The following is a 58,631-nucleotide window of genomic DNA, read 5'->3' as shown; positions in this document are numbered from 1 at the left end:
TGTGCCACTGAGCTACGTCCCTGGCCCAATTCCTATTTTTTCTCGGTATAATCTACCCCACTAAATCCTCTGTTAGATTTTTGTCATGGTACCAAAATACCTGAGAAGAATGACTTTCCCAGAGGAAGATGCATTTGGCTCCGGCCCACCAAGAGACAGAAACAACTTGGCGGAAGGGCGGGCGGAGGAAGCTGCTCCTCATGGCAGCCGGAAGCAGAGAGCCAGGCAAGAAGCCAGGCGCTCAGCTGCTTCTGCTTTTGTTCCGTGTGGGTCCCACCTTATTGGATGGTGCTGCTCACATTGAGGGTGAGTCTTCCTCCCCATTTGCTGGCCCATGTGCCAATCATCTCTGGATACCACCCGCAGACCCTCCCAGACGTGTGCTTTACTGATGTCTGTGATTCTCAATCCTATCAGGTTGACAAGCAAGATGAACCACCACAGCCTCCCACCCGGGTCTCGCCTAGGTTATGGCCCTTTTGCTACAGTGCGTCAGTGTGTTTTCATATTAACAAAGACATGCTTTGAAATACACAAAGTGTAGGGCTGGGGATTTAGCTCAACAGCGCTGTGCCTACCTTGCAAGCCCAAGGTCCTGAGTTCGATCCCAGGTACCAAAAAAAAAAAAATCAACCCCCCCCCAACAAAAAACCAAACCAAACCAAACAAAAAACTCAGAAATGCATAGTGTAGGCATCAAACGGGGGAAATGTAACGCTGACAGCCCTTTCTTTCTGTAACCTAAAATACTGAAAATTTGTTGACTGTCCCAACAGTGCTCTGAGAGGAAATTCCCCAGCTGCCTTGCTCTGGCTGAAGTTTCAGTCCAGGATAGTGAGCTACACCAGGAAGAGAGGGCTTTTAAACGACGATGACAACTGAACCTGAGTGTGCACCACAGGCATGCCTGTCCTCAGCACTCCATGACACACCCGCCAGCTCAGGCTCTGGTGCAAGCGCTGCATTCTAGGTGCTGTCACTATTATTACCACCGGGCGGAAGGAAGCCTGAGGTCTTCACAGCAACTTAAAGGAGGGCTCTGAAAGCCGCTCTGCTCCTGAGGAATCCACAGCATGGCCCGGCACTGTCAGGCAGGTGAGACGGCAGCGAGGGACCCCTGCTCAACACCAGCAGAGCCACTCAGCTGCCAGCTGGTGCCAGGCAGGTGGTATCCCCTCCCTTCTCCGACTCCACTCCCTCGGGGCAGTGGTGGTGAGAACTCCTTCCCCACAGTCTGCCGGGAAGGTTAGATTAAATAACACTGGACGAACCCGCAGGAGCTGGTAGAACTCACGGATACCGCAGCAGATGCTCTCTCCTGCCTGCCCCAGGGTCCATCTCCGTGTGCGCACGGCTATGACGCCTGGTGTCCCTGAAGGCCACTCGCTGGGGAAGGTGGTGGCTGACACTTGCGTCATCTCTTCCCTGGTTTATAATAAAGTCCCCCAGTTTCCGTGCACACATGGAGCACACTGCTTTCTCTTGTACGTGCCACACCACATCCAGCTTGGTGCAGTGGCGGGAGAGGGCACTGGCCCGTGTCAGTTCTCGGGGATGCCCTGGTTGGCTGTGCTTTGCTCACACTGAAACTTGGTCCTGTCCCGAGAGGGGCCTCCTGCCAGACGACGCGTTCAGCTTCAGCCAGGAAAAGACTTGAGATTAAAAGAAAGCAGCTACAATCATTAGGGACGTAAAAATGCTGCTCCTTAGTTCTCTCGTAGGCGTCCAAACAGCATGCTGGATGTGTTTGTGTGTGCTCCGGGCACTGGCAGCCTTCTGAAGTTGAAGTGTGTGGCATTCTCCTCAAGCTGAGCTGCATCCACCACCAATTCTTTCATCTGCGATGGCAGAGGTTGTGGGAGGGAGGAGTTGTCAGATGGTTTGAGGTTTAAACCTCACAACAGTTTTGCTGAAAACAGCATGAAATATTCCTTTGTGCAGAGAAATTAACGTGCAGGATGAAACAAACACACAAACATGGCAAGTCACTGCTAATCATTATTAAAAGAAAATCGTGTGAGTTCTGGGAGAATAAAAATCCCAAGTTTTGGCCAGGGATCTAGCTCAGTGTTTCTGTCGCCTGCCTTGCAAGAGCAAGGACCCAAGTCCAATCCCCGGTACCAAAAAAAAAATCCCAAGTTTTTTCTTTTTTAAAAAATTCTGGGGAGCAGCATTAATTAAGATTCTCGATTATAAGTAGCTGAAGAATAGAGTGTGTCATAAAGGTTTCTCACGAACTACCAGTCATGAATGTGATTGAACTTTATTAACAGTTAAAACCAGGGACTCTCATGCGCTTGGGTCTCTCATTCCATCTCCCCTCTCTGCCTCTTCCATTTATCTCTTTATTCTCCTTGCTCTGAGCTAGATCATCCTTCTTCTGTTCTGTCACAGGGAGCGGAACAAGATGGACAGCAGCTTGTGGGGTTAGGACCAGGTGGCACCTAGCACTCTCCCTGGAGAGTCTCTCAGACCTAAGCCCAAATTCCCAGGGTGGCCTTGGATTGCTCCACCGTGGGCCAAGGGTCTACCCTCACCTCAGCTATTCCCAGGAGCCAGTCCTAGCAAGTGCAGCCTCTCATGGCCACTGCGGCAGGTGGGTTAGGTGACAGTGACCTAACACATGGCTAGGAGGAAAAGAGAGGTCCCTGGAAAGAGGGGAGCAGAGAGACCCCAGGTGGACCGGACTGTGTCCCCCAAATCCATATGCTGAAGCTCTAACTCTTTTTTTTTTTTGTACTGGGGATCGAACTCAGGCCCTTGCACTTGGGAGGCAGGCACTGGAACCACTGAGCTAAATCCCCAGCCCTGCAGCTCTAACTCTTAATGTGCCCTAATTGGAGGGGAGACTTTAGGGAGGCAGTTAACATGAGCTGAGGCTGTGGGGGTCTTAGGGTTGTGTCCAGCTGTCCGTCCAAAACCTCCTGCACTCACAGGTGGGGCTTTTCAGAGCTGGGTGGATCTAGGCTGTGTGATGCTGGGATTAAGGGGGTGTGGTACTGAATCAGACCCTGATTGGTTCAGTATAGTTCTGGGTAAGGCTGAATGGGTTTACTGAAGACAGAAGCCCATCGACCCTGCTGGCACCTTAATCTTGGACTTACAGACTGAAGAATTGTAGGAAATTAGTGAGTTGCCTAAAGCACCCAATCTATACTGTTTTATTCTGGCAGACAGACAGAGCTGCCTAGTGCAACTACTATAAGGATGTACATCCAGACTCTGAGAAAGTAATTTCAGATTACCTAGCACATCCATTAGGATGAATTCAAACACAAATAGCAGGGTCATCAATAACAGTGATTTAAAAATATTAGTCTCAGCGTCACAGTGGTACATGCTTACAGTTCCAGCTACCTGGGAGGTGGAAGCAGGAGGGTCATTTGAGTCCATGAGTTTGAGAATAGCATGGGACACTTAGACCCTGTCTCAAAAACAACAAAACAAAACAAGCCCCCAAAACATTAGTGTTAGCTAAAAGAATTTGAGGTAAGTGATCTAGGGCAGCTCCTTAAATCTTAGTGACGTGGGCTCCTTCTGTCTTTGTGTTCCATCCCAGGCCACTCTGTGGTCTCAGATGGCTGCTGGAGCTCCAGCTACAATGTTCACTTTCCAGTCAGCAGGAAGGAGGGAGAGGAAGAGGAGAAATCATTTCTTCTTTTTTCTGTCTTCCTCAAAAAGACTTCTTGGACACAGCTATTTGTTTTTCAATTCTGAGGATTGAACCCAGGGCCTTTGCACTGAGCTGCATCTCTAGCCCTTTTTAATTTTTGAAAATTTTGACAAGGGGTTTTGCTGTATCTCTGAGTTCCTCAGACTGGGCTCAGACTTTCAATCTTCCAGCTTTGGCCTCCTAGAGTGCTAGAATGTGCCACCATGCCTGACTCTCTAACAGCTTTTGTGCACATCTCACTAGATAAAACTCGGTTCCACGGATGGACTTAGCTGCAAGGGAGGTCTGCATTTCTTAGCTGCACACATTGCTGCCAACAGAGACATGGGGGTTCTCTTAGTAAGAAAGTATAAATGGACAGTGAACAAACACAGTTAGCAGATATGTTACAGTTTCTTCTACTGGGAACAAGATGTGTGTGGTGTACAAACAAACAGTCACAGCCAGTCCCTCAGAAGCACCAGAGGAGGGAGCAAGTTGGGGCTGGGTGGAGAGCAGTGGGGTTGATGGGCCTCCGTGCTGGCCACACCTGAAACATCTGAGGAGCTTTGAAGAAGCATTGGTGGGGTTTGTATTGGGCTTAGGTTGAGCAGCTTGGTTTCGGTCATTTTTTTAAAATTGTTTTTTAAAAATGTATTTGCACTAAACTTGCTGGAAGATAAATTAGGTAAAATTCTTGAAGACATTGGCATAGGAAAAGACTTTATGAACAAAACCTCAGGAGCATAGGAACTAGCACAAAGAATCAAAAACTGGGATCTCATCCTATTAAAAAGCTTCTGTACTGCAAGAGAAACCACCAACAGAGCTAAGAGACAACCTACAAGGGGGGCAAAATTTTTAGCAGCTGTTCCTCGGATGAAAGACTACTATCTAGAATATATAAAGAACTGAAAAAATCGTATCTCCCAAACTTAAAGACCCAATTAAAAAATGGGCATCTGAAATGAACAGACATTTCTCAGACAAAGAAATAAAAGCAATTTGGGGCCCGTGATTTAGCCCAGTGGTTCTGCTGCCTGCCTTGCAAGCTCAAGGTCCCGAGTTCGATCTCCAGTACCAAAAAAAAAAAAAAAAAAAAAAAAAAAGAAAAGAAAAGAAAAAGAAAGAAAAGCAGCAAATAAACATATGAAAAAATGTTCAACATCAGTCATTATTTGAGAGACGCAAATGAAAACAACACTGAGAGTCCACTTCACTCCAGAAAGAATGGCTGCTATCATGAAATCAACCAATAACAAATGCTGGCGGGGCTGTGGGGAAAGAGGAACCCTGCTCCACTGCTGGTGGGAGTGTAGACCGGTACAACCACCGTGGAAATCAGTATGGAGATACCTCAAAGAACTAGGGTTGGAGGTCCCATTTGACCCAGCTATTCCCCTGCTGGGGATCTTCCCAAGAGAATTAAAAGAATCATACCACAGTGATATATGTGCACCCATGTTCATAGTGGCACAGTTTGTGACAGCTAAAACTTGGAAACAGCTCAAGTGCCCATCAACTGGAGACTGGATAAAGAAAATGTGGTTTTTAAAATAAAATCGAGTACTACTCAGCCATAAAGAATGAGAAATTAGAGACATTTGTAGCTAAATGGATGCACATTGAGGCCATCCTCTTAAGTGTAATAAATAGGACACACATGTGTAAATACCAAATAGTTTCTCTAGTGTGAGAAACTGAAAGTGTAAATAAGGATTAAAATGAATAATTGATAATATGAAATAAGAAGAAAAGGTCCAAGGGGAAGGGGAAGTGGAAGGGGTAGGGGAAGGGAAAGAGGGAAAAGAAAAAATATGAGAAAAGAAATAAATGGAAACAAAGTCTTTGTAAATAGGAAAGGGTGGAGGGGGTGAAGGGAGAGCAGGGAATGGGGAAAAAATAAGAACCAAGATGCATCGTGTACAGGTACAAGATCCCAGTGATGAATGTAAATGTATTGTGTACCTAACATGTACCAATAAAAGAACTTAAGAGAAGAAAACCAAGTGCAGAATGCATGTGGGTGAGCTGGACACTCAGGCAGAGGGAGAGCAGCAGCCGTGTCTGGGGCCCATTCGGTGTGGGCTGTGAGACTGACCACGGGCCCCGCAGGCTGTCTGTCCCCATGTACCCCACACAAACGCCACACCAACCACAGCTCCATCTGGGAGAGGAGCAGCCGGGTCAGAGAAAAATGAGGTGGCACAGAAAGCAACATTGCAGGAGTGATCAAAATCTGCCGTGAATGTCTCAATGTGAAAACGTATCCCGTAAAAGACACATTGCCGTGACTCCCCCTTGCAGTCGTTCTCACTTCAAACACACTCATCCCTTCATCCCTGCCACTTTCTGGTGTTCACATTTTTTTTTTTTTGGTACTGGGGATCGAACTCGGGTTCTTGTGCTTATGCAGCAGGCAGCGAAACCGCTGAGCTAAATCCCCGGCCCTTGCCGCTTTCTGAGGCAGCTCTGGAGTCCTCTTTCCTGAGGGCCTTTACCAGGTGTGATTAAAAATATGGTGACTGCTGCCACTGAGCACCATCCCACGGAAATCCAGGCTCATAAAACCATGACGCTGTGTCCTCATCACCCTATTCACTGGATCTGGCACCGTGTGACTCCCACTCTTCCCCAACTCAAAATGACCATGAGAGGTAAACTTTTTCAATCCGTTCAGGATGTCAAGGGAGCTGGGAGAGCTCAGCTAAAGACCCTCAGGAGAGAGGGCTCCGGAGCTGCTGCAGGAGGTGGCCAGGACAGGGGACGAGTGTGCTCAAAGTGGGGGAGCACTTGGGGAGGTGTAATGGCAGTGGGTCTTTTACTGTAATAATATTTAAAAATTTTAACAGTCACCATTTCTTTCAATCATATTTCATACATAATAAATAAAACCACTTGTAGGGAATTTTTCTTCTTGTGAAATCACTTGTGATTTAGGGGTGGGGGTGTAGCTCAGTGGCAAACATGTGCTTAGCGTGCACAGGCACGGATCCAAACCCCATATCCCCTCCGAGTCTGTATTTATAGCTGAAGCAACACATTTCTTTATACTAAACTACCAGCACAGGAATGCCTGGTCTTTGAGAATTCTGCTGTTCTTCTTATTAGTAAGATATTTAATTAATGTTCTGGCAGGTAATTATACCGGTTTGCTTGCTCATTCTCTCTGACATGCAGCACAATTTGCCTGCCCCTGATTATCAGAGAGCTGTCTAATTAGCATGGCAGCTGGAAAGATTTCTTCCCCAAGACACAAGGGAGGTTTTGCTTGCTGAGGTGTTATTAACTCTGTCAGATGAATCTATTCAAAGAAAAGATTTCAGTCAGAAGCAAAAAGATGGTTGAAAATGACTGTCATGATCCAAGAAAATGAAAAAAGAAATTGCATAGATGAGAAAAATGAATACTTCTACATTACATCATTGCTTTCTCAGCAACTCTGAAGTGGTGGTCTAGGACAAAAACAACAATGGCGATGATAAAATGGTGGAGCGCTTGAAGACCCTCAGCAAACACATTGTGTCCGGCAGCTCTTCTGTGCTTTGCTGCAATACTGTTTCCCCTTGAGCAGCAGCACATGGAGTTGGTAGATTGGGCCCGTTTCTTACACATTCATCCCTCCAGGGAGTATTTATTGAGCATCTACTTATGTGCCACGTACTCTTCTAGGCATTAGAGATTTTCAAGGAAGCATTAGACACAAATTATGGGCTGAGATGTTGCCCTAGACCCCAGCCAACTGGACCAAAAGAAAATGAAGTCAGTCATGTTAAACTGAAACTGGAATTTGACAGGAGTCTTAAAGTTCGCTCTCTGAGTCTGCTTTAACCCTTGCAAAAGAGTAATCTGAAGTAACTTGAGGTTGACCAATCAGTTTTTCCCTACTGTTCTGTCTCCTCACTCCTTACAAACCCCACTGTTCAGGCCTGGCCCACGCGAACTCCTGTTGAATTTTGCAGAATGGCACTTGCCCTGGTTCATGATCCCCGCCAAAGGCCAGTTAGATGGACATTTAAATTTGATGTCATTTTGTTTTGAATAGAACAAAGCAGACAAAATCCCTGCTCTCCTGGGGCTTCCAGGGTCGTGGGTGACAATGAACAGGATTCATGAACAAGAGAGCCAGTGTGTTCAATTTAGGCAGCAGTGAGTTCTGTGAGGACTGGAGATGCTGAGGGGAATGGGAAGATGGAGGTGGAGGAATTTTGCAGAGTTGTAGAGAGCAGCCGGGGAGGGCTGGGTGATTCCTGGAGACAGTGTGGCAGTGGGCAGTGCAGACATCGGGAGAAGTGCATTTCAGGAGGGAACAGCACAAGCAAAGGCCCTGGGGTGTATATGAGGAGCTGGCCCTGAGGGTTTAGAGGAGAGGATGCTGGAGCAGGGAGGCCTCAGGGGTCTTGTGTTACAGGGAAGCAACATCCAGCCTGTTAGCCCGAGTTCCCATCTCACAACATGGAAGAAAAGATTCAAGGACAGGAGCGAAGAGTAGGAGGGTTTTATTCACAGAAAGCTTTTCTGAAGGCAGGAGGGGTCCTGAAAGTGGGTTCCCACTGAGCCAATTCTTTCTCCCCTAAAGGGACATCTGTGAGGAGAGGTGGGTCTTCCGCCTCTGTGAGGTACAAATGAGACATCAGGGGACAGTCGAATGTTCAAGTCCGGGGCGCAGGATGGAGGCTGGGCTGGCCCATCCTCTTAAAGTGGAGATAGTATCCAAATCCACAGGAGTGGATAAAGGCACAAGGGAGAAGCCAAGGCCGGCCTGTGGGGCCTGAAGGGTCTCAGGGGACAAGGAGAACCTGCAAAAGTTGGCTGAGAATGAAGGGTCAAAGAGGGCAAGGGCAGAGCTGTTCTTTCCGGGTGAGATGGAATCTCAGTGGTTTGTTTGGTTTTTTTGGTACCGGGGATTGAACTTGGGTCCTTGTGCTTGCGAGGCAGGCAGCGGAACCACTGAGCTAAATCCCCGGCCCTCTCAGTGGTGTTTTAATTTGCATTTTCCTAGTGGCCAGCGATGCTGAACATTTCTGTACCTATTTACTGACCATTTGTACTTCTGAGAAGTGTCTTTTCATTTCAGTTGCCCATTTTTTTGATGCCATCTTTTATTTTGGGGGGGTCAAATTTTTGGAGTTCTTTATATGTTCTAGATGTTAGTCCTCTGTTTGAGGAAGAGCTGCCAAAAATATTTTCCCATTCCATAGGCTGTCTCTTTCCTCTGTTGGTTTTTTCCCTTTAAGGTGCAGAAGCTTTTTAATTTGCTATAATCCTATTTATTTATTTATTTGTACCAGGGATCGAACTCAGGACCTTGTGCTTGCACTGCAGGTGCCAGAACCATTGAGCTAAATCCCCAGCCTCATTTATTGATTCTTGGTGGCATTTCTTGTGCAACTGGAGTTCTGTTCCAAAAGTTCTTGCCTGTGCCTACGACCTCAAGAGTTTTAACTATTTTATTTTCCAGTAGGATAAATGTTTCCATTTTAATATTTAGATCTTTCATCCATTTTGATTTTAGTTTAATGCATGCTGAGAAATGTGGGTCTAAATTCAGTCTTCAGCTGATGACTAGGCAGCTTCCCCAGCGTCATGCGCTAAGGAGGCTGTCTATCCTCCAACATGTGCTTCTGGTCCCTTTGTCAAAGGTCACGTAGCTGAACATGTCTGGGGTTGTTTCTGCACCCTCCACTCTGTCCCATTGACCCGCTTCTCTGTTTTTGTGCTATTTTTATCACTGTCAACTTGCAGTGTAACCTGAAGTCCAGGACTGAGAGGCCCCCTGGTTTCCTCTTGTTACCCAGGATTGCTTTTGCTACTCTGGGTCTCTTCTGGTTCTTCATGAATTTTAGGGTTTTTTTCTAGTTATGTGGGGAAAGCTGTAGGTATTTTGATTGGGATTGCATGAAATCTATCTGAGTTTTGGAAGTATGACAATATTGGTTCTACCTGTCCAGAAATGGGACAGTTTTCCATTTTCTGATGTCTTCTTAATCCTCTTTTTCAGAGTACTAGAGTTTTCGGTGCAGAGGTCTTTCACTTCATTGTTCAGGTTAATTCCGAGGTATTTAATTTTTCTTGATACTATTGTGAATAGCATTGTTTTCCTAATTTCTTTCTCAGTGAGTTCATTATTGGTGTATAAGAACACTACTGATTTTTGTGTGTTGATTGTGTTGCCTGCTATATTGCTGACATTGGTTGTTAATTCTAAGAGGCTTTTGGTGGAATTCTTTGGGTCTTCTATGTAGAGGATCTTGTCATCTGTAAATAAGAGTAATTTGGCTTTGTCATTTAAGAATGGCAGTCATCAAAAGCTCAAATAATAACAAATGGGCTGGCGGAGCTGCAGTGAAAAGGAACGCTCCTACATTGTTGGTGGGAGTGTAAACCAGTGCAACTACTGTGGAAGCCAGTATGGAGATTCCTCAAAAGACTAAAAACAGAAATTCTATTCGACTCAGCTATTCCTCAGCTAAGTATCTTCCCCAAAGAGCTAAAGACATCATATTACAGAGGTAGATGCATGTCAGTGTTTATAGCAGCACAATAGCTATTATCCATAGTAGCTAAATCCTGGAAGCAGCCTCTGCCCATGAACAGGTGATGGATAAAGTAAAGGTTGTGTCTTACATACTACTCTGTACCACTCAGCTACAAAGATGGATACCTTGGACACGTTTACAGTGAATGCACCTGGAAAACAATGGTACGTGAAATAAATCAGACCCACAAGCGTAAATACCATATGTGTTCCCTCTCTCGTTTTAAGTAAAGTGAAGCACATTAAAGAGCAAAGTAAAGATCGATGGAGGGAAGGAAGGAGACAGATCTTTTGCAAAGGGGAAGGGGCCCAAGGGAGGGACAGGGGAGGACGTTGGTGTTCATGCATCACCCACCCACCATGAGTGTAATCATTATATGTTGCAAACATGAACTAAACAGACAATGATGATAGTAGTGAAAACGGGGAGGGGATCTAGAGAAGGAGGGAGGGAGGCAGTCAGGAGGGAAGGGAAATAAAAAGCACCAAGATGAGCTCAACGCAGGACGAACGTGACCACCACACACTGCAAAGCGGACTCATAAAAACGGAGGGAGGTCAGGGAGGTGGATGGGGCCAGGCGGACACCAGGCCCGAGTCTGGGGTGGCTGGAGCCCGTGGCAGGCACTGTACCACCCGAGAGCCCAGCAGGCAGGCGTGAGGGTCCTGCCTGCTGCAGAGGGCTCCGGGCTGTCCTTCCCACGGGCAGCGAGCCGCAGACCCCGAGGGGGAGGCTGTCCCTGTGCCCGGCCGGGCGGCAACCTGTGGTCCAGCGGCGGGCACAGTCTCCGAAATGACCCAAACACGGATAACAGAAGTCAGCCCCTCACTCCCTCGCCTTACTCCCTGTGCCCACTAACGCCTTCCTGAAGGTCACTGTTCCCCCACGCCCTCGGCTGGCATTTCTTCACAAATTTACCACTCTTCATCTAAAACGCACAAGTCCTCTGCTTTGGTCATTTCTTTAGATCTCCATTCTCTTGTGAGGAGCCCCATATACATGAAAGATTAATAATGCGGCTGGCGCCCCCGGAGTGAAGGAAGTGTTTCAGGGAGGTCAAGGCCATCGGCTTGGAGAAATCTTCTTAGGCAAGGCGACATACGACCTGTGTTCCTGCCCTGCAAAGTCGAAGTAGGAGCAAGCTCGGGACTCTGGTGACTGTCCGAAGTCACAGGCCAGAAACTTGAAATTCGAAAACCTCAACTGTCCTTAACCCAAGCTTTTTTTTGGCACTGGGGATTGAACATGGGATTTTGGGCTTGCGAGGCAGGCACGGTGCCACTGAGCTAAATCCCCAGGCCAACCCAAGCTTTTAAGAGAAAAAAAATGAGCCACCCATTTGCAATTTTAGTTACAGTTGCAATTTTAGTTACTACCTGCTTTTCTGGAATTTGTTTTGCTCAATGAGGATTTCCACTTTTTAGTAAAACCAAACAAAAATGGAAAGGACAACCTAAGGATCTGAAGTCACTGTTTGGCTGGCACAATAAGGAGGGGTCTGCTGGGTTTACAGAGCACTGTGCCAGCCTGGGCTCTCCCCCTGCACGCTGCCTTTGTCACACCTGGTACTTGGGAGGCTGAGGCAGGAGGATCGCTCCACACCAGGAGTTTGAGACTAGCCTGGGGCACAAAGCAAGGCTCCATTAAAAATGATGTAGATATAGGTATTGATAATATAGATACAGGCATAGACATAGATAGCTCCAAACATGATAGCTAGCCCAGAAATCATAAAGAATAAAACCGACGGATTGACTACATGCAACTTTAAAGTTTTTGTGTGGCAAAAGATTTTTTTAAAAAATAGGCAGGGAAGAAAGTATTTGGAGCATACACATGTAACAGAAAATGTTATCTATGAAACACTTGCAAATAACTAAGAAAACAACCCATGCTGCAACAGAAAAATGGCCAAAGAATACAACAAAAATGACTTCAAAAGTAAAGAACACAAAAGAGGAAACATACAAGAGAGTGATCAACTTCTAAAAAAAAAAAAGACCAAACAAGTATCCAAAAGACTGGCAAGCACTTTAAATCATGACCACATTGCCAAAGTCTTTTTGGAGAAATAAATGGTACTCTTTACCAAAATGTAAATGATTTTATTTCTTGACCCAAAAATTCCACATTTAAGAATCTGGCACACACTCCTGTAATCCTAGCACTTGAGAAGCTGAGGCAGGAGGATCAGTGGCAGGGAGAGCAAGGCCAGCCTGCACTACATAGCAAGACTTTGTCTCAAAAAAGAAAGCAAAAAAACCCAAAAAACAACAAAAAAGAATCTGTCCTCCCATACAGTGTCCCCTTTACAAAATTCTCATCAATGTATGAGGACATGTGGAGTGGGTGCAGTAGTGAAAACTGGGAAACAACTGGATGTCCAGTACTGGGCTAGGTAGATGCACCATGCTGCACGTATTCTGTGGACCACTACACACTTGCTTAAAAGAATAAGGCAAAGCTGCGCATAATAAAAAGTGCAGATTTCCAAGGTACCTTGTAAAGTGAAAAATAGCAAGTCACAGAACAATGCTACATTTTTGTCATTTAAATAAAAAAGCCCACCCGTGGTTGAGAGCCCAGACCTTTGCGGGCAGGGTGGGGTGTGAAGGGCAGGCACGGAGGGGAGTTGACACTTTCTGCTACACTTGCACCCTATCGCTTTGACTTTTTAAAAAAATGTATTTTCATAAATTACATGTAATTTAAAAATAAAATGCTCTCTCTTTATTTCACCATTGTATTCTTTCTCTTGCATGCTTGGCTAATGAAATTCTCAGGCAGCAGGACGTGCACGGTAAAAAAACCAGTAGGTTTTATTGACTTCCGCATTCACACTTGGTTCCTAGCGCTCGACTATTTATGATTTCCTTCCTGTGTTCGGCAGAGGCACTAATTTTAGCTTTGTCTGTAAGAGATGGCACACTGTTTTCTTGGAATTTTGGAAACAATGATCAGAGAGAAGATCCTGGTTTCTGCGACACTGCTGTTTAGCTTAGTGGGTTTGCGGGGGGCGGGGGTTGCTTTTATTTTTTCTTAGCCAGGCCAGAATACTCTCATGGTTCCAAATCAAACTGACCATTTACAGTTAAGTTCTTAATGCGCTGCTAAATGCTAATTATGAGAATTGGGTAATGATTGGTATTCTGAACATGAGCGTAAAGGGAATACATCTTCAGAAAGTTAATGGAAATTCTGGATATAAAAGATATAGAGTGGTGATTGCAAATTAAGTTGAAAAATGAAATTAGCAAAATGGCTAAGAGAGCCTCATGTGAAACATTAATTGGGATTTAATGGTGTAATCTTAGCAGTGGGAAAGAACGTAATAACATTCTCTCAAACCTGTATTAGTGGTTTTGTAAATTTGCCTTAGCTATGGCATCCACAAAAGTTGTACACAATCCATTCCATGAATCAGAATCCAATTATTTTATATTAGTTTCATGCTTTCACCCGAGAGAGGTCCATAAATTGTTTTTAATCATTTCTTTTATTTTAAATCAATGGGGTCTGCCAAATGGGTAACATTTCCCATTAAAACACAACCTCCTGTAATTGGTGTAATTCCTTCATAAAGAGAGAAACCGCAGCAGGGTTCAATAGTCTCTCGGTTCATAAACTCTAATCATGTTCCCAACATGATCCCAGAAGGACACAAACTTGAACAAAGCCCAGACATTTATGATAAAGTGATTGGAAAGAAGCGGAATGACACTGCACATGGCGCTGCCTCTGCTTCTGTTAGAGGTGAAGTGCCCTTGGCCAGTCACTCAGGGCTCTCGGGGGTCTGCCTGTGGGGCCTGAGCAGCAGCTGAGCTCAGGTGGAGAAGGCGCTGCAGCCCCGAGTTCCAGGCTGCCCAGGACCCCGATGACAGAGGATGAAGACAGCAGCCCCTGAGGGACTCAGAGGAGGGCAGAGGAGCAGGCCATCGAACCCCGGCCTCTGCTCCAGCATATCTGCCTTCATCTGCCCTAGACTTTGGGATTCTGATTGTGTTGAGATAAAAGATCACTTGCTAAGATCTCTTTCGGAAGACCTCTCCCCTCTGCCACCTCCCGTGTCCCATCTCGATGTCAATAGGAGGATGACAAAAGTGTAAGAAGTGCCTGGGATGCATTGGGAGAGGGAAACAGCAACCCACGGCACCCAACGGGTGTGTCTTCAGCCTTCTCACGTCTTCCATCCCACTTCCGACGCTGGTGAAAAATGTCCTACTTTCAAAAAAAGACAAAGAGTGTGGAAACCAACATGCAACGCTCCACGTAAAGAGCCCCCCAGCCTGCTGCACGCATGCCTCCCCTGCTGCTCCTACCAAGGAAAGGGGAAGGGGAGGCTGGAAGGCAGCAGCAGAGCAGAGAACTGGACACTCCTTAGCCAGCTTTGGTGTTGTCCAGAGCAGTGTCCCTCTGCTTTGTGTCAGCATCCCGGAGGCTGAGCCTGCTGCTTTCTTTGCGTTTCTGCCCCTTTCCCCTCTGGCTGGCACTTGGAGAGGCTGTTTCTCCTCCTCCTCCTCCTCCTCCTCCACACCACCCAGCCGGACATGTCCATTTAGAAATCACAAAATGATACATACTGTGAGATTCAGAGAAAGGAAGTTGGTCATAGGCCCCAGAGCAAACCAGAGGCAGGAAAGATGTCCCTGTCCCCGGGATCTACAGCAAATGCTGGCTGAAGAAGGCCAGGGTGGGAGGCGGCTGAGGGCCATGCATACGAGAGGAAGGAGGAAAAGACGGGGCCAGGGCAGCGTTTTCCTACGGAAGGGACATGCATATGACAAGCTGGTGTTCACACGCTGCCTCCTACCTGAGATTCAGGGGGCGACATCTCCGTCACTTCTGCGAAGGGGCTTTCCTGGCCACCCAGTGCCACATGGGCTGCTCTCTGCCTCACTGTCCCTACCTTTCTAGGCTAGCACTTACTGATCGTTATTTTTCTTCTGTATTTCTTTCTGCTTCCCTCCTTCCTTTCCCCAGCTACTTCCCCACTAAAATGCAAGGTCTTTTTTTTTTTTCTTTTGGTACCGGGGATCAAACTCAGGACCTTGTGCTTGCGAGGCAGGCAGCAGAATTGCTGAGGTAAATCCCCGGCCCTAAAATGCAAAGTCTTTGAAGCCAACGACTGCCCTCTATGGGATGCCTCTCGCCCCTGGAATGTAAGCCCCAGGCTGCAGGGACTTGGCTGGCTGTGTTAACATCTATAGTGTCCAAAGTGCCTTGCTCATGGTAAGGCTAGTCAATGGTCCAGTGAATGCTGGCTAAATAAAATAATTATGGAAAGAAAATCCCAGATTTTGTGCCAAGGTTGCATTGTGAGGTGATAAAGCATCTGAGACTTCCCCATGAGCTGGGGCAGTGGCCAAGTATGGTTTCCAATCCCCTGTACCCAAAAGTTGGCTGTGAAGATGGGGTCTGTCTGGCCCCTTCTGTGTGGACAGTGCTATGGAGTGGGAGGCACCAGAGAAGGGGAGGCAGCTGCCTACCCACTCCGGGGTCAGGACAAAGACCTCACACAGGCTGCACGGCAGTGGGAGCACTGGCCAGAGATCAAACAGCGCTGCTTGCCTTCCAGGTTGGCAAAAGCTTTTTCAACGTCAGTAAATTACGATTACGTTGAAACGCATTATAAAACCATTATTCTCACGTCACCAAACGTCCACACCAGGTTGTTAAAGATCAAAGATGAATCTCCGTCTGTCTCCAATACTCCTTGCCTCTTTGTTTCATTATGATCCTCTCTTTGGAGAAGAATAAGGCAAAGGGATATGATACAAATCAAAATATTGGGCCAGGGACTTAGCTCAGTGGTTCTGCCACCTGCCTGACAAGCACAAGTTCCTGAGCTCAATCCCCAGTACCCCGCCACCCAAATCATCAAGATATTTAACATTAGCATTCCATTAGGGATGTGAAACAGATTCCTTGCAGGATATATAAAGTATAACAAATATATTTATGTTTCAACATAGAAAACTGAGTTCATGGCAGGAGATGAGCCTTTCACACTGTGGTGATGTTCTATTTTGGAGTAAAGCAGCCATAGAGAGCTAGGAAAGGGAAATCAAGGCATGCAGTGATCAGCTAGTGATGTCTGCAGGGGTGGCGGGTGTCTGCATTGCAGCTCCAGGCACAGGTCTGTTTTAACAATAATTTTTGATATATCTAATAGATAGATGATGCCAAAATTAATTAGCTCTTGCTGATCCTGCATCTTCTACCTCCCCTGGACTCCATGATAGTTTAAATGATGGGCCAGTGATGTCACAGAACAGCACCACCACTCTTAACTCAAATGCAGAAAGGGAACTCAGGGTGCCTACACTTCATTGTTTTACGCCTCTTGGTCTAAGCACACTGAGACCAAATCTCTCACACCTGAATAGAAAGATGTGGAAGAAATGTTACAGCACATATGCTACTCAACTACCTCTTTCTTTCTTCTTTGACTGAGTTCGCTCTTTGGAGCTGTATTTTAATCTAATCAACAGCTGGGGATTTAGCTCAGTGGTGCTGTTGCCTGTCTTGCAAGTGCAAGGGCCTGAGTTCCCCAGTACCTAAAACAAAACCAAACAAACAAACCCTAAAAAACAAATCTACTCAAGAGAATTTGAAGGGATGAGATGAAAATTAAGCTTGCTTCTCCCTTTGCAAGCAAATGTTGATGTTTTGATTTTAAAGAATGGCTTCTGGCATTTATTTCACCACCGGACATCTTGTGTTATTTATCCTTCCTTGACAGAGCAGAGCTACTCTGTACATTTCAATGAAGGAAAATAGGAAGAGGAAGTAGTTTGATTTTTTAAAAATGTGTTGGTTTCCCTACTAATGCATCTTTTTTTGTGTGACCATGAAGCAAGTTCCACTTTGGGATCTTGGAGGCAGATTGCATTTCTACTGAGGGGAAGAGCCGCCTTCCTACTTCCAGGCAGCCTTCCCAATAGACTTTGGCTACAAGCCCTACTTTTTCAAGAGTGAAATCCTACTGAAGTGGCTTTCCAAGATATTTTGTGGAAAGTAAGGGTTAATAGACGGCAACTCCTCATTCATGATCCCCAAGCAGGAGATGAATTCATCCGGCAGTAGAGTCTGATTTGGGAGAGTTTCACTGGGTGAATCACTTTCTAAAAGCACAGTGCTTTCATCCTCGTCTGAGTTCTGTACGTCAGGAGGACGGCATTCACCTTGATTGAGAATAAGGCTTAATTCTTCAAGAATTAGTGTGTTGCTTAGTGAATTCATACTGGAGACAGAAAAAGAAAACTGAGGATAGTTTTTAAACCTGGGGTTCTTTCCTAGGTCTAAGGAGTCCACTGTTGGTTGAGGGGTTGAGGGATCGATTTCGTCAGTGCTGCTAACATGGTTTCCCCCAGGGAGGAAATTTGAGCTCTGGGGCTTGTATCCAGCGCCCAGATCAGGAACGTACACCACAGTGCTCTTGGTGAATACTGATGCTCTCAGGTCCTGGGCTTCTGTATTCACTTCCTTCCTGTAATCTTCGGGCTTTTGTTCTTCTGGGAGAAAAATTTCTCTTATCTCTGTAATCACGGGATCAACATAAAGGACCTGTTCACTGCAATTATTATTCACAAATTCATTTTTTCCCTAGGAACAAAAAAGACATTGTTTTATTTTATAAGAGTCATTTAAAGGAGCCAACTGGATAACAGAAGAAGGGCTGGGAATTTTCTTCCTCTTGACTTTCCATTTCCTCTCCTTTTTTGCATATTGTTTATCTTTCTGTGTGCTTTCCTTCCTTTGTCTTTTGTTACCTTACTTGATTCCAAATCTTTATTAAATTCTCCCAAGAGGAGACTGAAGCAAAAGAATAATAAAATTAATCCACAACCTATAATCCTATCACTCAGGAGGCTGAGGCAGAAAAATTGCCATGAGTTCAAGGTGAGTTTGGGCTACATAGTGAGTACAAAACCAACCTGAATTACATAGTGAGACCTTGTCTCAAAAAAAAAAAAAAAACTAAAAAAAAAAAGTTGGGCTTTAGAATTTGTTGCACTACATCTTAGTATGGAGCCTCACTACAAGAAAATATTTTGTTGATTAAATACAAGAAGGGGCTGAGATTCCTGTTTTGCTCATATTTTGAGAGTAAGGTCGTGATAAATGCTGTGTTCTAAAGGTGTGAAGCTGCTCAGAATCCAGACACATGTGGGTTTTAGCCCTTTGACTTTTCTAGATGAGAAGTGGATTTGATTAGTCTTGGAGAAAATAATTCCCATCCAATGCAATTATAAAATTACCGTCACCTGCTACAGACAGAATGTCTGTAAACCCCTCTCCCCCATTCATATGTTCAAGCCAATGTGGTATTATTTGGAGCAGAGCCTTTGGGAACTGATTGGGTCACATGGATGGATCCCTCATGAAAGCGGTTAGTGAAGAAGAGACAGGAGAGAGATGTCGACCTGTCCACCATCCATCTGCCAGAGGGCTGTGCTGATATCTCACCCCCTGACCTTGGATTTCCTGACCTCCAGAATTGTGAGAAAGAAGTCGGAGCTTCTCTGTGTTGGAACTTCTGGTCTGTGAGTCCTGTTCACAGCCCACTCTGACCAAGAAAGCTCTCCTCTGTTTCCTGAGCAGAAACCTCAATCCCCAGAGCCCATGGCAGGGAGGCCACCTGGCCAGGAGGAAGCTCTTCAGTGAAGTCACCTGAGGTGGCACTGGAGTTTCCCTCAGGCACAGCCTCTCAGGGAACTTGCCAGGTGCTAGTGCCAAGGCAGGGTGGGAAGGAGCTGACTAGCAGGCTCCTTGGAGCTTTGAACACAGCCACTTCGATTCGACAAAGCCACTGTTCTCCTACCCAGCATGCTCTCCTCGCCTCTCTGTCTCCCTCCCCTCAGCTTATGCTGTACCCTTCCCCCAAGCCACTCCCTGCTCCTCATCTTCGTGTGTCTTCTCTCGACTCCATTGCACATTTGGGCTCATCTCTGGATCTAGTTAATGATGGTAATATGTGCACAGATCTATCTGAATGGGATTTCTACTCTATCAGGCTGGACTCTTGCGGCCCATCCCCAGGTTCGGTCTGACTGTGTGTGGTTACCTGTAGCATTTTCACAACATTACTGTTCTCCATGTTAGGAATCTGTTCACGAAGCCACCTTGGTATCAGCAGTAAGATTTTTCTTTTAATTCTGAAAAACAAAAACGACCCATTAGAAGAAGCATGTTCCTGGAGGGCTGGTGCGGGGGCGGGGTGGGGGTGGGTAAGGGGATCAGGGCGTCCACGTGAGAACGATCGCAGTGAGAAGAACGTCCCGGTACAACAGTTAACCGAGGAGTGGACTCCGTGCCTTCCCAGATCCCCACTTGGTCTGTTGCTCTGCTTCTGTCCAACCAGCAGGAGGATTTAAAAACACTAGATTCATGAGAAGGGGGAGAAACTGGAGACTTTAAGTGTGGCCAGCCACAGTGAGCAGGCGATGTCAGGGCGGGAAGTCTGAAAAACGGAAGGGACGTTTCGTGGACCTTTCCACGGAAACGATAACTCTTAAAGAAGAGACTATACATTAAAGCTCTGGAATCCAGCTCCTCTGACCTGGATTCTGCCATTAGCCCGGCTAGGGTTCTGACGACTGTGATGCATCCACACTGCCATCTGGGGTGGCTCGGGAGGCTGGAGGGCCTGGCCTGCAGCCGTGGGGCTCAGGGACAGCCGTTTCCTCTTGGGCGGTGCTGAGGGGGTGACGGCAGCGGGTGGTAGTAAGGAGGGGCTGTGGCTGTCCTGCTCCCCCTTGTCACCGCCATGGTGTTTAGACGCGTTTTCCACACCCCTAGTCCACAGGGATTTGGGCAGAGTGGTCGTCCTGGGAAGGCGGAAGAGATCAAGCTGACCTCGGGCTCATTCTCACGGCTGACCGGGACCTGAGACAGATAGGGCCCGGGCATCGCCCCGCGCAGGCTCGCCAAGAACTTTTACTAAGCACCAGCCAGAGCGCTGAAGGAACTTCCCAAGCCCTGTTTGACCTTGGACTTTAGTCTAAAAATGATTTCTTTACAGGTATTATACCGTGTTTTATGATTCTGGGGGTTTTTTACCCATTTGCACTCTTTCTCTGTTTAAAATTAGACCAAATAGGGCCAGGGATTTAGCTCAGTGGTTCCGCCACCTGCTTCACAAGCGCAAGGTCCTGAGTTGGATCCCCGGTACCAATAAAACAAAACAAAACAAAAACAAAGATTGTAAATTTATTTACCAAACTAAAAACTGCTGGAAATAAAAAGCTAAAAAAAAAAAGAGATATGTTATGCACATGGACCACCTCCCAACAAGGAATGTGACCATTACGTACTGCAAACATGTGCTAATGAAAAATAAAAATTGGAAAAAACAAATACCTGCTTGTATGCAAAACCACTATACTGAAATTATCTCTTGTTTATAAAGAGTACTTATTTAAATAATTAAATTAACCCTGAATCACTCCATTTCCTTGTTATTACCAACTGAGAGTTAGTTTTTATGTTACTTATAGTAGCAAACTGAATGTCATTTAAACTAACTAGGACTCTTTGGATAACAGTATGACTATTAATGTTTTTATGGAGCTCTAGTTTGAACATGAAGAGATTTCCAAGGGCTTTCTAATTACATATATTTTAATACAACCTAAAATAAAATTCTATGTTAGTTTTCCCTCCTCACAAGGACAGCAGGGATCTGTTAGCATGCAATTTAAATTTTGAAATATTTCTCAAGTTCTGAGCATGTGGATAGGAAGTCATTAGTGTACTTTATTTAGAATAGCTTTTTAAAATCATCTTTCTACTGCATTGTGATTATACATTTAAAAGGAAGATTATGTCACAAGGCAAAAGATGATGAGAAAGAAACTCAGGGCCAATTTGGCAAAGAGTCAGCGTTGGTGTGTAAGTCCATCCAGTGGGAAACAGCCACGCTGAGCGACTATTAAATTGCAGAAGTGCTGAACACATCTGTCAAGTTTAGAAAGTCAAAGGCCTTGCTTTCCTACATCATTTTCAGTAACTTCCCTCAAATATTACCACATTGGGGGAAAATGGATTGAAGGAAGCAAGAGGTGCTTTGAGGCTGGAGTCCTAAAGACCACATGAAGTGGCCCATTCCACACTTCTTTCCATATTGAATCTGGGGAGAACTCAAGGCAGTTCCTGTCTTAACCATTCCAAAGAATCCCAGGCATGAGCCAGGCATGGTGGCGCATGCCTGTGACCCCAGCACACAGGAGGCTGAGGGAGGAGGATCACTGAGAGTTCAAAGCAAGTCTGGGTCACGTAGTGAGTTCAAGGGCAGCTGAACTACAGACCGGGGCCCTGTCTTAAAAAACCAAATGCAAACAAACAAAAAGAATCCAGGCACGTGGGTGACGCTGAGGCACAATGAAAAGGTGGAGAGCAGGAGAGAGGTCGCCCTGTCTCAGCTGTGCCTGGAGTTCTAGCTGTGCTCTGTGACCTTGGGCTAAGCACCTAGCGTCTCCCGGTCATGTGTAAAACTGCCCTGAGCTTTCCGGGTGGGGTCATGGTGAGGATGAAATAAATGATGTTTGTACAGAGCTTGGCACTGGATGTACTCACCAAATATTGTGCTTTTATTTTTGTTTTTCTGTACAAATGTTAATGCATTTGTCTGTAAATTGCTGAATTTTGATAGCACAGATGTATAATCAGAAAACAGAAACTCTACAGGACCTACCCGGTTCGCAGCGATCTGTTAAATATCCCAATCAAAGAGAGGATCGACAGCATGATGGCGAAGAAGAGCATTCCAGACAGAAGTCCAACATCTTGCCTGTTGTCTAATGAAAGGAAAGAAAAGTAATTTTAACTAAGCGTTAGTGTTCCAGGGATGCTGGCCTCAGCACAGGGCCCTCTACTCTGCCTCAGTGGAGGGCATGGATCCCAGAGGAAAAGGGAAAGGCCACAGAGCCAGCCTCGTGCTGGGCTCTGGGTTTGAGTTCCACTCCACACTCTGGGTCAGGAAGGAGTTTTCGGTTTGAGCAAAGCGGCTGCGTGCCCTGACGTCGGGTTTCCAGACGTGCTGCACATGTGGTTGTCTGTGCGTGCGCATTTTATTTGAATGCCCTCAGCGATGGACCACATTTGGTTTCTCTGACACAGGTGACAATTCCCGATGGCTGTGACAAGGTCTGATGCTGGCCACAGCCACAACAAAGGGTGGGTTTTTATCTTTTTAACCTTTGTGTGAGACAGAGTTGATATGAGGCTTCTCATCACTATGAACTTTTTCCTTCTGAGAAAGGACATTTGTGTGCTCTACGGAAGACACCAAAACTGCCCTAGATCTTGCACGTACATTTACAATGTTTTTCTAGCATTTTAAGGTTGTATTGATCTTCTGAGATCTTCCAAGAATTAATATACTTTATTCATCACATTTTCTTCCTAGCACATGAAAAAGCTCTATTTTTAAATTTAGGAGATACCTAAGAGTTTTTTTTTGAGACAGGGTCTTGCTCTGTAGTCCAGGCTATCCTTAAACTCACTATGTAGCCCAGGCTGGCCTTGAACTCAAGGTGATCCTCCTGCCTCAGCCTCCCAAGTGCTAGGATTACAGGTGTCTGGCCGGCTGATACCTAAGAGTTGACTTAGACAGGAATTTGGCCTAGGGCCATAGTGGGTGTTGATTTCCTTCCATCCACCTCCTTCATCCCTTTTTGTTGGATCCATAACTCTGGTTATTTCTACTCTCTGGAGGGTTCCAGGCTTCCGGCCTCTCTCCTAGACCCAGTTGGCAGGCAGCTGCCTGCAGAGCTTTAGCTAGCTTGTCCCCTACTGGAAGAGGGAATTCATGTTCCCCTGGGGCTAAGGAGCTACTGGTGAGCAGTTCAAGCCCCCGGGGTTACGGGCTGCCATTCGCTTTGGGCAGCAGTGCTTGGAAACGGGTGGAGAATTTCCAGGTTACCGCGTGCTGGAAGGGGTGAAGGAGGGGTGGGAACCCAGACCAGAGTGGGGCTTGGCCACTCATCAGTGCTGTGCCGCTGGTGCCCAGGGCTCAGGGCTTAGGTTTCCTCTCGAATAAAATAGAGGTGATAATTTCTGTTTGACACAGCTGCCGAGTCCCTGGCCTCTGCCATCCCCCAGATGATTGGGGTGTGCGCCGGACTAACACCCATCCCGCATCTGTGTCTGTCAACCCGAGAGCCCTGCGCTCTTGGCCTGTTTCCCGGGCGTCTAGAATGGGATCCTGGAAGATGGGGCTGTGTCCATCTGACCTGCACTGCGGGTTTCCCACTACCCAGAGCAGACTGCAGCACAGGAGATGTTTAGCGAGTGCTTGCTGAGTAAACAAACTAAAGGGCAAAGAATATCAGTGTGCCACATCCGTTCTTATGCCAGTTCCAGCAGATTTCTACGCCAGGAGGTAAAGGGTCCACCCAGGGAGAAATGGTCATGCCTAAAGCTTTTCAATTTCAAATTTCTATTTAGAGTTATATTTGCCCGTTGTACAACCTGATCAAACATTTTTTTGCCTAAATCATTTGGGTATATGCTTATTAATAAGAAATACCCAGTGATACTAACAAATAAAACAGGAGCTGGTTTATGTAGGAGAAAGAGCATAGATTGCAAGATTTTTGTTTGGTTTGGGTTTTGGAGACAGGGTCTCACTATGTATTTCAGGCTGGCCTTGAACTCATTATGTAGCCCAGGTTGGGCTTGAACTCAGGGTGATCTTCCTGCCTGGGCCTCCCTAGCTCTGGGATTATAGGCGTGCACCACCACACCTGGCTAGATTGCAAGATTTAAAAGAACGGATTTGAGTTTTCAGCTGCTGTTGGTAGCACATGTTGCTCACCCTCTCTGAGCTTCAGTTTTCTCATCTATAAAACAGATAGGTAACACCTGTCTCATTTGGTTGTTTTGAAGACCGGCAAAGGTGATGCATATTAACTGCTAGCATGTGGCAGAGAGTGATATTTTCATAAAGAAGTTTTTGGGACTTGCGATCCAGTAAGTACTGAAATGAAATGTATCCATGCCACTGAAAGAACTGGCAAAATCCACCCAAACCAGCTCTCAAATTCAGCTGCAAGCAAACTGTTGTGCTTCGAGGAGTGTTTCTCTCAGAAGGCGTAGAGCACATCTTATTACTCAGACCCTTCCGCCTGATGCGATTTTTCAGTGCAAGCGGTTCAGGCTGCTAAAACTCCCCAAAGAGCCCCAGTGGCCTTTTCTTACCGGAAGTCAGGTGACTTTGTAAGACAGAAGCAACGAGGAGACCGGAGTCCGAGTCCCGAGCATCTCGCTGCAGCGACTTCGGGGTGACCTGGGGGACTGACACAAAGGAACAGGGTGTCAGCACCTTGGGGCTCCTGCTGGGACCAGGCTCCCTGGAGACTGTCTCCCCGGTGAGAGCTAATCAAAGCCAACGGTGAGCTCTGATGGCTGGAAAGTGGGAAGCAAAGCAGTGGCCTTCAAGAGCACATCTTCCCCTTGGGTAGATCTGCAAGGACAGCCACACTACCAGGGCTTGCAAACTGCAACATGTGTCCCTCACTTCACCAGGCTTCCAGGCGACAAATACCAAGGAGCTTCCAGCAGATGATGCCATACAGATCCCCTTCCCTGAAGCCTCCAGGGTTGGCACACTCTGGGGAGGCCGTTGCCCTCTCAGGCTCCCCAGGAGCAGCTTGGTTTTGATGAGTAGACATGCTGGATGATGGCATGGGCAGAAGGGACGTCCTTGACACCCCACTCCACCCCCTCCCCGTGAGGACCCTGGCCTTCCTGGCTTTGCCTGCTGATGAAAGCTCTCACCTGTGTGGGGTGAAGTGACCTTCACTGGGACCTCAAAGGAGTCCTATGGTGACACTGCTTGTCCACCCCTCCTGTAACTAAAAGCTACCACTGCCAGAGGTGACTTCAAGGATGCAATGTGCCCAGGGACATTCCTGAAGATGTTCTAAGCTCTGCGTCCCTGAGAGGGACTCAAGCCCTGTTTGTTCGGGCTTTCTGAAGTTGGGGTTCAATTCTTTGCAAAGCTATTCTTTTGGGGGAATCACAACGTGAGGTGTCCCTGACAGTTGCTGAGATATCACAGCCTTAGACAACAAGCTACTGGGTCCCTGCCACTCTCTTGGAAAAATGGACCTCACAGTTTCAGTGAAAAGGTTCCCATGGATCTTTGGAAATGGCTACTTTTCTCTTGAAGGGCAATTTCCTGAGAAAAATGGGTAGGGCTTTTCGAAGGTGAAAACATTAGAGAAGCCGGAAGTCCTTTCCTGTTTTTATTCTGGCTTCTCTCCCCAGGAGGAAAGCATCCTTCTGAGTTGTGACCCAACAGAGCTTCTCTCTGGCTTCACTGAGTTTCTTCTCCCCCTGGCCTGTGTCCCTGGCATATTCGAGGGCTACAACCCTGATGGCCGATGGCCAGGGTTACTCATCGAAATCCACGTCCTCTCCAGTCAGAGCAAGCTGAAGTCTGCAGCTGCATGATCCCAGACGCTGAAGCTAGAAACAGAGTAAAACCCAGCAGAGCGTTCAGCTTGGCCTAAACACAGATTTGCAGTGTACATTGCTCTATTATTTCTATTTTTACTCTTAATAATTTTAAAATTAGCATTTTTATTTAAAAGCAGTAAGTGACAAGGTTGGCTCTTAACAGAGGTTTACGTAATTGTGCTGTATAAGCAGCAGGTAGTTATTTGCAATGAAACTTTATTCAGTTATTAATTTGCATCATGTAAAAATAATTTTCATAGCAGACAGGGCTTTATTAGCCCTAATGGAGAATAAACGAAGTCTCCTTTTAGAGTCTATTTGTTATCATGGTTTCAAATCAACTAGATGCATTCACTGAAATTAGATTAAAGTCATTTAAAAGAGGTACTTAATTAGGAGAGGATAATTTTAGAAAGAATCAGATATCTGAATAAGACAACTCATAAGACTGTCAGAGAAGAAATCAAGTCAATGACATTTTTAAGCACAGGATGGACAGGGACCCATACTGACCTCATTTGTCACCCGTACACTGCCACCAAGTGGCTGGGTCATTTCTTTTAAAGGCATATGTAACATTCCTCATTACACAAGCAAAAGTTATAATAAAGACATTTAAATAGAAGAATAACAAGCACCTAAAAGAACCTAACTGGACTCCCTTAATTCACCAGCTGCTAGTATTTTATAAGTATCTTCAAGTATTTTAACATAGGAAAGAATTCACAAACATAGATGCACGCACACGGATTCCTTTACAACTGAAAAACACTGTGTCAGCTCTAATTGCCTTAGCGTTGTCTAAGGGGGGAGAAAGCCTCAGAGCATTTTCATTATTTATTTAATATCCATGGTGTTGCTCTTCACGAGACAATTCCGTCCCCACAACAGAATGTTAAATTCTGCCTGTTTCTCTCACAGCGCGGATTTGAATGTTCTCGGGGAGCCCAGACTATCTCTAATTTGGGAAGAATTGTTTTATGGTTTATACACAGACAGAGAACTCCAGAGTTGGCTTCTAACTATGCATTTGAAGGAAATTTAGAGTGATTTCAACCAAGAAATGTCCTTTCTAGCTGGGTGTGACGGTGCAGGCCTGTAATTCCAGCACCTGGGGAGGCTGAAGCAGGAGGGTCAGAAGTTGGAGCCCAGCCAGGGCAACTTAGTAACTTAGAGAAACCCCATCTCAAAATAAAAAGTAAAAAGGGCTGGGGATGTAGCTCAGTGTAAAGGTCCTGGGTTCAATTCCAAGTACACACACACACACACACACACACACACACACACACACAAACACACGCACATTCGAGGAGATGTAGTGTCTTAGTCTTGGAAAAAACTTAAATCATAATATTAATAATGCATTCTTTGGCTCACCAAATACCAGGCCAAATTAATCAAATCCACTGAAATGGACCTGGTATTCCATTCGTTTCCTAGAAATGATGCCCAAAGCTGCCCATAAGCCCTTCTGTGCCTACCACGGGGCCAAGTGTGCTTTGTTCTCTCTTGAGGTGTGTGTTTAGCAAGCACTAATTAATTACACTCGGGTCACACACCAGACTTCACCTGCCTTCTCGCTTCGCACCCCACACCCACCCAGTTAGGTAGCTACTTCTCTCATCTTCGTTTTATGGGTGAGGAAACAGTCTTTAAGGGTGTAACGCGCTTGTCCAGCAGCCCCAGGAGGCGGCCAGAGAGGAAACCCCGTACCAGCCCCGCCAGTGAACAGCCTCCTGTCCCGGAAGGGACCTCACAGTGCTCTCCCGGCCTGTCACAGCGCTGGACCCATGGGGCTGGGGGCCACGGCTGGACAGCACCACCCCTTTTATTTTCTTCCTAAACCAACTACAGGGTTTTCCTCGGCTGTGCGAGCAGTATGTGCCAATACAGGATGCTGGAGAGTATAGAAGCGTAGGAAGACACATGTACAGTTTTTGGTTGGTTCACAAACTAGGAACAATTATTTTTCATGTTTGTCACATCTTTTGTGTAGATCTGTACTCTATGGAGGTCATACACTTTAATATGGTGTGTTCTGTCTTTTTCACTCAATGTTACATAATGAACATTTTGTTATTTATTAAACATCATTCAAAACATCATACTGATGGCTATTTAATATTTCATCACGTTTGTACTGTATTTATGCAGGGATTGGCCTACGGGGAACCCTTATAGCTTGGTGGTTTCAAAGACCACATTGGATGTGGGCAAAACCGCCCGAGTCTTGGTTCTAGCATGTGGAGTTATGCAGCTCTGGGCAAGTTGTTTAACCTTCTGTGACTCACTTTCTTCACCTGTAAAATTAGATAACAGTGGGGCTTCACTCTTGAGGTTTGACGAGAGAGTTCCTACCAAGCACTCAGTACCACATTTTATATAATTTTAAAAACCTTACTAAGTATTCATTGTTGGTATTGTTGGACTTATATTGATTCCAATTCTTACTATTAAAATTAGCCTTTGGATCAGTATCATTGTGGATAAATTTCCTTTGCATATCTCCTGATCTCCGCATCTCTGACTATTCCTAAGGCAAGATTTCTGCAAGTGCAGTTACCGGGCCAAGGATAAAGACCTCGGTAAGGTTTCTGCATTTACCCGGTCCTCACCAATCTTTGTGTTGCAGCCATGGCCAACAAGACCTGCGTCCTAACTGCTGTGGGAGGAGCCGCTGCCACAGGGTTCTTTCCCGACCTTTCTTTCAGAAACTTCTAGACATTCCAGCAAGGGGAGTCATATTAAAAGAGGCAAAGGGTGTGTTTTTCAAATTATTGGAGTTCCCCGACACCATCATTCTGATTTTTTTTTAAGCACAAGCATCTCCTTGTGGTTTCTCTCTTCCTAATCTTCCTTTAATAATTCAGCTGCATCGCCACATTTAAGTGCCATCTCACAAGGCCAGGGCAGCGTCACGCTGTGGTTGGAATTCAGCTTTATGGGGCCAAGGGCAAAGGTTGGGCCCCTCCCATCTCAGCTAAATGAAGACAATGGCCCTGCACGCCCACTGTTCAGAGAAAATGGTGCGTCAGCGGAACACTCCCTGCCATGCCTTGAGAAACAAGTCCAGCGCTGAATCATTTGGTGGATTAGGGGGCTGTGTCCCCACGTGAATCAAGACAGCAAGGTCTGTGGAGACATTCAGGGGATCTGCGTTCGTACTTGGTGTGTAGAGGAAGAGGAGGGAAGAAATGCACATACGGAAGTTAAATCACAGGGACCATACGGAGACGACGGTCTAAAGTCAAACCAGCAAAACTACACAAGGAGGGCAGCTTCCATAGTTTCCAGTGGTCAAGGGTTCTTTGGAAAGACAGCACGCCTGGGTCTCTGAGTCCAAGCAGTTACTGCACACTTGGATGTTCTCCGCGCCCAATGCCAAGACATACTTCCGGCCAGCATCCTAGGACAGGTAAGGAGCAGGACAGCGGAGTCTCGAGGCGCACAGCTCCCTGTGCACCCAGCTGGCCCCAGCCCAGCCGACCAGGTGTTGCTGCACTCAACTCCCAGACGTTGGGAGTGGAGAGCTGACGGGCAGCTTCAGGAAGCCATCTAGCACCAGCACAGACGCAGAGGTACAGCTGCATCTCGGGTCTGGGGATGGCAGCACTGCGGGCTGTGCCAGGCCTGGGACAGGCAGTGGCGGGGGCCACGATGCCACCCACAGGGTCCTCACCAGAGTCGTCCTGGCTGTGGTTCTGGTTCCCATCACACTTGGATTCCACTCATGCCCTCTTGGCCAGCCTCTGTCCTGATTCAGCTATCTTCCCAGTGATCTACTCTGCCTAAAGCAACCAGACTTGACTTCTCCTGTTTACCCTTGAGCACCCTGCATGTGGAGGTGGCGCATGGCTTGGTGAGGCCTTAGGACAAGTAATGGCTTCCTAACACCTCCTGACGATGTTCCTGTCCTAATCTCTGCTATCTGTGACCAGGTTACCTTACAGGGCACAAGGGACTTGAGTTGGGACCATAGTCCCAGATTATGGCTGGGTCCAGTGAAGTCACAAGGGTGCTTCCAAGAAGACAGTAGCAGAGCAAGAGTCAGAGAAAGAGACTGGAAGGAGCTTCTTTTTCTGCAGATGTAGGATGGGGCCATGAACCAAGCAATGCAGGTGGCTTCTAGAACCTGGGTAGGGTCATGAAAATGAGTCTGTCCTGCAGGTTCCAGAAGGAGCAAACCTTGATCTTACTCCAGAGATACTAAGATGAGAAATATCTATCAGATAACAAATGTATATTGTTTTAAACTATTGAGTTTGTTGATAACTTGTTCTAGCAGCAATAGGAACAAAATGCAGGAGATTATTACTTCCTCATGGAAAAGCATAGTCTTTATTCTCTATGAGTGGATGGAAAACTTCAGAAAGATTGTTGAGTTATTTTTTTAAAAATTCTTTACAAACTTGATGTTTATTAGGGTCAGGAGCCAAAGAAATTTGCATAAATTCAAATGAAAAGTCTAATGTGATTAGTATTTCAAGGAACACTGTGTATTGTTTAGCAGTTTAGCAACCAAGAATTTGCAAATTTATAATCCATCTCCATGTGGATGAATGACAAATCTCTAATTAAAAATGAAAGAATTTTGGAAAAACTCCATGTGCCACCACTGAAGTTGGATTATATTTAATATCCCCTATATTTAGTTCCAGTGACATAATATTTGTTTTTTGCTCTTTCAGCTACTAAAAGTCCTGAAAATTTAATGAGAGCCTTCAAGGATCCCTTTGAGATGCAACAAGTAGTAATTTTAGGAGAACAAAGAGAAATGCTGAACAGCTGCTGGTACTTGCCTTTCTCTGGAAAACTGTCACACACAAAGGGTATGAAGTGGTTTCTCTGAAACTTCTGCAAGCTGCCCACGCAAGCACTTCAGTGGAGTCATTACTGAGGTGCTGCCCGGCCCCCAGGCCTCCTGCTTATTAAACGGATTACAAAGCTTGTGCTTTCTGGATTGCAGACCTGAAAGTCACTCCTGCCAGGGAGTGGTACCTGCACCATTTTACGTTGGTTGTAGTGAATTTAAGGAAGTCACTTTCAGGTTTTTGGTTTTCTACACAGACAAACTGTCTTCTCCCCTTTGAGTACTTTCCGCACTACCTAAGACCCAGGGGTTTTGCAGTGGCCGTCAGTGTGGTGGGGTAGAAGCTCCAGCATCTGCAGCCCGCGAGATCCCCAGACGCAGCCAAAGCCTCCGTGGGGACAGGGCTGCACCTGCTCTCGCGGCACTGCCCCTTCCCTATCCATCTCCCCGGTTCTCATCGCTCGCCCCAAACCCTGCTTCACGACTGGTACTCTTGACAAAGCAGAGTCTCATCGCATGTTCTCTTCGCCTGTGCTTGCTTTTGTAGAACAAACCCGCATTAACAGTGCCGCCCTGCTGGCCTGGCTCTGTCCCTAGCGTTGTCCTAGCAGAAGAGGACTTCGTGGGTCAGCGGCACCAGCAGAGCTGTGAATAACGTGGTGCCGGAATCCCACAGCCCGAGTCCGAGTCCGGCCCAGGGCGGCGCTGTCTGCCAACACCGAGAGAGCCTCGCCGCCTCATCCGAGCAATGGAAGAGTAACCGCGCCCTTTTTATGGGTTCCAGTGACACAGAAAGGACAAGTCACGTATAAAATACTTCTCGAGGTGCCTGTCACATTTTCAGTGAAAAGACACAGCAGCATCCGGACACGTTAGCTATCCTTTATCATCGAGAAGACACCCAAGAGTGACCACTTAATTGGCCTCTTGCTAATTCAGCAGGGTAAAGAGAAAGGGGGTCCAAGCAGGAGGATGGCCCCTGCTGTTTGTGAAAGCTTCATATTATATTCTGAGGGATTGGCGCTCTCTCTCTCTCTCTCTCTCTCTCTCTCTCTCTCTCTCTCTCTCTCTTCATTCTTTCTTTCTTTTTCGAATAAAGTTTTGGTTTCCATGAAAGTCTACTCTTAGGAAGGAAAACAGATTCTTACAAGTCATTTAACCCCTTATAAATGAGTTGGTTTGGTTTCATTCTGTGTGGAGATGAATAATTCAGTGATACACACACATAAGAATGTCAGAATAAAACAGGAAATTCCTGCCTGAAGGGAACATTATCGCCTGGACTGTGTTCTTCATAAATAAACCTTAATTACTGGAAAGGCTGGCTGGCCCAAACCTCATCATCAAATAAATGGGTTAAGTAAAGTAATTTTTTTTTTGTAATCATAAGGCAACTCAAACTTCAGCCATGAAGCCTGATTCTTTCTGCTTTTATTTACACTTTCATTTATAATGCTATGATTTATGCAATTCTTATGCTCGATTTTTATTTTCTGTCTTCTCTAGAATGAAACTTTTCCAAAGCAGGAAACTTTGTCTCTGTGACTCACTGAGATTTTCCAGCACAGAACAAGGCCCAGGCATACAGTGAGGCTGAACAGCCCCTCCTTCGTGAGTGAGCAAATACACTTCCATGGAAAACTTATTACAAGACAGGGTCTCACTAAGTCACTCAGTTACTCAGGCTGGGCTTGAACTTGCAGTCCTCCTGTCTCAGCCCCCCAGAGTGCTGGGATTATAGGTGTGCACCATCAGGGCCTGGTGGATGGCTTTTAGAAAAGAATTCATACGAAAGATTTCTAAAAAGCAATTTGGCAAAGTGCATCAGCATCTGAAACTATGCTTAACTCTTGATCTAATAATTTTTTAGACCCCCCCAAAAAAGAGCATTTATATGCAAATCTATCAAAGAAGTTTACTGAAAATGATTTAAAAGGAAATAACCTTTTTCCTTTAATATTATTTAAATAAGGATTAGATATATTATAATACATCCATAAACTGGAATGTTGTGCAGCCATTAAATAACTTAAACATTTTTATTTAATAGCTTTTAAAAACCCAACAAAATACCTAGGGATTTAGCTCAGAGGTTTCGTTGCCTGCTGCGCAAGTGCAAGGACTCAAATTTGATCCCTGGTACCAAAAAACAAAAACAAACAAACAAAAAACCCAACAAAATAATCTGAGAAAATCAGAATACAAAACAGCAAATACACCACACCACCAGTCATTAAAAAATAAGTGCATAGGAAAAAATTAGCACTAAATTGATTAAAATGTGAATGACAGGCATTTCTAAACTGTATATTATAATAAACTTGCATTGTTTTTATAAACAGAAAAAAGAGACACATTTTTAATATGTGCACTTTCACTAAACACATTCACTGTGTCTCATTTAATGCATCTTAGAAAGAGATTTGTACCATGAAAGTAGGCTATGGCTCCTCTTAGCTAATGTGGGAAATGTGGATAAATGCACATTTTTAGAGGTACTTTATTTTCACATACATTTATTTTGGTATTTTTGCCTCTTACGTGATTTTTCTCCTTAGGAAACAAAAGATTTAGTTTAGACTGTGGGAGGGAGGGTCACTCTGGCATTCTTGCTGCTTCGTGTCTCGGGTGGGAGACCTTTACCTAAAGAACACTTGTGGTCCTCTACATAACTCATATGGGCCGCACCTTCACTTTCCCACCAAAATTCGTGAGCTTGATCAGGGCGGCAGGGGAAGCACCCAGCATCTGGGTGATCAGGTGCCGTTTCCCACTCACAGTGTGCCAGCCAGCCAACCAGCCACCCTCAGTTACCATGTTTGTAAAACAGCACCAATTACGCTGCCAAATGCGGGGGACATAAAAATCAAATAACCTTATGCACAGCAAAGCAGCACTGTGTAAGCAGTAAGTTACCAATTGGAATAACCTTATTAGATGATTCTAGAATTCATCAACAAAAAACACGGGTGCCAACTAAATTCTACTCTGAAATGGTGTCTAAAAATTCTTCACAATATGAACTTAAGACAGAATACATGAAATGAAAAACTTTCAGAAAAGAGAACTGATACTCATTAATGAAAATAACTCCCTTAATAATGTATTTCTAACATTTGGGCATCAGGGGGAGCCAAAGGAACTTCTGAGGACTGGATCTAGGTTTCCCTAATTCTGGGGCAGTCATTGATATTTATGATGTATGTGGAAGTGCTTTGAAAACATAAGACACAACTCCAAGATGTTATAATAAGGGTGATATCAACAATGCTGTGAGTATAATGAAGTCCTTCATGTCTGAAAAGAAAAATTGAAACCTAGCGTATAAACTACACAGTAGAGAAGTTTAGAAGGCCATGATGGGTAGGATGATGATTCCAGTGGATTCATTTATTATTTGCTCACAACTGAAGTCTACTTAGCTAAGCAATCATTATTGAAAGACATGAATCAATGTATATAAAATTAATAATATTAAGAATAGGAACATTTCTGAAGAGATATAGAGCCGCGAGACCTCTTTGAGAACTGATTAATCCCATGTCTGAATGTTTTAACTCTTTCTGATTGTTTTGTATATGGTAGTTAATCAATATTTATTGAGATGATTTGATTGTGTCTCCTTTAGAAGCATATATATTTTGGGGGATCTCTTAATAATTTTCAAAACATAGTTTTATATAACTATGTGGCTCAGAACCACCCAGGATGTTTGTAAGAAACGCCCACGTTAACCCCGCCCCCCACTGTGGAATCAGACCCTTGGGGGCAGTGGCAGTGGGCGCACATCTTAAACAAGTGCCATCCAGTTGGTTTTCATGTCCAGAAGTGTTCGAGAACAATTTCATAAACTGTAGTCACCCTCAGAAAAATCAAAGCAATATGATAAGTTGCGCATGTGCCCTGGTTTTGTCCATTTGGGCAGAAGTCAAGGCCGAAAAGATATACACACTTAGAAAAGAGTCAGAGGTGAAAAGGAGACAAGGAAAGCCTTGGAGAAGAAAATCGTACACGGACTCACCTGTCGCTGGGGTTTTGTGATAAAAAGGTGCGCTCCAGGGCTGCCAGTACCTTTTCCCTGTTCCTCGACACCTCACTTGAAATACGTAGCTAACGTCTGGCTCCAGGAAGAATTCAGACCGGTGTGCGTATGTGATGTTGGTGTCAAATTCTGTGACCTGAAATAAATTCACAGCAGTAATAAAATATTCAGCGCACTTTTAAAGCGAAGTTACTCTGCTTAGCAGAAAGGTATGGAGCATCTGCTACCTCCCCATGCTCTTCTAAGCCCTGAGAAACGGAGAGGAAAACACAGAACCAAATACGTGCTTTAAACAGTAAAAGTGAAGTTCATGTTGCTACGTGTTTGCCCACTCTCTCAAGCTTATGGAATCTCAAGGAAATCCCACATGTCACCTATTCTGCATCTGGAACAGCTGATTTTAGTGGGATGGGGAAATACAGGACTGGATGGCTATTGCTTCTATCCTTTCTCTTTGTCTCTCTGTCTCTCGACACTATTTTTCTTTCTGCTGTTGAATATTTGTATAAACAATTTTTTCCTGAATGATAAAAAGAATTCATTTGCTTGTGATTACTTTTAGAAATAATGACCCACATGCTAAACTGTTAAACTGGTCATTATAATAGATTTAGGCAAATTCTACAAGGCTGTGTGTGTGTGTGTGTGTGTGTGTTTGTGTGTGTGAGAGAGAGAGAGAGACAGATATATATATATGGAGAGAGAGGGAGGCTAAATATTCAAGACTGTTGAACTATGAAAAAATCCCAATAGAAATAAGAAAGAAAAAGCCAAAGGAATAAGTTGACAGTGCTTTTAGCACTATCACCTGCAATAAAACACAATGACAAATGACCCCAGACATCTCACTCCCGGGAGACACCGAGGCATTTGCAGAGCACCTTCTGAAAGCTGTACCAAGTGATTTACAGAAGAAAGCGGTACACATTGGAAGGCAGACATCTGAGGCATCTGGAGAGGTATTAATGTTCCCAGATACAGTGGACCGTGGAGTCCCGACTGGCCTGACATACGAACAACTTGAGATTCCACCAAATGTTAGTTTTTAACTTACAAACAAAGTCTCAAGTTACAATCCAAATGGTCTCAGGTACAGATTTAACCTAAAGATCTCTGGAAGGAATATGACAGCATCCTCTCCTGTGTGGGGCTCACTGGGAAATCCCGGGCCAGTGTCTCTCTGAGGACACTGAGATCTGCCTGTGCGCAGGAGAGAGACTGTGAAGGCTGTGTAGAGGAACCCAAGCCTTCAATTGATCAACTTGAGTTACAACCAGCCCTCGGGAACAGACTGAGTTTGTAAGTCAAGGGTCCACTGTACTCAGGGAAGAGAGCTAAAACTGTCAAGGTAAAAAGAAAGAAAAGGACAAAGTATCAGCCTCCTGTAGGGATTCTTCTGTTAGAACCCCACCTTAGCACCCATCTTGAAAGCTCGGAATGCTCTGAAATTGTAAAATCCCCGGAAATATCCATTTCGGGTGTGTGAATCCCAGAGGACGCCCTTCAGCGTCTCTGTAAGAATGGCCTCAGCAGGTCTGCTGTGTGAACATGATCAGGACCTGGGAGACCTGGCAGAATCTCACCCATCCTGACAAAGACCGAACTTTCAAACGGAGTCGGCTTGGCTTCCTATCAGCATTTCTCGGAAGAAATTTTTCTTCTCCAGTGTGTCATTTGCCATCGTGTTTATAGATAAGTCCTCTTTAAGAAAAGAAATGTCCTAAAATTAAGCCAGAATTCCAAAGTTGGAAGGGGGGGGGGGTGCGGTGGATACGAGGGATAGAACCCAGGGCCTTGACACCAAGCTACACCCTCAGTCTCTTTTGTTGTTTTTTGAGACAGCGTCTCACTATGCAGCTCAGGCTGGACTTGAACTCAATGCAGTCCTCCTGCCTCAGCCTCCCAAGTGCTGGGCTTACAGGCATGCGCCACCATGCCTTGTCACGCACCACCATGCCCTCAGTCTTTTTTATTTTCAGCCCAGCCTGGGAAACTTAGTGACTTAGTGAGAATTTACCTCAAAATTTTGAAAAAATTTAAAAAGTGACACCCTCCCGGCCAAAGTGACTATCAAGACCTAGGCCTAATTCCTTCCCCCGACAGAAGATTTAGCTTCAGGATTACAAGGAATGTAACTTTTTGTAGTAATTTCTATTTACAGTCTGGGTTCTAGTGGCTCCAGGGCCCTGGAGCTTGGCCTCCCTTGGTCAGAGCCCTGGCTTTCGTGGGGTGGCACCAACGTTCCTGCAGCAGTGCTGTGTGGGGGTCAGCAGGGCCCGGCCGAGCGGAGGGTCCCGTCCGGGTGTCCCTGCCTGCCGCCGAGACCAGGGGCCATCAGCTCTCTGAGTGCCCTCCTCCAGCTTCTGCCCTACTCTGTCACCCCTGTGCTCTGCCCAAGTAGCTTTATTTTTTTAATTGATTAAGCTTATTGATACACTTCAGTGCATCTGACAATCACATTCGTCATGCGGACGTTGTGCCTGTACATGATATCTCTCGGTTCTTTTCTCCATCCCACTCCCCTCTCCCTTCAACCCCACTTCCCCTCCTTATTTACAAAGGCTTTGTTTCCGTTTTTTCCTTCTTTTCTCATTTTCTTTTCCTTTCCCTTCCTTCCTTTCCACTGCTCCCCTCCCTACTTCCTCTGCTCATTTGAACATTTTCTTCTTATTTCACAATGTGAATTATATATTTTGGTTCTCATTTACACTTTCAGCTTCTCACATCAGAGAAACAATGAAAAATTTACACATGTGGGTCCTACTTATTTCACTGAAGGGTGTGGTCTCTAGGTGGCATCCATTTAGCTATAAATGACTCAAGTTTATCCTTTATGGCTGAGTAGTACGCCATTGTATTAAAAAACCACATCTTCTTTATCTATTCTGCCCAAGTACCTTTAACCTGGAGTTTGGAGGAGGGAAGTAGGCGGTGGCCCCAAGTCCTTCGACCCCAAGAGCAGGGCTTGGTCCTTTGCCATCTGCACCCATCACCCCTGCAGGCAGGAACAGAGGCTGCTTGTGTGCAGCCTGTGCTGAGAAGGGATTTTATGTATGTAAACAGTTGGAAGGAAACGGAAAGGCTGTTTCATGATGCACAGAAATAAATCTGAATTTCAGAGTCCAAAATTAAATTGAACACAGCTGTGTGCATTTTTAGGCCACACAGGCCCAAGCACTGAGAACAGAAGCCTTATGTCCTAAACCAGGAGCGCAGGCTTGTAATCCCAGAGTTTGGAGGCTGAGGCAGGAGGATCACAAAGTAGGCCAGCCTGGGCTATACATAGCCAGACCCTGTTCACCCGCCCCACACACACACAAAGAAAGAAACAAAGAAAAGAAAACAAGGAAAAGAAAAAGAAGCCTTATGTCCTGCACTGCAAAGCCTCAAATATTTACCATTTGGCCCTTAAATAAAAAGTTTACCAACCCCCTGGTTTAGTTTAATTAGATAAATAAGTCACCATTAATCCATTTATTTGAATTTGCAGGCAAAAATCTTCTGCCTTAGGTACCATTAAAGGCACATAATAAGAAGAATAACAGCTAAAGCATGAAAGATTATCTCTAGAACTAGACATAAAAATGAGCAGCCTTCAGGACATCACGGGTCAGGCGTGGGAGACAGGTGGACACAGGCCGGTACCCGGCAGGGACAACGCTCCTGAAACAGGATTGGTTAAGGATCTGATCTATTTAGCAATTCCTAAAGGCAAGCCGATCTTTTCAGGAACCGGCTCTCTGGAGGCCTGAGGAACCATTGCTAAAACTAGACTGCGAGATTGCATGAAAGCGTGCAAAGTGAGTCCTGTTAGCACACTCGCCGGCTTCTCCCGGCCGCGACCCCACACCAGGAGCGCGAACGCTTCTCACCGTCCATGTGTGGTTGTCGGAGGCCTTGTGCCGCAGCTCACAGGACACAGCCTCCAGCGCCGTCTCGCTTTTCCAGTGAACGACGGTTCTGGGAGCTGTGGCATTCAGGGTCTCAGCCCCGGAGATGACGGACGCAGCCGGGATCACTAGAAGAAGAACCAGACCACAGCACGTGATTGTCTGCATTCACACAGCAGGGGGAACTCACGCTCCCGGGGGCAGAACGTTGAGCTCCGTGTCCCCAGTGCCCTGCAGGCGCAGCCCGGGCTGCGGTGCCCCGGCCGGGTGCCCTTGTCCCCCTGTGTCTCAGCCCCAGGTCATCCGCCACAGAGACTGGCCGCTAGGAAGCTGACAGTGTGGACAGAGCCTGCCAGCAGGTCAAGCCAGAGGTCCACCCCGAGCTGCCGGCTCCTTCCTGAGTCTTGGAGGGGAGAGGAGGAGCAGAAAGGAAGAGGAGGAAGAGGAGAAGGGGACAAGACTCCCAACTCTCCATTGCCCATGTTAGATTTGGGGATGGAGCCCGGCAGGATTTTCCTTTGTGGACTGGGAGGTGGCATTAACCACGGGACTCAGTGAGTCTGGGAAAAATCCTGCGCCTCCTCCTCACCAGCTGTGGCCTGGGACACATCCTCTCTCATTTTCCCCAGCGCCTGTCCAATGGGCTCAGCTCCCCTGTGTGCAGTTGTTTAATTCCCAAAATTCAACTAAATGCACACGTCCAGTGCCTAAACGGTGCGTGCTCACTAAACAGATGCAATGATATCGGGGCCTAAGAACAATGAGGGGCCCTCTACCCACTGTGATTTAGGTGCTAAAAGGCACTGCCGGGTGATTCTGGCCACGATGCCTCCACAGCGCTCCTTCACCAAGGGGAGCTGTGGACAGAGGGGCCCTTGCTGCGCTGTCCCTCTAGGGGAAGCTTAAAAACTCCTGTAGATCGTGCCGGGAAAACTTTAACTCCCAGAACGCACATGGACACAGAGTTTTTGCCCACTACCCCAGCCACGGTGTGGGCTTCTGTGCCAGCTGTGTCTGGGTGTCCCCCAAAGCCTCATGTGGTCACTGGGGGGCGCTTTTTAGAGGTGCTGGATCTAGAGTGTGAGCTGGGCTCGATTCACAGTGCGATGCTAGGCTCAAGGGCACCGGGATTACGGGTGTGAGTGCTGCCCGCCCTAAGCAGCCTGGATAAGACAGAAGGGACGGAAAGATGCTGTAAGGACCCTTGCTGCCTTGCTGTCTCCGGCCTCCATGAACTGCTGTCCTGAGTCTCCAGCTGGAAGTTGCGAAGTTGGTTGTGATGGGAGGCTTCGGTGACAGCCCAAAGCACCCCTCTGCACCCCGAGAGAAGGCTTCATGAGAGCTGCGGGTCTGCTGCAGGGTGCCTTACTCCCCACTGAAAGCTGGGCAGAGGGGCCAGGGCTCTGGACACAGGGCTTCCCAGCTCTGTAAACTCAGTGGTGTGAATCCCACCAGGTCGCGGGCATCCTCGTGTATAAGTCATAACCTTTGTCTGCAGAATCGGAGGAGTGTGAGTGTTGAATAAAATCCTGTACTGAAAAGCAGTTGCACATTAAAGGAATGCTCCATAAATGTTAGCTTCTCGGAGTTCTCCATAACAACAATGGGGTCATCCATGCTGTGACCTCACGGAGCACGCCAGGCCGGTTTGCTGCTCCTGGTCTGAGTTCTGACTCTGGGACCCGGGTAAAGTGGTAAAAGCCTGAAGGGTAAATTGTTGATTGCCTGATTGATTGGTTGAGATAGAGTCTGACCGTGTAACCCAGGCTGGCCTCGGAAAATGACCAGAACTTTACCAAAAGGCCCCACAAGGGTGTTTGTGGGAACACAGGTTTTAACGACGAGAAACAGAACAGGGTAAACTCCCACAAGGCGGATCAGATTGACACATTCAGACCACACTGAAGGTGACATTGCGGGCGAGGCGTGGGGAGGCTCAGTGTTCAGTGAGGGGCGTGGTGTAAAACTACCCGAAGCAAAAACGTCAACATTTGCTATATCTGGCCGGTGAACTTGGAGATGGCTGCAAAGTTCTCCACAGTTGTCTGTGCATTTTGTGAAACATCAAAATAAAGACAGGAGACTCCGCTTACATGTGTGTCTCACAACACGCCCGCATACTCGGTCACCATCCTCGTTTCTTTCCCTGTCTGTTCCCTGACACATTGCAAGCTATTTCAGAGCAGCTTATTTTAGCGGAGGTTCTTTGTCCATCTTACTCTCCTGGCCCAAAGAACAATGCTTGGAGCAGTAGGAGTTCCTGATAAATATGAAGTTCCTAAAGATTCACACGCAGGGTACAGAGCCACAACGGGAAGAGGGGACACGAGGAGCCAGCAGGACTTGTTGCTGAACTGCTTCAGACAGAGGAACCTCGGGGTCCTCTCTGTTCTCTGTCATGACTTTGGGGACCTTTCGGATCTAGGCTGCATCTGGCTAGGCCAGCATACATTCCTATATTAGTATATGTGCTGCTGAAGCGAGCACCATACATTCCTATATTAAAGATGCATGGATCCTAGCATTTGGGAGGCTGAGGCAGGAGGATTGTCTACAGTTGAAGGCCAGCCTGGGCTCCATAGTGAGTTCAAGGCCAGCCTGAACTGCATAGTGAGATTCTGTCTGAAAAAATACTTTTTCAAAAGTTACTGCTCCGCTTCTCCTTACCTATGTCATCCAGGTGAACGTGCAAGGGTTTTGACTCCTCCATGCCGAGCACGTTTGCAGCATGGACCCGAACCCAGTACTTCCTGCCAGCTGGCAGCGCATCTGTGGAGATGTCCACGTAGCTCGAGGCGAGATACCGTTGCTCTTCTCCTGTCTCCAAACTTAAAAGAAAGATCATCTCAAGTTAAACTTAGTTTTCGCTAATTGTTCCAGACTTTTATAATGTTACCTTTCTCAGTTTGCTTTCAGACATGCAGCCTTGCACTGAAAAATGAATCAAATTTTACTTTATTTTCTGAAATTTGAAGGACAAGGGCAAGCTGATGTGGTGGCGCAGGCCTATAATCCCAGCACCCTGGGAGGCTGAGGCAGGAGGATGCAAAGTTTGAGCCTCAGTGCTGACCTGATTTGTTTATCTGTCCCCAGGCCTGGCCTGATAGGGTTTTCAGGGAAAGCAGAGCTTAGAACATTTCAGCCCAGGGTCTACTCCAGGGCCCTCACTACCGTGGGTCAGTTCCGAAGTTCCTAGGTGTCTCCCGTGATATCCAGTCAACTTAGACCTCGACAGCCACCCTCAGGCTCTGGAGAGTAGGGAACAGAAAAGAGGAAGCAGCCTCCTCATTCCACCAACCAGCAGTGCATTTATGAATCAAAATAGTTCTGTGTGTGTCTGTAGGCTTTTTTTTTTTTTTTTTGGTACCAGGGATTAAACTAGGGTCCTTGTGTTTTCGCAGCAGGAGGCAAAACCACTGAGCTAAATCCCCAGCCCTCTGTAGGCTTTTTAATACAAGGGATGATTGAGAAACATCATTAAAGTTTAAATTTAAAAATTAGAGTACAAGACACGTTGCCATTCATACCCTTCAAAAGAACTCTGTTTCAAACACACTCATCCCATCGCCCTGGCCACTTTCTGCAGCAGCTCTGGAGTCCTCTTTCCTGAGTGTCTTTATAAGATGTGATAAAAAATACAATGACTGCTGCTGCCAAGTGCTGTCCAGTGGAAAGGCAGCTCGAAAAAAACCATGACGCTGTGTCCTCATCCACCTCAGTCACTGGATCTGGCACCATGTGACTTCCTGTTCTTCCTCAAAGTCAGGATGACCACGAGAGGGAATGGTTTTGAACTGATTCAAGACATCGAGGCAGCCAGGACAGCGCAAGTATGGAGAGAGGACTCCAGAGCTGCTGCAGAAAGTGGCCAGGATGGTGGGACGAGAGTCCTGGATGTGAAGGGAGGGTTTTGAGGGGATCCATGGCAGTGTGGCTTTTATTGTGGCAACTTTTTTTAAGGTGAAAGCTTCTCCATGCTTCTTGGCCATGCCTCACACAGTTTGATAGACACATACTACTCTTCCCACCGGGCAGGCACCCAGGGCCCTCTCTCAGGCTGAACTGGGGTTGGAGGGGACCACATTGGGCGGTGCAGAACCCTGGGCCCCCCTGGCTGGGAGCCCCGGTACGCTGCCGGGCTGCCCCTCATCCACGGTGACCTCCAGGAGGGGCAGGGTGGGCTGATCACTCCGACCAAAGTCCAGCCCTGTGACTTAGGGACAGACTCCCCGCAGGCCCTGGGAGGCTATGGGACCCGAGGTGGGTTACCCAACCCCCACAGCTGCAGGTCACCCCTCTCTAAAGTGGCAGCGATGGTGCTGTGTTCATCAGTAAGTGAGACAAGAAAGCAAGGGTCAGGGAACCTCACACATAACAAACAAAAGCTGTGATGGTGAATTAAAGGTACTGATGAGTTATCTTTTTTAGGGTTTTGTTTTTTTGAGACAGGATCTCCCTATATATAGGCCCAGACTGGCCTCCAACTCATGGTGATCCTCCTGCCTCAGCCTCCCAAGTGCAAGGGTCACAGGCATGCACCACTATGCCCGAAATAATGTATCACTTTCATGAAACAATGTTGCTTTATTTCTTTAATATTGCTTGTATCTAAAATTGAATTAAGCCACTGAGTTTAAGTATTTATATAACTACTTAATACTCTTTCTAAATAAGATGGAACCTGAATACACTAACCCAGAACCTTAGAGGATATGCTAATCTTAGGCTAAACAAGAACTCAAATGGCAATGCTGGGTAAGTAGGTGGGATGTCTTTGAATATTTTCCAGTTAGAGAAAACCACATGCGTGTTCTCAATTCATTTGTGGCTAATTCTTTTACCACACTTACAGAGATCTGAAGTCAAATGGAAATTTATTCTCAAACCAGCATTAATCAGAGTTACTAGGTCATTTAATTCTGCTTTTAAAGTTGACCCCATATTAGTACCTAGACGCGAGCACTGTTGTAGTTGAAAACCCAGTAATCATGAATGACTCTATCGAAGAACTTGTAATCACGAGGTGTAGTAATCTGAAATCCTGCACGTATGGGCACAGAGACCCAAGACCCCTGGGATCTCGGAGGGGCCGGGCATCTCTCCGAGCCCCAGTGCCCCTGCAGAGTGGGGAGGGGGCTGCCCCCCAGGGGACCCCAGAAGCCACCGTCTACAGAGGGACGGACCACCCTGCGCTGCCAAGGGAGGGGCTGTGGTCGGTACCCGCCAGGGGCTGGTTTCCCGCACGCCTTGACACGCACCCCTATCTGCTGCCCATCGTGTCCTGTGTCATGTCCTTTATAGTAAAGGGTTAACGGGTTTCCTCTAGCTCTGAGTCATTGTAGTAAATTAACCCCGAGGAGGTGGTCTGGAAACCCCACTTTATAGCCAGTCAAAAGCAACATCATAGCCAGGCATGGTGGTGCACACCTGAATGCCAGCACTCGGGAAGCTGAGGCAGGAGGATCGCTGTGAGTTCGAGGCCAGCCTCAGCTGCATGGAGAGAGCCTCCTTTTTTTAAAGGCCAGGACTTGGGGGTCCGAAGTGGGGCTCAGTGCGTGGGCCTGAGCCCTCCCACCTTGAGACCTGTTGTCACAGCCAAGTCGATGAGTGAGAATAGAGTTGCCGACCCCAGTGGGTGTGCTGCCCCTGGAGGTAAGGGTGGAGAGCCCCAGAGGGCCTCCCAGTGGTCTGAGCAGAGGGGCAAATGACGTGAGGGTCCCACAGAAGGGCACTTCACCCACTTCCGGGACAGGCTGCGTGGATGGGGAAGGGATGGGGGCTGCAGTGTGGCTGGGAGGGAAGAGGACATGTTTTGTTCCTAGTTTTAGTTTCTTGTTTTTTGTTTTTTGGTACCGGAGCTCGAGCTCTGGTCCTTGTGCATGTGCAGCGGGTGGTGAAACCATGGAGCTAAATCCCTGGCCCCAAGTTTTTTGTTTTTTGAGACAGGGTTTCCTGTGTAGTTCACGCTGGCCTTGAACTCACTATGCAGCCCGGGCTGGCCTCGGACTCACAGCGACCCGCCTGCCTCAGCCTTCCGAGTGCTGGGACGACAGGCGTGGGCCAGCTGGGAAGAGCTCAAGTGTGGGGAAGATCCTGCACCTCATAGGGTGCAGAGCATGACAGGAGGGCTCTGGGGGGACTCGGGGGACCCGGAGCCCAGTCCCACTGCAGAGGGAGCGCGTTGGCTGGGACGGGAAGAGGGGGAGCAGGGAGAAGGTCGGGCAGTGACTCAGCCTGGCGGGGCTGGGCAGGGGCGTGGAGGAGGTGTCAGGCCGTGTGGCTGCCCTGCAGGAGAGGGCTGGGCTGGACATGGCAGGCGAGTTTACACTGTGGATTTGGCCTCTGGACTTTGAGCCCTGAGAGTGCACGAAGGTACAAGGAGCTCTGGGTCCCGGCTGCTGCCCTGCAAATGAGGAGACCAAGAAAAGCACCTAGGAGGGCAGGAGGAGGCGCCTAAGAAGCCGAGTGCGGATGGCGGGCCAGGGGGAGCTGCTGGGGAGCCTGGGAGGAGCTGGGCAGGGCCTGGTGAGGGAGTCAGTGGTCAGGTCGGAGCTGTGCCAGCGGGGCAGCGAGTGAGCGAGAAAACATAAGGCAGGAAGAAAACTGGGCATGCGGGAGCACACCGGTCGTGCCAGCACCTGGGAGGCTGAGGCAGGAGGGTTGCCTCAAATTCGAGGCCAGCCTGGGCTACATAGTGAGTTCAAGGCCAGCCTGCACTCCACAGCGAGACCCTGTCTAAAAAAATAAGAACAAAAACAAAAATCCTCCAAAGCCTAAAGCAATACATAAATAAAAAATAAATCTAATCTAAAACTATTCGCCGTACTGGTCTGCTGCTGGTGGTTTCGAAAGAGGGTTATGGGTCGCTGGGCATGGAGAGGGCGCCTAAACATTTCTAGAGTCTCCAGTCCGTCTCTGTCCACCATCTGCTGTGCTGGGATCAAACCCAGGCCCGTGCAGACGGGGGCTCTTGGGGATCCTGGTGCCCAGCCCCGAGGTGTGGGCGACCTGGCATGCTCAGCACTGCCCCGGGCTGTCTGGGCTCGGCAGGCAAAGGACGCCTTACTGAGCAGCTCCAGAATGGAAATCAGACAGGAAACTCTGCAGCCGCTCTTCCCCATAGACACGGAGGAAAGTCCTCTCTGCAGCCCGTCTGCTCTCTGCCTTTTGGAGACTTTGAGGAGGAGCCCAGCCTCAGGGTCATCCTTTACCTCACACAGCAGCTGTGCTGCTCAGAAGCCCCGGGCGAGTAAGTTAAACATGTGCGACTTTGAATGCACTAAAGGATTTTAAATGCATGGAATATTTGGGGAATATTTTTATGATATTAAATAGCAAATTAGGCAGTGATCAGCAAATTTTGTCTAGCAACTAGATTTTCTCAAGTTGAGCTCTGTCTGTCCCAGATTCTCACTGCTGGGCACCTAAGAACACAGGTGCATGGGCTTTAAAACATTAGCCAGCCCAGGAGGATGCAGCAACCATCAGGGAATGACAATGGCTGGCAGAGACACAGAGATGGCAGAGCCCCGGGCACCATTAGTGGAAGTGTGAAATGGCAAAGCTGCTTTAGAAACTATTGTGGATGTCCTCAAAGGTTACAGATGTAGCCATTCTATTCCTAAGTGTGCACGTAAGAGAAATGAAAACACATGCCTACCAGAAGCATGTATACAGGTGGCAAGTGAACCACTGTTCACAATAGCTAGTGGGTAGAAATAGCCCAAATATCTGTCAACTAATGAAAGGATAAACATAGCGAGATACAGCCATAGAATGGAATATTATTCGGTCATCAAAAGCACCAAACTACAATACATGCTACCACGGATGAACCCTGGAAACATCCTAAGTGAACAAGCTCCGTCATAGAAGTCCACTTACTGTATGGCTCCCTTTATATAAAGGGGCATAGTAGGCAAACCCTCAGAAACAGTAAGTAGACAGATCCTTTTTTTAATTTTTGGTACCAGGGATCGAACTCAGGACTTTGTGCTTGTGAGGCAGGTGGCGGAACCACTGAGCTAAATCCCAGGCAGAAACAGAAAGTAGGCAGTGTTGGCCAAGGACAGACAGATTGTGGAGAGATAGGAAGTGGCTGCTATGGACATGGAGTGTCTTTCTGGTCCGCTGAAAATAATCTAAAATTGGCTGTGATGGTGGTTGCACAAATCTGTGAAATGCACTAGAATTGTTGAACGGTGTACTTTAGATAAGGTTAGCTGCATGGCCAGTGAATTATACCTATCAGAAATAGTGGCCACAGAAGACAGGAAAAGAGACCGAGGGAGGGGGAGGGAGGGGGTCTGCCGGGGGACAGTAGGCGGCCAGCTCTGTGACACATGCTTTAAAAGTCAAATGCCGTTTAATCAATTGGAACAAACCCATGCTTTAGCTCCTACTCTGCAGCCCATTTTAAGAGATGAAGAATCGGCACCTTTGAGAGACAAAGTGAATCGCCTGAGTCTGGAAGGAGAACAGGGCTTGGGTTTAGTCCCTGTTTAAAGCGAGCTGAGCTAGAGCCCCGCTGGCTCCCAGTTCCCTAGAAGGACGACAAGGCGGAAGGCCAGGACGGAAGGGCTAGGATGGACTTCCGGTGGCCCGAGGGCGTGGTTGTTTCGCTGGTCACTCAGCAGGAAGGGGACACGGCTGGATGCTGCTGTCTCAACTGGACAGCTGCGGACCCGCCTGGAAGGGGACAACGGCACCCACCTCTGCACGCGCACCTCGAACTCTGTGTCCAGGTGGGTGGGCCTGCCCGCGGTCCAGCTGCACGTCATGCGGCCCGAGTGTTCACGGACGACACAGGTCACCTCCTCAGGGGCGTCCGGCGGATCTGCAACAGAGTGTCACTTAGGAGCCAGACCAGGGAGTGTGGAGCGGCTCAGGGTAAACAATCCATGTGTCATCCGCGTGGCTCTGGTGTCCCACAGTAACCGCTCCACCACCGTGGGGCAGAGCACGAGGTCAAGTTCCACTCCCACAGGGGCCTCTCAGCTCTGCCTTTCTTTTTTGGGTCCACGGTACCCGAACCATCTGTTCGGTCCCTTGCTAAGACCACATGTCCCAGTGTCCACAGACCCCATGGTGTCCTGTCAGCTGCCACTGACCGTGACCTCTACCCTGACGGTGACTTTGGCCCCTCCTTCCCCAGGGTCCACATCCAGTCAGGCCCCAGATCTCCTCATTCCGCCTTCATTCCTGACTCCTTTCTGTCCCTGTCATTTTCACGGTGTCTTAGTCTAAGCACTCACCCTTGCTAGGTGGAACCACCTCCAAAGCTTCTGCATAATAGGTGAACTCCCTGGCCTTCCCTTCACTGTCTCCGACCCTCAACCGAAGTCCAGCTAGGGTGACTCATCTAAAATAGTATCACGTCAGTGTCCTGTTCAGACTTAGAAGTTTAAGTGACTTCTTGTGCCCCCCGAGATCATGTCCAACCTCCCCAACACAGGCCACAAAATCCCTGACAAGCCTGGCAACGCCTACCACAGTGCACTCTCCCCAGCCCCACCTCTGTCCCGTTTGGCCCCTCAGTATGCCTTCCTCTGCCACTCTTTCTTGCCCTGCATGTTGTGTGACTGAAATACGCAGTGGGGAGGCAGGTGCAGAGGATTGGTTTGCACTGGAGAGCAGCACCGAAAGCCACCTGGCTGTGCACCGAATGTGCTCCAAACGGCCCCTTCATGTTCTGCATGTTTTACCACCAGCACCACATCAGAAAGAACTTTTGAAAAGTTTGGTGTTTGCAGAATTGGATTTCAAGGCTCCCTGTCTTTCTCTCCCATACCTGCTGCCCCCGCCCAGGCCTTGCTGTGGTGGCCCATGCTGAGCTTCTGCTCAGCACCCCTTTCACCCCAGTCCAGCCCCTTCACCCCCAGGCTGTGGTCAGCAGGCCGCACAGAAGTGTGCCCTTGGCCTAGAGGGCCTTGGTGTGTGGCCCAAGCTGAGGTCATCGGAATTCTGCGAGGGACTCTTTCAGGGCCATGGTAGGGACGCATTCCTGCCCCTAAAGTTGCTGTCCCCTGAGTATAAAGTGCACTTGAGTAGTGAATGATATTTTTAGCAGTCAGCATGGTGGTGCACACCTGGCATCCCAGCACCTGGGAGGCCGAAGCAGGAGGATCACTATGAGTTCAAGGCCAGCCTGGGGTGCATAGAAAGTTCAAGACCAGCCTGGACTACATAGTGAGACCCTGTCCCAAATTAAAAAAAAAAAAAGAAGAAGAAGAAGAAGAAGAAGAATGAAGTCAACGTAGGCAGGGGGAAAACCAAGAAGTGGGAAGAGGAGAGAGTTCTGAGGACGCTATTCACACCTTGGGGCCCTCAGAGGCCATGAGCCACAACCCCTGGAAGGTAGCGTCTGGGGCCCTCAGCTGCGCCGCCCTACAGTGAGCGACCAGCACCACTGCTCAAGACAGAAGCATGGGACAGAGGCGTCTGACCCTACACCCACTCTCAAGCACGGTTTCTCCTGCGTTCCCCACTTGTGACACAGAGCTGGGGTGTGCGTCTGCTCAGAGTCACAAGACAAATGGGAAGTGGGGAGAGAGTAAGGATAGAGATGCAGACATGTGTGCACCTGAACTTGCACCCAAAGGTTTGTCTTAAGTACAAATTCATCAGCAAATCAGCTACCAAAACTATTACTTGTAAAATAACAAAAACATTAAAAGTTTGTCCTCACTGTGAATCAAAGCAACAATAATAATGTCATTTAGTTCTATCACATTGGCAAGGATTTTGAGAAATGGTGCACATAGTGCTGGGAAGGGCTCTGCCAAATCCTCCCCCGTGGCTGGTGGGAGCAGGATTGGGAGCACCTTTACCCAGGGTACTTTGCGTATGGCAGTCATCAAAAGTGAGGTGATACTTTGTATCCCAACAGTGTTACATCTAGAAACTACCCTTAGTGAAATGCTCACATATATATAAACATAGTTGGCCAAAACAGTGTGCCTAAAGTATTGTTCATAACAATGAAAACACTGGAAAACCATCTCAATACCCAAGATAAGGTTAAATTATACTACATGCTTAAAATACATGAAAAATAACATTATAGAAGAAACTTTAAGGGCCTGGTCTTTGGAAGACATTAGAAATATAATTATTAAGTAAAAAGATGTTGCAAAATAGTTTAGTGGCAGAGAAAGAGAGAAAGAGAGATTTGAAAAATCTGCTAGTGAAATTATGGGATTATGGAGATGACAGGTATTTCTTTTTTGCTGGTTAATTGTTTTTTAACTTTCTACATTGAATACAATTGATTTTACAATTTAAAAACTATTTTCAAACTGTAAGAGCGCATGAGAATACTTTAGGACACTGTGGTGAGGGGCAGCATTGGAGTTGCAATGGGAAGAAATAGCTCTACAAGCAGGGTAAAAGAAACCCTCAAGCCCTGAGCCCTGCAGGATCCAAGTGCGGAAGTGTAATCTTGAAAACGATTTGTTTATTTTTGTAGTACTGGGGATTGAACCCAAGCGGCTTTGCACTGTTTCGTCACCAGTTCTTTTTTATTTTTATTTTGAGACAAGGTCTCATTAAGTCACTAAATTGCCCAGGTTCGGCTCAAACTTGCAATTCTCCTGCTTCAGCTTCCCACAATGCTGGGATTATAGACACGGGCCCTCACACCCAGACAGAAACATAAATTTAGATCATTTTGGACATTGTTTGCAATACTATCTCCTACTTATTACAATCATTTGTGCTGAAGTTATTTTTTCCTGTGGCTTCATATAGAGAATGTTGCTGAGTTTGTAATCACAAAAGACACGTGTCTCTACTTTTTGGGCTACATCACTCTGCAGCATTCTATATTCAGTGAATGCTCGGGATTATAAATGCCAGGCAGTTAATTAACTTTGCAGACAATAAAAAGAGCTCTACACATATGCAGAGAAGCACGGAATTTTTTGTTAGTGTGAAGCAACATAAAGACAGCCTGAGAGTGGCTCTGAGGATAGCATCTGCTTGTTAGATATCATTGCCAAGTTATTCAATAGTCAAGAGTTAAAACCTGCTGCACAACCAGATCCCACACACGCCCTGAAACATGCAAGAAAGAGGTCTAAGCCTGTGCTTTTTCCTGCCAATCCCTTCCTTCTTTTATCACTGAGATCCTCGCTGACCATAGAGCTCTTGTTAGTTCAGCATAATCAGGGATCAATTTCTACTAGGAGCTTCTGGAAAGCAAGGTCTATGTTTCTTCCTTCTTTACCTTCCTAGCACTGAGCACATTTTAGATGCACAGTAGCCACTCAATGAAGATTATTTCATGAATTGTGTAGCTTGATTAATAAGATGATGGGAAGTATTGAGACAAGCACATTGTCAAGTGTGGTGGTGCACACCTATGATCCCAGCACTTGGGAGGCTGAGGCAGGAGGATCGTCACAAGTTTGAGGCCAGCCAGGGCTACCTAGTGAGACTCTGTCTAAAAAAATAAAAACCAAAAAACAAAATAACAATAACCAGAAAAAAAATCACATAAATGAAGTCAGGCACAATGCTTTGGGCATAGATCACACTGGAACACTGGAATTCCTTTCACAGAGAGGGCTCAGGCAGCCCAATTACATGGTAATGACACATACTTAATAGTAATGTTAAAGATAAGCATTCTGGGGTTTTATTGGATTACAAAACCCTGCTTTAACCACTATGGAGAGAAGCAAAATATGATTAAAATTTAAGTCATTGTAGCTTAAAATTTTAAATAAATGATTAAGGGGAAACATGACTAGTTATAGTTTATTTTAATTGGAATTTTTAAATGAATAAAGGTATTTTGAAGTGTTTTAATGCTGTGATTAGTGTGACCCCAGTTAGAACAAACTTCCTATAATATGAGTGTATTTTGTCACAGATAATAATCTAAGAATTGTTTAAGATTATGGCCTAAGATGGAAATTGTGAGAGTTTGTATTTCACCAATTATGCATTAGAGAAACTTAAGTATATTTGGACATCTTCTCAGGGAAAGCAATGACTCACTTATTTTCTATCTTTCATGATTTCCCTCCAGTCTACGAAAGTGCCTAGAATCATTTTGTTCAAAATAAGTGATGATAAATCAAACTGTGAAACACACAGGGCAGATATCCTGTCATCAAAGTGGCTCAGTGAAAGCAGTGTGATTTCTAGAGTGCCACAGAAACCCTCAAAAACCCTTTATTGACCCACTTAAATAGGAGATTTTGTTTGCTAAGCATGGAGAGCTCGAGAGCACACTCAGCTTGAATCCAGGGGTCTGCGGAAACGCTCGCTGCGGTTAGGTTCCTGTACTCAGAACCAGAGCTGTGCGTAAGGAGCTACGCCCCAGGTGCATGATGGAAAGAGGGGGCTTTTTCTGAGCAACCATGGGAAGACCACACCAGTGTCCTGGGAGGGGGCGCTGTCTGGCCTGGAACACGGCCTGGCCTCAAGTTGTGAGGACGGCAGCTGCTCAGCCCACCCGGCAGGGCTGCTGGGAATAACCCAGCCACGCAGACAACAATCCAAGGAGGGAGGGGGTGCTGCATAGGATTTGTGGGAGGCTGGTGTTTAGGAATGCGCTCCTGCCCTCCGCCCCAGAAGACCAAACCAAAATGGAGTGACTTGTGCCAAGTGCCACACAATCAAACTGATGCTTTAAGGAAGCAGATCGGATCCCCCAAATCCAGTTCTTCCGGAAAACAAGCGATACCCAACACCCAGCTTGAAAGGCCCGGTCACCCTGACCCAGCTGCGGAAAAGCCCCCCTTGTTTTTACCCTCTCAAGGAAAGTAACCGGAAGCAGCATGACGGTAAACCCCCAACACACACTTTCCCCCAGTTTTTAATTCTTCTGCTTCCTTGTCCCTCCTTTTCCAAAACAGACTGTCCTGTGAAGCCCAGTGGAGCAATTGTGTATTTTACAAAATGAGGTGCAGCTCGACCTCATAAATCAAGTGCCTATGCAATGAGATGTCACACCAGTTTGATAAAAGCCACTTTGACCTAAAAACTAAATCGGTGGAAATGCTGTCTTTTGAAGGAGGGGATTACTTATTTCTTACCCTTTTTTCCTCTGGCTAAATTAATAACTAACCTTTGCCCATAACCCTGGAAGTTACCTATTTGTCCTCCAGGGAAACAGCACACTGCCCTCTCCCCTCCTCCCGCACCCCAGGACAGGTGCGCAGTAATGTGTTAGCACTGAGAGCAGGTTATGCTTCCTGAGGATGTGGACAAGCTAGGGACAATTTGTACATCAGATAAGAAGTCAGCCTGCAGTTGAATTTCCACAGTTTAGGGCAAGTTGAAGACATTAAAGTGCAAGTCTAGCAATGCGGTTCTTTGATGCCCCAACCTACACTTTCTTTCCCGGCTTGCCTCTTCCCTACATTCTCTCTTTGAAAGGCACACATGATAGCTGCCCAGAGTCAGGCAGGACAATGGCCTCACTGGACAACGGCCTCACTGGACAACAGCATCGCCTGCCTAGTGGGAACCCTGCCTGGCTCTCATAGTTATGCTAGAGGTGAGGAAGAAGCAAGAACTCAGTCTTGATTTCCAAAGCGTGGAGGAAGGGAGCCTGCTACAGATGCAAGCCCTTTCTCTGTTGTTGAAAATGGGCATAGGTGCTGCAGAGAATGGATACTTAGATTAAAACAGTGCTCAATTAATTGATTTGTCCTTCACAGTAGAACCGAGACCTAACATTGACATATGACATTGAATAAATCAGCTCATGTTACTATAGGAGCTCCAACTTTCAGGGTACCATGAACACAAAATGACTCATCACGTAGATCAACTGGACTAATTTTTTCTTAAAAGTATAGTAACAAACAGTAGTTGCAGAGGGACTATGGAATTCTTAGTAAAGGATTGTATGAGAATCTCCCTATGTTTTATCCAAAGTATGCATTTTGGGCCTGGGATTTAATTCAGTGTTTCTGGTGCCTGCCTTGCAAGCGCAAGGTCCCGAGTTCAATCCCCTGAACCAAAAAAACCAAAAAAACAACAAAGTATGCATTTTTAGGGATTTAGGCATAGAGGTTGTACTTACAGTTTGTAATCTGTATTTAAATGAATTATTGAGATTCAGTACCAAACACAGCCATATAATTATCTGCATTTGACAGACAAGCAATCAAGGCTCCAATGGGTTAAATAAGTTGCCCAAATAGTAAGAAAGGAGCACAGTGAGAACACAAAGCTGGTTTTGCGACTTTCCCAGAATCTTAGTCTCAAAACCTTTCAATGGAATCTGTTTCTAGGTGGATGACATTAGTTTGGAAAATAAACAAAAAATATAAGTGAAAAAAAAGATGAAAAGAGGGACATTTTAAATCTGAGAGTGGTAGCTTCCTATGCCTTGTTTGGCCAGGCTGGTGGTAAAAAACTTGGTCTTTTAAAAAAATGTATTCACAGTATTTTAAAATTTGGTATTCACATTAAACATTTGTTTTTCTGGCTGCCTTTGGAGGACACCCCTGGCCCCATGCATGCTGGGTGGCGGTCTCAGGAGAGCTTTCTTCTCCCACTGGGCCTCCCCAGTCCCCTGACTCAGAGGTCCCTGCCTGAGCCTGGAGACATTTGTGTTAGCAGCTCCCATGGGAAACCTGTCTGAGATGTGAGCTGCGCTGCTCTGACTCCTGGTGGATGGGACTGGGCATGAGCTGCACTGTGAGACTGGCTTGGCTTTGCTTTTGGAACATGTCCCGACACTTACATCCAGAGGAAATGTCCTGTCCGCACACCAGCGTCTCTTTCAAAAGTCCAGGGCACTCTGCGGTGCAGTACACGGAGGCGCGGGGCTCCAGGAAGTTCTTGTACCGCTGACAAGCTGTTGTTTCATTAATCCTTGAGGTGTGAGATCGTTCTCTGATGCCATTTATATAAAAATGAAGTTTCCTTGGCTGGCAATTCTTAATGGCTGCTCGGCAATAGACAGAGATATTCGTACCCATTTTAAAAACCGTGGCTGGTTCTACCCAGATGTTGCCAGAGCAGTTTATTTTTGTAATTCCTGAAAACAAACAAGTGATAAAGTCTGTGGAAAATATTGCAACAGATGCAGAAGAATATGCTATTGCATTTTAAATTATTCTTTTATATTAGCAGATTTCTATTTTAAAAAATTAAAACTAAACATTTTTAAAGTGCTTTTGTCATGCTTCTATTTAGGTTCAGCCACGTGATAGGTGAGAACCCAGGTTTCAATGTTCCCTCATGGTCTAGAGAGCAAATATAATCAGCTCTCCTGCTTTGATGCGGAGAACCGAGGCAGCTGGAGGCTCAGCCATATTTCAAAGCTAAGATCAGAAATAACAGTGAGAACTACAGAATCTAAACCCCAGTCATTAGAGAGATTGGTTGTCATGTTTGTTTTTAAAGATAAAATCTACTTTTCTCACACAATTATGAATATAATGAATAAAACAATACTTATGCAAATGACAAAAATCTAGTGCTTAATAACCACATAAAATTCATCATTAATTTGATAGTACAGAAAATGTTCACAATATACTGTTAAATTAAAGAGCAAATTGCAAAAAACATATTTAATATAGTTTCAGTACTGGAAAGAAGTAAATAAGTGGGCAAATTGAAAAGAAAAACATTAAGATATTAAAGATAATCTGTTAATTTTCCATTTTTAAATTGTATATGCCTATGTTTTTAAATGGATGCATGACTTTATGAATAAAAACAAATAATGTAAAGTCATTTGGCTGGGAATATAGCTCAGAGGTAGACCATTTGTCCAGAATGAATAAAGCCCTGAGTTCAATCTCTAGCAAAAAGAAAAAAAAGAAAGAAAGAAAAGCCATATTTATAAAGTCAAATGACAATGTAATTCAATAATAATGAAATGAAATTCATACCAGAAATTCTGTGAAATTTATTATGGGTGTTTTCTGGAAATACTTGTGTTAAAACATCTTTATAAAAGTAGTGATATTAAAGGCCAGCACTTACTTTAAAATGCTCTTATACTTGGAACTCAAAGCTCAAAGAATCAACTTGTTACATAATATAAATGTAATTGACTATTTCCGTTGGTATAATGAACACTTCTATATATATTATAAATATTTAAATGTTGAAGTAATGACAAAATAATCCCATCACTATCAATAGGGAATTGAAATCAAAGACATTAAAAGGAAGATTTAAGAAAATATCTAGATACTTTAAATGAATTTGACAATTTAAATGTATACAAAGAACATCTCCAGCACTTTTTAAGATATATGTGAGCTGGGCATAGTGATGCATGCCTATAATCCCAGCATGCAGGAGGCTGAGGCAGGAGGATTGCTGTGAGTTGGAGACCAGCCTGGGCTACATAGTGAGTTCAAGGCCAGCATAAACTACATAGAGAGACCCTGTCTCAAAAAACAAAAAATAAAATAATCAAAATTTTATAATGATATATGTGAATGCTATCATGAAACTCTTTTGAGAATATCTAGAAAAATCAAAAGTAGAAGACTAGATTTGGTCAAATGTCCTGGTTTTCAAAAACAGAAGAAGGAAGAGCCTCAGAAACACTGGGCCATTGAGGTTCACAGCAGTCAGGGGTTAATTAAATCTGTATTCTTTCAGAAAATGGCAATAAAAATCAGTGATCAATAGAAGTCACCAGGTTATTGGAGAAAAAGTCATTCAAAATGTTAATTTCCCTTTTAAATGGGATTATTAGATGGTTTAGAGAAATGCTAACCAGTATAACTTTATTTCTGAAAAGCTGCTGAAAAGGAGTAACAAAATCATAGTGGAAAACTTGGAAAAATGTAGTCTGGATGATAAGAAAAATAGCAGACGGAGCAATATAAAGGCAACCTCGGGGGGACCCTCGGCCCAACCGCGTCTGGAGCTGCGGCTTCTGCCAGCGCTGAGCTGAGCGTGGGAAAGAGTCCCGCTCACGCCTTGCTATTCTAGGAAGCAGGAAAAGCGGGTGTTCCTTTCCTGAGGCTTCTTGTGTCGCTGTCCCTGGCTCTGGAAGACCCCAAGTCACCCCTGGAGGCGGCCTGGCCCTGAGGATGGAGCCTGGGCCCCCACTCCGACACACTCGTCCCCAGCCTCAGAGGAGGCCCTGCCTGCCCTGTGCCGGAGAGTGGGGTCTGCAGGTGCTCGCCCAGGCCTGGACCCTGCGGGCGCTGTTCCTGCCGCTGCTCGGCCCTGGGGCTCCAGGCAGAAACTCCCAGTGTCCAGGCTGCCGGCCTGAGCCAGTGCCGTCTTGGGTCCCTCAACGCTCGGGGCCCACAGGATCGGGATCAGACAGGAGTCGTCAAAGCACCCGGGAGCCCTGCGGGAGGTGATGGGCCACAGATGGGCGGGCGCAGCCGGCACAGTCACCGTCAGCACGCGGGTCGTGGGTGGAGCTAAATTCGGGCATTGACGGCCCCTCGGGCGGTGGGAACGGCCCTCAAACAGAACTCGCCAACTCAAGCCATAAGCGCCCCCCGCCTGGAAATGTGCCCGGTGACCAGCAGAGCTGTCCGCCGGGGACGGCTGAGCAAGACCCTGCATCTGGAAGGAGGCTGCACCGCTGTTGCTTTGCCTCTCGCAATATCTGTGTGCACATATTTCCCCACTGAATAATTTTTATATCCTTCAGCATAATGCCTTGAAAATCAAAATCACTCAGTGTCTATTTGATGAAGAAGAGGTAGAGCTAGGTACACAAAACACTATACCTCCATGGCACCAGCTGAAGAGCACATAAAGGGCTACGGACACGTCCAGTTGAATTGCCACCTGATTCATGCCCGAAAACGGGAAAGAGCCCTTTGTTTCTTTCTGCAAAAGATCATGGAAATGTTTCAATTGCAATGCTTTCATGAAGTAATAAAAGGCATTACATTTTCCCTAACAATTATTGTCTTTGGTTAGGAAGAAAAGAAGGAGAAAGAAAGGACTAAGGGAAAGAAGGAGAGAAAAGGGGAGGAGGAAAAGACAGAGGGAGGAGGGCAGAGAGATGTCACTGGCTTGGGAGATGCGATCAGAAGTGGACGCAGCACTGCAAAAGGATGGAGTTCTATACCCTTCAGAGACGACTGTGAGTTCTCTTAGTAGGACCCCTGCCCCTTGTTAAAATACAATTCCTCTTCATTTGGGCTCTCTTCTCAGCCCCTCTTCCTGCTCTAACTTCTGAAGATGAATTCTTTTCCTGACCAGAATTAAGCATTAGTCATACTCTGAAAATAATTACCCCTTAGTGAGCAAAACTCGGAGAAAGGATACACAACGAAGATAAACAGAAGGAGACAAAGGCGAGTGTACTTTGACGAGTGAAATTCACAGCCCATTCTTCTGAGGAGCCAAAGAGATGCTGTGGGAGGTCCTGGAAAGGCTGGTTCCCATTCATAACCGGAGTTGCATTACTCAGTGCGCCCGTCATTACACTGCTGAGAATTCAGTTCCTCAATAGCTACCATTCTTCACCTATGCTTCTATCTGTTTAGTAAAACCTGAATCTTTCATATAAAACGACCTCAACACACAAGCCATACCTCATCAAAGAGCATAAGGTATCTGGTAACATTTTTAAAAGAAGCATCTGCACGGCTTAGGAATGCAGATGTCCTTTTCACAGTTTGGTAGTGTTAAGAGCTTCTCTTTGTAAATAAGAGGTGGCATAAGCCTAAATGTCCCTAGTTAGAAGTTAGCTACGCAACTGTATGCAGAAACAATGGTTAAAAGGAACTGGACACCAAATAGTTTTCCAGGTCCAGTTGCCGTCTGACACCACCATCCAGAACCGTCATGAGGACGTAGATGAGGAGGGCACCAGTCCCACGATTCCCACCAGGAGCCCACCTGGAAGCGCCTGGGTGATCCTGGTCTCCACCTTCCAGGCCAGGCTCCGTCCTCCGTGGCTGGATGTCTTGTCTCTCACTCCCTGGCAGTGAGCACTTCAGGTCTGAGGCTCTGAGGCCCCTGAACTACCTGTCAGCAGGGCCCTGACCTACATTTCTGAGTCTTGAGAGGAACTCTCAGTGCCCATTTCAAAATGACTGGCTGTCTTGACACTGTTTGGGAAAACCCAGATTGCTGAAAGGGAACTGCTTTGTCAGTACTTTTCTCTCTCTCTCTCTCTCTCTCTCTCTCTCTCTCTCTCTCTCTCTCTCTCAACTTACTTTACAATTCTCTCAGCCACACGTGGTGGTGACTGCCTGAAATCCTAGCACGCTGGAAAGGCTGGGGCAGGAGGATCATAAATTTGAGCTCAACCCAAGGAACTAAG

General features: G+C 46.4%; 1 protein-coding gene across 1 annotated transcript; it reads right to left on the bottom strand.

Annotated features, from left to right (window-relative positions):
- Positions 1–16,129: 16,129 nt before the first annotated feature.
- On the bottom strand, positions 16,130–58,306 carry Il23r (interleukin 23 receptor). The gene is made up of 11 exons (XM_087212893.1): positions 58,205–58,306; positions 57,082–57,184; positions 54,105–54,401; positions 47,111–47,234; positions 41,066–41,226; positions 38,381–38,526; positions 34,488–34,644; positions 24,394–24,489; positions 21,887–21,989; positions 19,259–19,349; positions 16,130–17,796 (listed from the first exon to the last, which is right to left on the bottom strand). The coding sequence occupies exons 2-11, from the start codon at positions 57,149–57,151 to the stop codon at positions 17,152–17,154; spliced, it is 1,890 nt and encodes a 629-aa protein (XP_087069019.1). The 5' UTR covers positions 57,152–57,184; positions 58,205–58,306; the 3' UTR covers positions 16,130–17,151.
- Positions 58,307–58,631: the final 325 nt, after the last annotated feature.

Source organism: Heterocephalus glaber, unplaced genomic scaffold, assembly GCF_053883595.1.
Source record: "Heterocephalus glaber isolate CG9 unplaced genomic scaffold, H.glaber_assembly_v1.0 deba00001442, whole genome shotgun sequence".
NCBI classification, from domain to species: domain Eukaryota; kingdom Metazoa; phylum Chordata; class Mammalia; order Rodentia; family Bathyergidae; genus Heterocephalus; species Heterocephalus glaber.
The sequence above is the reverse complement of the archived record's forward strand: the minus strand, read 5'-3'. Positions and strand labels throughout refer to the sequence as shown.

Coding starts and splice junctions, on each gene's coding strand:
- Il23r (XM_087212893.1), bottom strand. CDS start 57,151: ATGAATCAGGTGGCAATTCAACTGGACGTGTCCGTAGCCCTTTATGTG. Junction 41,227..47,110: donor TTCGAGGTGCGCGTGCAGAG/GTGGGTGCCGTT, acceptor CTTTCTTTTAAG/TTTGGAGACAGGAGAAGAGC. Junction 38,527..41,065: donor CGTTCACCTGGATGACATAG/GTAAGGAGAAGC, acceptor TTCTTCTTCTAG/TGATCCCGGCTGCGTCCGTC.